The following is a 72089-nucleotide window of genomic DNA, read 5'->3' as shown; positions in this document are numbered from 1 at the left end:
AGGTGAATTTTCACAAAATTTTGCCCAGAATTCCTTCAAAAGTGGGTTGGAAATGATTTCAAAATCCCTCTAATCAAAATCACGAGCCTTGAAAGTGTATTTTCAATGAAATAATCAAAGTACTTACAAAAATCGTTGTCTTGTGATGAAATTCACTCTATCCTCGAATGCATATTAGAATTATAATTACTTTGAATGATGTTTTAAAATGAGATGAAACACCTCCTTTTATAAGCACTCAATATTGAGGGTTGTATATTTTCATCTTGACCTCGTTAGGCTAACTGGATTGCACCTTAAATGTCTTTTTAAAAATTTAAAATTGAACCTCCTTCATTTTGGTGCCAATACTTCCTTATTCTTATCGTGGATTTGAGTGAGCAAAGGAAATGAAATTTTGTGGATTTTAGAAGACAAAGGAAGTTTTCCAAACTTTTTGGAGGGAAATGGAAGTTTTTCAGACTTTTTGGAGGGCAAAGGAAGTTTTTCAGACTTTAGGGGAGGCAAAGGAAGTCACCTTGAATTGCTATCTCAACCTTGCCCTCATCAAAATCTTTCCATACTTTGATCTCAAGTCCAAACTTTATGTTGATCATTCATGCTTATGAGAAAAGGAGAGGTTGCAATCATGACAAGGTAAAAGAAATATGAAAGGCACTCACTTCACTTGCTTAAGCTCTTCCCACTACTATAAGAACATCAAAGAATTACCTTCAACTAGCCTTCAATCAACCCTTGTGTCTAGACCAAAGCTTTAAGAGGTCAAAAGAAATGCATTATAGGGTAGATGGGAGTTTGCAGGGGTCAAAGGAAGTGCCCTATACTTAGTCAAATTTCATATAGATAACTTATCTTTTTAAACCTCATTGCCTACCATGCTCAGATTGATACTTCATATCATACTTCTTGTCATCCAAATATGATGATCAAATGAAGTGATCATCATAATCGATTCAAATTTCTCCATTGCAAGGATTGGATAGCTGCAAAAACATCAAATGCTCATCCTTGATCAAAATATTTTCTATGTTGATCAAGGCTTCTATGAGGTTAAAGGAAGTGACTATCAATTCCAAGGAAAGGCAAAGGAAGTGACTATCAATGCCAAGGAAAGACAAAGGAAGTAGCTATAAATGCCAAGGAAATGCAAAGGAACTAACTACAAAGGTTCAACTTTGCTCATTTTATCTCTCTACCCTAAGCTGCTTCATCATTGTTTAGGCCTTGACCTATCCTCCTTCCAAGTATTCACTCTATATTGACAATTCACCCCAATCAAATTCAACACTTTATCTCTGATCTTGCAAGCCCATGATGATGATCAAATAGAATGATCATCATATAATCATTCATTTCCTAAATCCTTCAGAGATAACTGACCTTAATCCACCCAAAGAGACAGACATGACTTAATCATTTACTGGCAATCTAAGACACTATACTTCTTGAAGCACAAGGTTAATAGCCAAAAACGCTACAACAAACCTAGAAAGCCAAAAAAAAAGTAAGGGTCCCCATTTGCAATGGGGCGATGTGTGAATACATCACAACATCTAGTACCACTTCGAATAAATTTTCCTAAACATTTCAAAGATAAAGACTCAATCCACACTTAGAACCTTTGGAAAATTCAACCCAACGTATCAAGTAACTAGGAAGTGTACTCAAAATGGAAGAAGAATCATGATTTGGATAAGGTACCTAATCTTTGATTACCCACGAGTATGCAAGTGTATTCATTTTGAATCACAAGAACATTGTAACCCTTACAATCCATTGTGTCTAGCTACGTGGTTTATCCATACTCCATAAGCATCCTAGATAGAGCCTCACTTCTAGTGAGCGTCTATAGCCCAGATGAGGTTATCATTGTAATCTCACGAATATTGCTTCATTGTCAATTAGGTGTCCATAGCACCGATGAAGTTATTCATATGTTCCCAAAAGCAAATACTTTTGGCATTTCATTTTCATTCAATTTTTCCTCTTTTTTCTTGATTTTTTTCTTTTTCTTTCTCATTTTTCTCTTTTTAAAGATATTGATTCTTTTCACATATTCTCTTTCTTTTGGTACTACATTTTCGTCACATATTTTCTACACTTTACAATTTGGCTCATAAGCAATGAAGCTCAATTGGGTTTGAGGATTACAATGGTTCTAAAGCAGGATGTTAGATTTTTCACTAGTCATGACTTCACCTTAGAAACCACAATGTCTTAGAGCAATTTGATTAAGTGTAAAATATAGTTATCGAAAGATGTCAGTATTAAGACATAGAAAGCGATTTCCTTTCAAGTTAAGTACAATTCCTAACCAAATGATGAATTTGGAGAGGAACAACCACAGATTCAAAAGCACTTCATAAGTAGATATCTAGGAAATGGACCGAACATAAGATCCAAAATCTTGTTAGCACATGAGAAAACAACACAAACGCCTTTCTCACAACTAAAGGCTCCCACTTGGGACACCTAAACTAAGCAACGACTAACAAAGCAAACTAGAACTTAAAGCAAACTAAGCTAAAGCAAGAAAACAACTAAACTACTTGGGACACCTAATGATCATGAGTCAAATGTGGTGTAGGAGCACCTCATGACTAAGATAATAAGAGAAATAAAGGCTAAAGGACACACATGAGAATGTGACCTTTCAATCTATGTAATAGGGTAGTTTTGTTTGTTTGATGTTTGATTTATTTATAATAAACCCCACAGTGTTACCCAATGACATGGATTTGGAAAATTGATAAACCACCATGGGCATATGGGCCTAGGGGTATTTGGTTGAATATTTTTCTAGGTTTTTATGTGTTGGAGATGTCTTAGAAAGGTTTAATGTCAAAAGTTGCTCAAACTTGACAACTTTTAATGACAACTTTTGGTTGCAAATAGCAACTTCTTTCCAACAATCACCTCGGTTCAAAAGGTGATTGATAACCATTGATAAAGGTATAAAAATGTCATCCCCAATCATCATTGGGAAGAGAGAATGAGGGGAGAATGATTTTGTAAACTTTTGCATCATTGAAGTAATAGATTTCTGAGAATTTCCTGCAATTTTGTTATTCTATGTGGTCTATCATATTGTACGATCGTTTTGAATTAGAAAACTAGTGGGATGTGTTAGAGTGGCCAATAACCTTTTAGATGCATCAATTCTGAGGTCCTAATTCACCAAGACAAGGAAGAAATCGGTAAAGTTCTGGAAGTGTTCTAGATTTGACAGTTTTTTCTAGGGTTTTGTAAAGAAATGGCCTTACCTTGTTGATCCTTCATTGGTGGTTCATGGTTGTGGAGGGGATGAAAGTATGGCCAATGTATTTTAGGATTTTAAAGGCCTTTTGTAGGTTAGGACTAGTTGGAGGCTAGCTTTTGATGCATTAAGGTGGGCAACTCCATGTGGCCACTTGCAAGTGTAAGCAAACAGGTCTCACATCAGGGGTTAAAGGTTTGATGATGGCCTAGGACTTAGGAATTGGTTTATTTGCAATGGCTTAAGAGTATTCCTTGATTTTTTTTGGTGAGTTAAGGTCTATGTCTACACACTCCTTTGTAAAATAAGCCTAATTGGGCTATATATTGGTCCCTTAACCACAGTAGGGTTTGGATTCTTGTGTTCACTACCAGTAAGAACCCTTAGGCTATGTTTTGTGACCCCAAAAAGGGTATCAAAATCCAGGATTTGTTGTTCGGTATTTTGGAGACATAAAGAGTTAAGTGTAGAAAACCGGCCTGGGAGGGCTACTAGGTTTTGTAGACCTTGTTGCAGCAGTTATCCAAACCGATAGAGGGAACCTGAACTCAATGGTTGAAGGAAGTCTCCCTGATATAGGGGACTTGAAATCAAACCTTAATTATCCATTTTTGCATTGGAGAAAGGGACCAAACCATTGCTGACCATAGAAACTTTGTATCGGTAAATGAAAGAGATCTTGTACCGCTAGTCTTTTGTTTAGAGAAAGGGATGTGGGACTTGTCAAACTGATGTTCCTTAACCCCTGGAGTTTTGTGTGGTTTCTAGGGTCCTTGGTGTGTTCTTGGATTAGGGGAACCTATCCTATACCGGCACTGGGCCCTCTGCATCAAAATGCATCAAGGAAAATTAACAACAAGGCTCCAATAAACCTCTAATCTAAAACACACAAATAGAAACCTACACTAAGCTAAACTAAATTATATACAAGACTCCTAGAGTGGACACGACTCAAAGAGACGACATATTTATATGAATTTTCATGATTTCTCAGGATATGCATCAAGAGCATGGAAAAGGTGTTTGAGGATGGACAAACTCATCCTTGAATACGAAAAAGTAGGTTCTCACAATGCAAGTCTCAAACCCAAGCAATTCCACATGCAATATGATTAGTTGGGGTAATTCATTAGGTCCATGATCAATCCAAATGAAAGTTTTTTTCCCAAAAACCCCATAATCAAATTCATAGCATTCAAAATTAAGAGCTAGGAAAGAGACAACCTGGTGTTTTTTGTCTTCAAACAGAGACTCTTGCTCACCATCCACCAGTACATCAAAGGAAGAGAGATCATCAGCCACCTCAAGAGGTCATCATTGGTGGTGGTCATCTACAACATGTTGATTCTTACTTGCAATCTCTTCTTGAATCCTTTGTACTGGAGCTAGAACAACCTTGAATTTCTTTTCATTCTTCACTTTTGTGGTGACGACAGGCTCAATATCTTGCATGAACCATGCATCCTTGTGAAACTCCATAATAATATATTTGAAAATGAGAGTCTCCTTGAGTTATTGATCTTCAAAATTTTCCAGTACTGGATCAAATACAATCTCTAGTGGTAGTTCATCCTTAAGCATTGCCCCAGGAGGCCAGAGTTTATGATGAATCGCATCACTCGCAATAATTTGTTTGTCTTGACAAAAAATTGGTAGTGATTCCATTTTTACTTCCTCCATGAGATCTTTTAGCGCCCCTTGAAACAACATTGTAGTGATGATGTCTTTTAGCGCTTCCCCAAATTGTTCTTCATACTTGGGCTCACTAATAATAATTTGTAGTTCTTCATTCCACATGTCAAGTTGATTGTCTTCTCCTTCAAGGTTGCTACTTGAAACTCCTTGTAATTTATTCTCAATAATCTCCTTTTGTAGTATGAACAGAAATTCCTCAAGGAATGAACCATCTTTTTCCTTGATTTCTTGCTCGACACTTTGATCACCACTAGTCACTACTTGAACATTCTCAATTGTTTCTTCAACTTTCATTTTGTTGTACTCTTCTTTAGGTGCAAGGTATGGAAAGATATCCATTGCAATACTTTGATCATCAAGTTGATTTGTGTCCTTGATTTGCAACTAGATTCCTTCACTATCGGGTGATGTAGCAATGCCTTGTTCATATGTTCTTCTAAATTCAGTTGCAAGATATGCACTCCAAGATCTATTCACGATACACTCCTCCTTAGATAGGGTTGGAAACCTGAACTGATATTTGACTTGGTTGATAGCCATTTCACACAATGAGCAAGTTCCTTGTTCATATGTTCTTCTAAATTCAGCTGCAAGATATGCACTCCAAGATCTATTCACGATACACTCCCCCTTAAATAGGGTTGGAAACCCGAACTGATATTTGACTTAGTTGATAGCCATTTCACACAATGAGCAAGTAAATTTAGAGTGGAGAGCATTATGAATCCTACACCACAATGGTAAGAATATGCTTTCTAAAAGTAGTTCACCTTTTAGGAGAAGTTGACTTTCGATCATCCCTAAAAATCTAGAAAGAGGATCATTGCTCTATGGGACAGTGAAATTGCTCGATTCTGCCTCTGGCTTGGGAACATCCCAAAAGAAGATCTTTTACTATTGATTCCATCCTTGACAAGAATGTCAAGCAATGCATTTCATCATGTTCATTAGTCCCATGGATTCTACATTGCCCTAGCGCTGCAAACTCTGACAAGCGGTGTGGGTATAGTTGCGCATTCAATCTCCACCAAAGTTGAATAATATTAACTTGTTCATTGTGGCGTTGTTGTCACTCCATTGAGAAATATTTCTTTTTGAATTTTCTATTTTTTTATTTTTTATTTTTTCTCATTTTTCACTTTTTTTTGGATTTTCAACTTTTCTACTTTTTTCTTGGATTTTTTTTTTTTGAATAAGAGAGATCTTGCAAATCTCAAATTTAGGTTTGAAAGATCAACCAGTTTGAGCTTGCGTGAAATGATTCATTTCCTTTTGCAAGTCCATTTGATGACCCAATGATCACCTTCCTCCTATGATGACTCTGTCGAGCTTTGAGGATGACTCTCCATTGATCTACCTTTGTATTAACCTATTAAAGAGTTGGCATTCATGTATTCACTGCCATGCCCTCCTTCTAGAGCCAATTTTGTTGAGTGTAGAGAATAAAAAAAAGGCTATGAGATTACTCCTCGCAAATATGAATTGATATGATTTGGAGTCCAGTTTTTCAGGCATTCATCACGATCATGTCCTCCTTCTAGTGCCAATTATGTTGATGTGTTTTCATGCACCTCTAACATAAAATAAAATGCCAAAATTATTGCATTTGGGTTCAATATTGAATGTGAACCCATAGAAAATGATGTTAGATGCCTCAAAGTTTGTGCCTACATAGGAAGAGTCAGATACATTGCATCTGGACATGCCGACATGGAATCCTTTGATTGGTTGAGTGGTGACAAGGATGACACCTCAATCTGCTTGGTAGACTTGATAGTTCTGATACGTCATCATGGAGTGTTGATGCCTCTAGCAATATCTCTTGATACTCAACATCTCAAAGCTTGGTTTGATGATGATAGCAATATCACGATCAAGTCAACATTCTACCCTTGCTTGCCTATCTTGCCTTGATGTTGATTTTTCCTTGCTTTCTTGAAGTGTTTATTATTTTAGGGTGATTGATTTCTCATTGTCCCTTATGAATAGAATATCTTGGAACTACCTTGATCTTCATTTAAACACCTTAGTGTTGTAAGTTCCACATGTTTAAGACCATTAGTTTGTGGAGAAACTCCTTGTATTTCTTTTCATCTTGATGTAATCTTGAATGTGCATCCTCATTCCTTGCTATGATTCTCCAATCAAACCTGAAAAAGAAAACATATTGAATCATTTGATGAAATAATATAATGAACATAATCCAACACACCCTTATTACATCAAAGCCTCATCAATTAAGTGTGAAAATCCCCTTTCAAATATGGAAATGCATATTGTTGTCTGGAAACCTCTAATTCTGAGTCTGATTTCAGGTGAATTTTCACAAAATTCTACCCATAATGCCTTCAAAAGTGGGTTGCAAATGAGTTCAAAAAACCTCTAATCAGAATCGTGAGCCTTGAAAGTGTATTTTGATTAATGAAATGATCAAAATATTTGCAAGAATCATTTCCTTGTTATGAAATTTGCTCTATCCTCAAATGCGGATCAGAATTTTGATTGCTTTGAATCATGTTTTAAAATGAAATGAAACACCTCCTTTTATAGGCATTGAATGTTGAGGGTTGTATCTTTTCATCTTGACCTCATTAGGCCGACTTGATTGCACCTTAAATGTTGTTTTAAAAATTTAAAATCGAACCTCTTTCATTTTGGTGCCAATACTTCCTTATCCTTATCGTGGATTTGAGTGAGAAAAGCAAATAAAATTTCATGGATTTTAGAAGGCAAAGGAGGTTTTTCGGACTTTTTGGAGGGAAAAGAAAGTTTTTCAGACTTTAGGGGAGGAAAAGGAAGTCATCTTGAATTTCTACCTCAACCTTTCCCTCATCAAAATATTTCCTTACTTTGATCTAAAGCCCAAACTTTATGTTGATCATTCATGCTTATGAGCAAAGGAGAGGTTGCAACCATGACAAGGTAAAAGAAATATTAAAGGCACTCACTTCATTTTCCTAAGCTCTTCACACTACTACAAGAACATCAAAGCATTACCTTCAACTATCCTTCAATCAGCCCTTGTGTCCAGACCAGAGCTTTAAGAGGTCAAAAGAAATGCATTTTAGGATAGATGGGAGTTTGGATATGTCAAAGAAAGTTTTTCAAAGTTTTGAGGGGTCAAAGGAATTTTTTTGGGGATTTGGAAGGGAAAAGGAAGTGCCCTATACTTGGTCAAATTTCATCCAGCTAACTTACCTTTTCAAACCTCCTTGCTTACCATGCTCAGATTGACATCATCAGATACTTCTTTCCATCCAAATATGATGATTAAACGAAGTGGTCATCATAAATCGATTCAAATTGCTCCATTGCAAGGATTGGATCGCTGCAAAAACATCAAATGCTCATCCTTGATCAAAAGGTTTTCTATGTTGATTGGGGCATCTATGAGGTCAAAGGAAGTGACTGTCAATGCCAAGGAAAGGCAAAGGAAGTAACTGTAAATGCCAAGGAAAGGCAAAGGAAGTAATTGTAAATGCCAAGGAAAGGCAACGGAAGTAAGTGCAAAGGTTCAATTTTTCTCATTCTATTTCTCTACCCTAATCCACTTCATGATTGTTTAGGCCTTGTCCTATCCTCCTTCCAAGTATTCACTCTATATTGACAATTCACCTCAATCAAATTCAACACTTTATATATGATCGTGCAAGCCAATCATGATGATCAAATAGAATGATCATCGTATAATCATTCATTTCCTAAGTCCTTGAGAAATAACTAACCTTAATCCACCCAAAAACATAGACATGACTTAATCATTTCCTGGCAATCTAAGACACTACACTTCCTCAAGCACAAGGTTAATAGCCAAAAATGCTACAACAAACCTAGAAAGCCAAAAAAAGTGAGGGTCACCATTTGCAATGGAGCAATGTCTGAATATGTCACAACAGTGTTCTCAAGATGTTTTTTTAATTTAGCTTGACTTCCAATGTTTAAATGAAAATATTGGGATCATATCACAAACAACAAGAATTGACAGTTGCAGATGTTCAAATTTGGGCCCCTTTTGGAGGGACTAAGGTACTAGGTGTTGTAGTCCACTCAAAAAGGGACTAGAGGTAGGTGGTTACAGAGTATCAAGTCCTAGGACATTGGATTTGGTCACAACATTAGGATATGACAACAGTCTGGATAGGATAAGGCCAATATAGGCATGAATTGAGCTAGAGCACACTAAAGTAAGGGCCCAAATTAAAGTGTGTAACTCTAAAGGGATACAATTTATGAAACTACACATAGTGATGCCTATATCCATTTAGGAGTAGAGTGTTGAGTCTATGCAATGTATGTAATAGCTAAAACTACAAATGATACCCTAATCAAGATATACCCAAAGACTATATTTACTCAAATGCACACATAAACTAGGTTCTACACATACAAATGAATAAATAAAATAATATATAGAGTTTGATAAAAGTCTATTTAATGAACTAGAAATAAACATGTGTTTTTTTTTTATTAATCTTGAGGAGATACATTACAAAAGGTTTAGAATGATTCAAATGTCTTTTGGTTGACCAGCTAATCAAAATCCATTAAGATAATACACATATAACTCGTAGAGAAACTCAAACAATATCTAATCTTCTAGTTACAATTTTTCTTTAAGGTTGCATTGATTCTATTATAGACTGTTAGATATAACATGGAACAAATTACATAGTGATTTTCACAAAAATACAATGGAGTATATGCAATATATGGAATAGTTAAAACCACCCCAGGTTCTACACCTAGAAATGAATAAATAACAAATTTATAGAGCTTTATAAAAGTCTACTTATTAGACTAGAAATAAACATGTGTATTTCTTAATTGATCTTGAGGAGATACATTACAAAAAGAACTTAGAATGATTTTAATGTCTTTTGGTTGACCAACGAATCAAGAACCATCAAGATAATACACATAATTCCTAGATAAACTTAAACAATATCGCATCTTCTAGTTACAATTGTATCGACTTAAGTTTTCACCTCAAAAGTAACCTGTAACTTGTTAGCCCATCATGAAAATATAAAACTACAAGAACTCAAGCTTCTACCAATGAAACAACATGAAATAAAGCAAAATAAAATTATTATACCTTAATAGATTATGTCTTATTGTGTCCTAACCCCATTGTTCTTAGTTTCATATGATTTGCTCTCAGACAAGCACTAGTAGCTTCCAAGATGGAAAGTGTGGAATGGACTGATAGATGATATGATATGCAAAAGCTATGCTATGAAAATTATTTATGCTAATTTTCTCAAAAACTCTAAAATGCTTAGACAAATGAGCTCACAGATGCAAAGATTACGACTCCTATTTAACTATAAGATTAGCTATTAGTTTCAAAAATAGCTTAGAAGACCTCTATTTATAGATTTTTGAGTGCATAAGCTTAGGTGGCAGAGATCAATGGTCATGATTAAATCTTTCTTTTTGGATGGCTATGAGCAAGAGGCTGAAGGTTGAGAGAAAGGAGGAAGGAGAAGACAAGTATCACTCATCTCACCTTCACTAAGAGGAAGACTGAGAGAATCTAGGATTGGTTGAAGAATATTTAGGGATGGAGGGACAAGTGGAGATGGAGTAGGGTTAGGTGGACAAAACCTCCTACAAGAATATAGGAGTGTTGGAGTAAAAATAGGGAGGTTTCAAATATTATGTGCGCGTGCACATTTTATTCATGAATATGGAAGTTGGAGATTAGTGGCTCATAAATGATTTATTTTTATTTATTTATTTTTATTTAAATTAGCCACATGATGGATGAGTTGGCAAAGGTGGAGGTGATGTGGAGATGAGGTGAGTTGGAAAGTGGTAATTAAATAGTTATGAAATTATTTAATAATGGAACTATAGGATAGTGAATAGTGCACAAATATAATAAGAAATGATAATTAAATATTAAATATTAAATATTTAATTATTGGCTTAAAAGAAAGAGAGATAATGAATTAATTAATTAAATATTTCAACTCAACTAATTAATAGAAGAATATTAAAGACAAATGAATTAAATAAATTAACCTTTTCAAATTAATTATTTAATAGAAGAATAATCATTAAATAAATATAAAATAATTAATATAATTGATCATAGCCAAATTTCTGTGTATACATTTTGCCCCCCTTTGAAATGATGTTGAGACAATATTGTTTCAAAGATTAAATCAAGTCTCGATGATGCCCCTGACGATAATGAAAATCCTGATTGTGTGCCCCCTCGGGAGATTGATCGTGAAATTTTGAAAATTTTGATTGTGCAATTAATCTCACGATAATTGATTGAAAAGATTAAAAATAAGCCCTTCAATTAAATTTACTTTTGAAAAACAAATAAAATTGCCCCACATTGAAAAATTAATCACCCCTTCAAAAAATCAAAAAGGTAATAATAAAATTAACCATGGCCCATTTTATCCTCATTTGCAATTTGATAGCTTTTGAAGAGAAAAGAAAAATTATCTTGGAGTTTTGAGTTGGCAAGATGGTGATTTTGTATGAGAACCACAGATTTGAGCACGTTCATCGATATCAATGACGTGTCGAGTACGGCCCACCGGTGAGTGACCTATCCCAGGCTTAGGTGTTGATTTTCGTATTTTTCGCATGTTTTAGGGTAGTTTTCAAAATTTTCTTTTTTTGCACTGTTGTTTCTCACATTTGCCTCTTAGGTTAGTGATTTCATTGACTAGGTTAGCATGTTCATTAGTTTAGCGCATTCACGTTATCTGTCCATGCATATGTCATTTTGGTTAGCGCATTTGCTTGTTTTGTGTTTTTGCTTCCTAAGGTCGCACAAATGTTAAGTTGGTTAGCGCATTTGATGGAATTCCCGCTTTTGCATGATATGATTGCACATTTGTGATGTGGGTCAGTGCATATGTGAAGTTTAGCACATGTGTTCATTAGGTTATCGCATATGTGTAGCTGGACATCGCTTTTGTTGTAAAATGAACTTTTTTAATTGATACAATGTGTAAGTTCATTATGATAATTTAATAGGATGATTTAATGCTTCATTTGATAGATTGATAGACAATTGATGATGATCGATAAGATTGATCGATGATTTGATTGATTAGATTGATTGATGTTTGATTGATTTGATAGGATAACTGATTGATAAAACCATGATTGATGGTTTGATAGGAGCTCGAAGAGACCAGTTGAGTCTCTGATGAAGAGCTTGATATGTTGATCATTTGATTGATAGAATGAGTTGCTTGATAGATAAGATTCTCTTAAAATACTCGATTGATAAGATAGCTGATTGATGAAAAACCTTGTCTGATTAAACAGGAGAAACTTGATGTTCTCCTATGTCGGGAGAAATTTCCGGCGATGCGCCACCTAGTTCCAGAGTTGAGTCAAGATGAGATTAAACATATTGATGTTTGTGGTCTACGTCACCTATTTTATATGTCAAATATTACCCATAACAGGGGTCTTTTGACAGAATTGGCTAAGAGACCGCATAGTGAGCATAACATGTTTCACCTACCCACTGGTGAGATCAATGTGATGCTCAAGGATGTATATAGGATCCTACATATCACTGTTATTGGCGAGCTTGTCCAGTATGATTACCAGGATTTAGGAGGGACTGAGGCCTGCAGGGTAGTGTTTGGAGATGAGAGCATTAATGGCGGAGAGATCATATGGGAGGATATGATTGTGCATTATGAGACTCTCCTAGTTATACTTGCATGTTTGAGCGGTGGATTTATCTGCCTGGATAGGAGATCGTGATGTTTTGTTGTCAGATGGGGTGGCATGATGTAGCACCGTACTCGATATGTGTGGGATGTTTGCATGCTTGCACATCTTTATCATGATTTACATCAAATCGTGTATGACGGTGGGGCTAGTCTATCTACTGGATGCACACTCCTACAGATCTGGTGTTGGGAGCACATTGTTGTCACACAGCCAGTTCATGACAGGGTTAGAGGAGATGCTCAACCTTTTGTGTACTTGTACAGAGGTATTATTACTCTGTGTAAGCTAGGTAAGCTAGAGTATTGGAGATAGGTTCTTGATTCTTTGGATACTATTATTTGGCGACCATACATTCATTGTGAGCCTTGGTTAGAGGATCCTCATGTATTACCATTGATTTTGCAGAGTAGATATCTGATCGGTCATACTCCTTTTATTATTGAGAGATAGTTATTTGGTTGAATTTTGAGACAGTTTAGGTACATTCAACATATGCCTACTGGTGTGGCCATGTATGTGACAGCATACAAGGACGGATGAGATTGGGGTCCTTCTTTGTCTTTTGATGTAGCATACGCAAAGTTTTTGGTTGTTCCCATGGTGGCTTATGATTTGAGACCTCGTGTTCTAGATGCGGGCATCACAGTGGATTATGCATAGTATCTATTTAGTCATGCATTCCTTCACATTACTGATCCTATGGACCCTCCTCCCATCCTATGGACCCTCCTCCCATCTTAAGAGGAGATGAGGGGGATGATGGTGGTGATGGTCACGGAGGGAGGAGAGGATGGAGAGGAGGTAGAGCTAGATTCTGAGGAGGACCTTTTGGAGAGATTGGGCAAGTTGGCAAGATAGGGAGACCACTTCCTATGGCAGGGAGAGATGTAGGTTGGGTTGGTGGGGATGCAGGCAAAGGGGGTGGCAGGATTGGATCGGTGAGAGGATTACCTTCTCCTAGATTGGGTAGAGGTGGTGGATTAGACAGAGGTCGGGGGAGGGGAAAATGATTTTGGACAGATCCGTCTAGATCTTGGGGTTACAGTGGCACGTGGAGGTTGGGATGAGGGGGAGGATTCAGAGGACCATGTGCCACTTATCTATTGGTGGATCAGGAGATCCACATAAATTTAGACTCCAACTGGCAAAGAGACAAGAGAGAGCGTTGATGAGGAGGCTAAGAAAGATGAACCTCTACAGGATATACCTCAGCAAGAGAGTATGGATGATCTCATAGCACAAATTGATCAACTGAGAGCACATGTACAGGATCTCACTCTTGAGAGAGATAAGGCAGTGAGGAGATATCGAGATGTACAGGATACTCTCGATCATATACAGCATGTTGGTTCTGGTACACTCTCAGCCGACACTGTCAGAGCATTATTCTGGGCTGGGAAGGAGACTGTTTAGTGGTGGAGGTTATATGAGGATTTGGTCTCAAAGAGCCAGAGCGAAGGTAGCTATGCGACCACAGTCATCTATGATACCAGCAATGGTGGGGTTATGGGGCCTCCTCAAAGAGATAGGGATCGAGGAGCAAGATCGTATGGTGGGTCTTCTTGTCCACCTCCATAGAGACAGACAGATTCAAGTGGTAGTGGCACTAGACACCCTTGATTTGAGACTTGGTTTGTATCATGGGACATTGTATTTTATTGATTATTTCTTTCGGATATCATTGTATATGTGGAATTTTTATGTTTATGATGATATGCATACATGGACTCTATATGATGCTTTGATTCATGATTTATTATGCACACTATTATGATGATGATGACCTATATGCATTGATTACATGGATGATGCTATGATGATCTTTTCTTTCTTTATATGTTTTATGATGTTAAATGCCTCTATGATATGATGATGATCTTTATGAAATAATGCTATCTATGATTATATGATGATGATGAAAATGATTCTATAACGCCTAATTTAAATAAATGCAATTATCGACATGAAATGCTTATAATGATGACTTATGCAATGGATGTTTATTTCTATTCCATGTTGTACATGAATATGATGAAATGATACTAATGAAATGCATTTGATTTTGATTTGATGATTTGGATGATGTTTATAGATGATAATGTAAATGTGTATGATGATTAGATGATGATATAATAATAATAATGAAATAATATGAGTAATGCAAAAATGCAATTAAATGAAGCTAATGGATAAATGATTCTAAAGGAACTAATGATAACTAGATGCGAAAAATGATAATGATAAATGAACCTAACGCAACTAAAAATGATATGATCAATGCAAATTACACTCTATGCAAACTAATAAAATCTTAATGCAACTAATTAATGATGAATCATGAATGATACGATGATGATAACATGCAATCCTAATGATTGAAAGATGAAATGAACCTAAATAATTGAATGCAACCTAATTCAACTTAATTGTTTTTGTTTGTCCAAATATACTCAATCTTTATTTTGACCGTTGATCTCAAATGAAATGGGATGAAATGCTTATAATGCAATTGACAATGGAATGCTTATAATGCAACTGACAATGACACTAATCTAAAATGATCTAACTTAAATGATACTGCCATTCTTCACATGCTTTCTTGAAACAGTGCTTGATTTCATCATTGAGCTTTTAAATTCTTGTAAGAAAATACAAGCAACTTGACATAATGATTCGAGTTGACTTGTGTACTTCTTACATGGATTTTCATATATCAAGTTAATACAAGAAACTTGATATGATGAACCAAGTTGACCTGAGTATTTCTTGTAGAATGAACAAGGATTATCCCCTTTCATGCATGACTCGGAATGTCCTCCATGATGTTTTTCCGATCATATCCTAAGATGAGTACATACATTACTAAGAGATAAATCGCAGACAGCAAACAAAGAAAATAATCATGCCCCAGCATAGCTCCTCTAGTAATGGACACCATCGAGTTGCATAGGGTACATGATTAGCAAAAATCAAGATATAACATTGAATCATGTATGTCATACATGTATTCTCATAGTAATTAACTAATATAATCATCTTGATGAATGATCATTGATAGTCCTTGATTACTTGTTGGTTGAATCTTTGTATTCTGAGTTTCACGATTCAGTTGTTACAAAAGTTTTGATCTCCGTTGCCTTGTTGCTCATTTGTTTGTTTCAAAACCCTACATGTTTTTGGTTTTTCTAAGTTTTTGAATGTTTTTGGATTTTTCGAAGCTTTTAAAGATGCCCTTAGTAAAGGTTTTAGAATTTTCCCCAGTGGAAACAAACTTTATGATGAATATACAAAGGATAAATCCAAACCATGGTGGTACATGATGCAGATATGATTGATTCTGATGAAATCCAAGACAATGACTACGCTAAGTATGTCAAAGATTGATAACTGTTCATAAGCTGCATATTTCTTGCTAATGATTCAGAGCAATAGATGTGATAGATGAAATGGCTATGCTAGGATGGATAGATGTGATAGGATGGATAGATACGATAGGATGGATATAAATGAGAGGATGGATAGATGCAATAGGATGGATAAATGAGCAAAGCGATCTCATAGATGGAAGAACCCATTTTTAGATTGCGCTTGTTTACTAGATTTTCACCATCTAAATTCATTGCATTTTTTTTATTTTTTTATTTTTTGACTGTTTTCGTTGTTTTACATTGTTTTTTGTATTTTTCTCTTTATGCTTTTTAGGGATTTTTGTTGTTTTCTGATTTTTTAGTCTTTTTTTTTTCACTGTTTTTTTGGTATTTTCTGATGATACTTTTAAGTATAGAATTTCTTCAGATGCATAGTATTGATAGGCTCATCGAACCAATCACCTTCTGGTGTAGATAATTTGTATGCTCCTGAACCATATGTTGCTACCACGACAAAGGGACCCAACCAGTTTGGCTCAAATTTACCTTTATTTTCTCGATCTGGCTGATTGCATGGATTTTCACTTAGGACTAGATCTCCAATCTAAAAAATTTGTGGATTAACTTTGTGGTTGTAACTTCTTGCCATTCTCTGTTGGTATGATTTTAAGTGATCTGAAGCCTTTTGGCGACGTTCCTGAATCAGTTCAAGTTCTTGAAGCCTAGAGACTCATTGTTCTTCCTCTGGGATAAGACCTTTCAAGGACACTCGTAGAGAAGGTGTCTCTACTTATATTGGTAATATTGCTTCTGATCCATACACAAGGCAATATGTATTTGCCCCCATTGGTGTATGAATGCTAGTTCGATATGCCCATAGAGCAGGATTTAGCTGAATATGTCAGTTTTTACCAGCTTCATTGATTGTTTTATTCAAGATCTTTAGGATTATTTTATTTGATGCCTCAACTTGACCATTTCCCTGTGGATAATATGGTGTTGAGAACCTATGTTGGATATGGAATTGCTCACATAGTTCTTTCACGTCTTGATTCTTAAATAGCCTCCCATTATCAGTGATAATGGTCATAGGGACTCCATAGCAAAAAATTATGTAGTTCAAAATGAATGATGATATTTTCTTTCTTGACACCTTTATCAAAGGCACTACTTCAATTCATTTAATGAAATACTCAATGGCAGTCAAAATGAACTTATGTCCATTAGAAGATGAAGGATTTATCTTACCCACTAGATCAAGTCCCCATTGAGAGAGTGGCCATGATCCTGCCATAGGATGTAGTTCTTATGTCGGTGCATGGATGAGATTCTCATGGATCTAATATTGTTTACATTTCTTGGCATATGTAAATGAGTCTCTCTCCATAGGAGGCCAATAGTAACCCAATCGAATAAGTTTCTTAGCCAGTGTTAAGCCACTTGAGTGTATGCCACAAATACCTTTGTGGACTTTGTTGAGAACTTTCTCAAATTCTTCTTGTTCGAGACACCTCAATAGAGTGTTATCTAGACCTCGTCTATATAAAGTATCAGCAATGATAGTATAGCGAGATGTGTTGGTGTAGGTTTTTTATTTTCCTTATGTTAGGGGGTATTTATTTTTTCCGACACATATATTATTTAAGCTTGCTTAGGTTAACAGGAGTGGTTTATATGAGGACACGTGGCGAAATACTTCAGCTACATGTGTAACTCTCCACCTCACATGGGTAGTTGAGTTACACACCCTCTTTTGGCTTGTTATGCCACCTCTCATAACCACTATTTTGTCATTTCCTAAGTGGGTTATGGGGTAGTTGGGTCTCACACCCTCTTTTGGCCTTATGTGTCAACCTTCTCAACTCCTTTTTTGTCTTCATGTAAGGAGGTTATGCCACATGTTTTGGAATTTACCAAGAAGGTAAAACCTCCCTTTTTTTATGGGGAATAGGAGTTAATGCACCCCTTGGATGTATATGCTTATATTTTTCTATATAATAAGCACTATACTCTCACCTTCACTAGTTAAGTTAGTGGAGTGATAGCTCAGTGAGAGTCTTCTCCAAATTCTCCTCTTTGTCTCTATTTCTCTCTCATATTGAAATTATCTTCATTCAGCTATTTTGATCTTTGATCATCCATTATGTGAGGAGTTGCATGTGATCTATGACCGACATCAGATCTTGGCTTGATTCTCGCTTCTCATAGAATCTCACATTGTATCAGAGTTTATTGTCTAGTATAGCTCATTATTTTATTTTATTTATTTATTTGAGGGATTTGAGACTTTTATATAGCTAATATTTTCCTTAAAAACTAAGTATTCTCTTCTCCTGCATTCTCGTGTGATCTGGAGAATCAGAACAGTTTAAAGGAAAATAGCTTCTAGTTAAATCTGGTTTACATGTATGTGTTCTTGTAAGATCTGGATGATTGCAACTTTGTGGTAATATTGGAAGCTTAATAAGAATTTTCAGAGTGTCCATAAGGCTTGACAAAGTCAAAAGTGACTTTTACTTCACCAAAATCTGAGTTTGGAGGACACAGTAAAAAATTAGAGTAAATATTTTTTTACTGGAGCTATTTTCATTTCAGCTTTAGTGTTCCAATGTCTGTTCATTTTCACAAAAAATGATTTCTGGGTTTTCTTCCCAGCATCGAAAAAATTTTGGGTTTCAGATGGTATTTCCAGAAAATTAATAAATTTTTCAAAAATCGAGCTTGAATAGGGCCTAAGCTGTTTTTCTATCAGGGAAATTCAGCAACATTTATTAAAAGTTGCACAACTTTTGCCTCGGGTGTCAGATTTTTGCAAACAAATACTTGATGGAAAGCTGGAAATGAGAACTCTCCATTATTGCAGGTCTAATTGAAATTTTTTGTCTTTTTCTATCAGATATTAAAGGTTGTATCAGCTGCTTCTTTTTCTCTTCAACTGGTCATATCTTTCTCCTCACAACTCTGTTTTTCAAAAACTAATAGTTGTTGGAAAAGTATTGAGATAAATTAAGCAGTTATAAGGCTAATTTGTTTCAGATCTTGTCTCAAATTATTTGTATTTAAAATATCTATTGGTTTCTTAAAAGAATTGTAATCTAATAAAAAACCTTGTAAATGCACTAATTATAAAGTGCCAACCTTGTAATATTTGGGGGGGTGATTTCTGAGATTAGTGAAAAGGGGGGTGTCTCTTGTGCCTTCTTTCTTGCACTTTTCCTCATTGTTTGCAATCTTCTTTTCTACTATCATGGATGCATCTATAGTTCCACTTTTAACACCATATAATTATTTTGAATGGAAATCTAAGATGATAATATATCTGAAAAGACATGGATATCATCATGTTACTATGGGACTTGAAATTGAACCTCAAGATGTTGCAGAAAAGATTAAATGGTTTAATAAATGTGATGAAGATTTTGGTACTCTATGTATGCCAGTCTCTCCAGACCTTCTTTTTCACATTGAATCTGCCACTACACCAAATGCAGTGTGGACCACTTTGGAAAACCTCTTTGGTAAGCAGGATGAGCTAAGAGGTCATCAATTAGAGAATAAACTCATAGGGTTGAATCCAACCAATTTTGATACTATACAAGACTTCTTCACTAAACTTAAGTCTATAAGATTGCAGTTGGAATGGTGTGGAACTAAGAAAGATGATAAGCAACTGATCTTGAGTATTCTTTCTAAGCTTGGTCCTAACTATTCAGTATTTGTTTCTACATTCTATGCTACAAAATGTGCCCTAGGTACCACATTCAAAATTCCTTCTCTGGATGAATTTGCTGCAAAACTCACTAAGGAGAAAGACAAATTGGTTCAAATGGGTACAATAAAACCCTCTAAGTCACATGCCTTAGTTGTAAATCAAGGCACAAAAGAAAAAAAATGGTCTAGTAAGCAAGATAAGAAACAAAAGAACCAAGGAGAGAAGAAAAAAGATCAGAAATCTGCTACTTCAAAAGCAGATAATCAAACCTCTTCATCAAGAGGTGAACAACCTAAGAAGGAGAAAATCAAGTGTTCTTATTGTAAGAGGCTTGGTCATGATGAACATAAGTGTTTAAAGAAACAAATTGATCACCTTTCAAATCTTCTTGAAAAGAATAATATCAAGGTGCCTGATTCAGTCAAACAGAGTTCATCAGAAGGATCTTCTAAGGATACAGATAAGAGTAAAGGGAAAGGAAAGGGTAAGGCCCTAGTTGTTGTTGCTTCACAACCCAATTCTTGGATAATTGACTCAGGTGCTTCGCACCACATGGCTTCTTCAAAAGATGATTTCACCTCTTTAGAGCCATGTTCTATGCCTTCCATACTAATGGGTGATGACACTCCTATTGAAGTGCATGGGAGAGGGTCTATTGATGTGGACGAAGGAACATTTAAGGATGTCCTTTGTGTTCCATCTTTATCAACTAATCTCCTATCTGTTTATCAGATCACTCATACTGGGTCTAGCAAGCAAGTTGAGTTCACACCAGATATAGTGGTAATCAGTGAAATGCATAATGGGTCTACTATTGTTGTGGGAAAAGCAGATCATCAATCCAGATTATATCAGTTTTCTCACTTTGTTCCTGACTCTCCTTCGACGGTTTTACTCACTCATGCAGATGAGATTAGTTGTTTGTGGCATCAACGATTTGGCCACTTGAACTATCGTTACTTGCGACAACTCAGTAAACAAGACATGGTTTCAAGGTTGCCTTCTATTCAATTTTCTAATGGAGTTTGCCAGGGATGTATTCTTGGTAAGCATCCTGAGGATAAGTATGATAAAGGCAAAGCATGGAGAGCTCCACAACTATTAGAGTTGGTACATAGTGACTTGGCAGGACCATTTCCACAACCATCTTTCAGTAGGGCTAGATATGTCTTAACATTTATTGATGACTTTTCCAGATTTACATGGGTTTACTTTCTCAAACAAAAGTATGAGGTATTTGAGAATTTTCTAGATTTCAAAGCTTTTGCAGAGAAACAATCTAGGAAGTTCATCAATATTCTGCGTACAGATAATGGGGGTGAATATGTTAATAATCAGTTTGAACAATATTGTGCTTTAGAAGGTATCAACATGCAGCACACAGTTCCATACAGTCCTCAACATAATGGTGTCACAGAACAGAAGAATAGGTCCTTGAAGGAGATGGCAAATTGTATGATTCACTCCAAGTCTTTGGCACCTCAGTATTGGGCAGAGGCCATCAATTGTGCATGTTACATCTAGAACCGAGTTCCTCATAAAGCTATGAAGGGGGTAACTCCTTTTCAAGCTTGGACCGATCGGAAACCTACAGTTAAGCATTTCAGAGTGTTTGGTTCTCTTGCATGTGCCCACATTCCAGCAGAGAAATGCAAGGCTATGGATCCGTAGAGAAAGCCTTGCATATTTGTTGGGTATCCAGATGATGTCAAAGGGTATAGACTTCTCCATCCCTCTACACATGAGTTGTTCATTGAGAGGAGTGTTCGTTTTGAGGAGAGTTCTTCTATTTCTTCTCATACCACTTCTCCATCCACTATCACATTGGAGACATTGCATGATGATGATCGTTCTTCTGAGGATCTTAATCCTCCTAATCCTCTTGAGGAGTCTTCTTCCTCCACTTCAGATGGTGGCATTGATGGTGAGGATTCACATTCTTCTCATAGTCATCCTTCAGAGGTTGATGATTCTCCCCCAGACTCTCCAGCTTTAGTGCCTCTTTGGGCTCGACAAACTTTTGAGTCAACGGGAGATTGTCTTGGTGATCCATTAGATTCTAGAAGAACTAGGTCACAATTTCAGCAAGCTCCACATCTCTTCATTGCTTCAGCTTCTGATCCATAGTCTTTTTGAGAAGCTACAGGTGTTCCCAAATGGGATGCTATAATGCAAGAAGAGTTTAATTCCTTGGAAAGGAATCACACATGGGATTTAGTTCCTCTTCCTAAGGGAAGGAAACTTGTTAGATGCAAGTGGATCTATCGAACAAAATTTGCAGCAGATGGGTCGGTTGATAAGTATAAGGCTCGCTTGGTAGCAAAAGGCTTTTCCCAAGTTCTAGGGGTTGATTACTCTGAGACTTTTGCTCCAATTGCTAAGATGAATTCCATCTGGCTTGTCCTTGCTATTGCTGCAACCCATCATTGGGAAGTTCATCAGATGGATGTCAAGAGTGCATTTCTTCATGGTGACCTTCAGGAGGAAATCTACATGGAGCAGCCACAAGGGTTTGTTCAAGATCATTCACTTGTGTGTCGACTTCAAAAGTCTCTCTATGGCCTCAAACAAACTCCTCGAGCTTGGTATGCCAAGATGGACTCCTTCCTTCTGACGGTTGGTTTTACTCTATGCCATTCTGATCCAAACGTCTACATTCTGCACCAGGATGATACTCTCACATTTCTAGTTCTCTATGTTGATGACTTGTTGATCACAGGGAGTCACTCATCCACCATCAAGGTAGTGAAAACTGCTCTACATGATAGATTTCTGATGTCAGACTTGGGTCTTCTACATTACTTCTTGGGAATTGAGATTACTCAATCTTCTTCAGGCATTTTCCTTGGACAACCCAAGTATGCACTCGATATGCTCTCTATATTTCACATGGCTGATTGTAAGCCTACACCTACTCCTTTTTTGTCTGGGGTCAAACTTGAGGCTAAGTGCTCTTCACCCTTGGTTGATAGCACTTTATATCGACAAATTGTTGGGAGCCTCATCTACTTGACTCATACAAGACCTGACATTTCATATGCGGTGGGCATGGCCTCTAGATTCATGCAGGAGCCACATGAGTTGCATTGGAAAGCAACTAAGCGGATTCTCCACTACATTTAGGGTACTCACAATTATGGAATTTAGTATGCAACAGGCATGGATATTGACTTGGTGGGATATGCGGATTCAGATTGGGCGGGTGATTCTCAGGATCGCAAATCCACTTTAGGGTATTGCTTCTCACTTGGTTTTGGTCCAGTTTGTTGGTCGAGTAAGAAGCAGTCTGTAATTTCTCTTTCATCAATAGAGGCTGAGTATCGAGGGGTAGTTAATGCCACCAGTGAGGCTATTTGGCTTTAGAATATTCTCACTGAGTTTGGTATTCCAGTTAGGAAGCCTACTATCATCTTTTGTGATAATCAAAGTGCTATACAGATCTCAAGAAATCCAATTCATCACCAGAGGACGAAACACATTGAGATACATATGTACTATATTCGGGAGCTCATTCAGGATGGCATCATTGATCTTAAGTATTGTTCTACAATGGAGCAAACTGCGGACATCTTCACCAAACCCTTCACCGAAAGCAAGTTCCTTCATTTGCGATCTCTGCTTGGGATACAACAGGTGTCTACTTCAGGAGGGACTTCTTAGTCCTCCTTTCTTTCTCTCCTTATTTAGGGGGGGGCTATTCCTCTTATGGGGGGCTTCTTCTTTTGGGGGGGCTATATATGTACATGGGTACCTAACATGGTTGCATTTGTCGGGACCCATATTTTCACCCACCTAAGCTACACTTAAGGGGGGGTGTTAGTGTAGATTTTTTATTTTCCTTATGTTAGGGGGTATTTATTTTTTCCTACACATATATTATTTAAGCTTGCTTAGGTTAATAAGAGTGGTTTATATGAGGACACGTAGCGAAATACTTCAGCTACATGTGTAACTCTCCACCTCACATGGGTAGTTGAGTTACACACCCTCTTTTGGCTTGTTGTGTCACCTCTCATAACCACTATTTTGTCATTTCCTAAGTGGGTTATGGGGTAGTTGGGTTTCACACTCTCTTTTGGCCTTATGTGTCAACCTTCTCAACTCCTTTTTTGTCTTCATGTAAGGACGTTATGCCACATGTTTTGGCATTTACCAAGAAGGTAAAACCTCCCATTTTTTATGGGGAATAGGAGTTAATGCAGCCCTTGGATGTATATGCTTATATTTTTCTATATAATAAGCACTATACTCTCACCTTCACTAGTTAAGTTAGTGGAGTGATAGCTTGGTGAGAGTCTTCTCCAAATTCTCCTCTTTGTCTCTATTTCTCTCTCATATTGAAATTATCTTCATTCAGCTATTTTGATCTTCGATCATCCGTTGTGTGAGGAGTTGTATGTGATCTACGACCGACATCAGATCTTGGCTCGATTCTTGCTTCTCACAGAATCTCACAAGATGACTAATGGATGAAATTTCTTTTCTAATTGCAGGATAGGTCTGGGGGAAGGATATTCTCCTTTAGGTATCAATAAGTTTGGCTATATAAGGATTGGTCAGTTCCAAATATGTGGCAAATCATGTGGGTGTCTTGGGACTCAACAATAGGATGCAAGATATCTTCCACTAGGAATTCGTAACATTGTTGATTCTCTTGGTTCTGCAAAAGAGATGCTATTGTAGCCATTGCATCTGCTACTTTACTTTCATTCCTTGGGATTTGAGGGAATGATATTTCTTCAAAGTGTTCTTTAAAATCTTCAACCATCTTTTTATAGGGCATCATCTTGTCATCCTTGGTTTGATAATCATCGTTTATTTGGTTGATTGTGAGTTGTGAATCTCCATAAACATGTAATTCCTTGATGTTCCATTCAATAGCCATTTTGATCCCAATGACCAATGCCTCATACTCTGCACTGTTGTTTGTGCATGTAAATTGCATTCTATATGATTTTGGAATTATGTGTCCTTGAGGTGTTATGAAAAAGATTCTTGCACCTAATCCATGTTGTGTATAGGAGCCATCAAAGTATAATTCCCAATAATCTATGCTAACTGTCAGAATGTTTGCATTAGGAAATTCAATATGCAATGGTGTACCATCTTGTAGGGGTACTTCAACCAATTGATCAGCAATTACTTGTCCTTTGATAGCTTTTTGATCTATATATTTTATATCAAACTCACTTAGTATCGTAACCCATTTGGTCAATCTACCTATCAATGTCGGCTTGCTTAGCAAATACTTTAATGGATCTATTTTTGCTATCAATTTCACAGAATGAGTCAGCATATAATGTTACAATTTCTGAGTTGCAAATACAACTACTAGGCATGTCTTCTCAATTGATGTGTAGTTCAATTCATAGCCTACAAGTGATCTGTGGATGTAATATGTTGCTCTTTCTTTTCCTTCTTCATCATGTTGTGCTAAGAGAGCTCCTAAAGATACATTTGTCGTTGAGATGTAAAGCAACAATGATTTCCCTTTGATTGATGATACCAATACCGAAGGATTTGCCAGATATTCCTTAATTTTCATGAAAGATTCATCACATTTATGATCCCATTTTATTAGAACATTCTTATGTAATAAGTGAGTGAAGGGATGACATCTATCCGCTAGTTGAGAAATGAATCTTCTGATTGACTGCAATCTCCCTTGTAGAGAACGCAACTGGCTTAAGTTTTTTAGGTGACTCCATATCCATGATAGCTTTTACTTTTTCAAGGTCTACTTCAATTATATGTGCTGATATAATGTACCCAAGGAGTTTTCCAGAGGTAATTATGAATGCATATTTCTTTGGGTTCAATCTTAACTAATATTATTCAAGCCTGTCAAAGATCTTGCCCAAGATCTTCAAGTGTTCTTTCCTTCTATGATATTTTGCAAGTATGTCATCCACATAGTCTTCCAATACTATATGCATCATGTCATGGAATTTTTTTGCTCCTATATTTTCTTGATCTTCAAGCGCAATTTTTATTTGATTGTACCCCAAAAATCCATCCATTAAGGAAAACATCTCATGACCTGTTGATAAGTCCACAATTATATCAATGTTGGGCAGTGGGAAGTCATCTTTGGGACATGCTTTGTTTAAATTTATGAAGTCGGTACAGAACCTTATGCTTTTATCTGGTTTTGACACGGGTACAATGCTTGAGACCCACTTTGGATAAGCAACAAGTCTTATGAAACCCACATATAATAGTTTCTTCAACTTTGTTTTGACAAGAAGAGCGCTATGTGGATGCATCTTCCTTAGCTTTTTCTTAACTGGTTTTTCTTTTGGATCTACATTGAGATGGTGTATGATAAGATTTGGATCAAGTCCTGGCATGTCTGCATAGGACCGAGCAAAATTTATTTGTCTTTGTTTGAATAACTCTATGTAGTCTTTCTTTTCTTCATCTGATAATGATGCAGTAGAATGAAGGATCTTGGGATCCTTAAGTGTGCCAATGTTTATTGATTTTGTTGGCTCTATCAATATAGAAGATCTCTTCTGAAAATATGCAGGGAGGGTGTCAAACCTTCCATCTTCTAGTGCCTCTAGGAGGTTTTCACCATCAGATATGTCCTTTATTTTTCCTCTTCACTGATCTAGTGTTGCCATGAAATGGTTTTCAGCACTAGGTCTTTTTCCTTGTTTTATTTCAAATTTGCAACTGGACAGTTTGGCACCCTCCTGACTGCAAGAAGTGTTACTTGATTCACCGGTAGAAGATATCTTAGTTGTACTTGGTTCAATGGCGTTAAGATATATGGCTAAGGCATGGTCATTGGAAAAGATATCAAATTCAGGGTTTTTCAGTGTTTTCCCAATCAGTTCTGGATAAAGCATAGGTAGGTCATAGTCTTTGTCATCGTTGGGTATTTCAATATTCATGACATAATAGTCATAATTTGGTGCTAAGTAGGTAATGTCATAGATAGAACTCTCTTGAGGATAATCTCTCCCAACTTCTCTCCAATTAGCTCTAACGAAGTCAAGATGGGTATTTTGCGATTCCCTCTCAAGTGACTCATCAGATGACGTTTGTCCCTCAGACGAATGAATTGTATCAACACATACTTCTTTGGTATGACAGGTTCCTTCTGGGTCAATGTCATCAGATTCATTTATAGCTTGAAGTTGACATACTTGTGCACATGAGGTAGAGGATCCTGTTGTTGTTTTCTTTGCTAGCTTTTGCCTTCTCTCGTACTCAGCTTCTTCTGGACTAATAGTCATTCCTTCTTGACTTTCCATTAATTTTTCTACAGTTCTTCCATATCTTGGTGTTTCTTGCTCAATGTTTGATATAAATCTGATATTCTATTGATTTGTTGATTATTGATTAGTTATTGTTTGTGTTCCCTATGTTGTCACTTCTTGATTCTTCTCATTCTCTTTTCTTTGTTGTCTTGCATATGCCTCTTTTCTCTGGATCCACATTTCTTCTTTGTCTTCTTTCCAGCACTCTTCTCCGTTTTATGGAAAGTGTGTCATCACTTGTAACAACAGTTTGTTCCTCATCATTCTCTTCACTAGATGCATCGGATAATGGATCTAGACCCCATCCATATTCATTTGAATTTGTTTCTTAATCATTGTCTAGAATCACACCACTATATCTGACAAGAATGTTATATGGTGAGAATAGTTCTTTGATTTTTGTCATCTGTTCTTTTATTGTTTCTGGAATATCTTGATCAAGTTTCATGCTTGCTTGTACTCTTTGGACTTGTTTATAAGATTATTCTCTTTTAATAGAAAGCTCTTCCTGTTATCTCTCATAGTCTTCTTGTTTCTTCTTCATGTTTATTGTTTCTGCTACTTGATGTAGCCTTTCTTTCCATGGTTCTTCTTTAGGAATTGCCTTCTTTCTCCATTTGGGATATTGATAATTGTGCTTCTTTTGTTTTGATTTAGAATACCCAAGTCCTGATTTATCTTTCTTAGATTGTGTGTGAGGACAAATGGGTTCTGAAACACCTTCCCAGCGCTTACCAATTGGTTGGTTTCTTACACATCCCATCATTTGCATGATTTTGTAACCATTGCCATATTTATCTATGGGAATAATGACTTTTGCAGTTGTTGCTATAGTCTCGTTTTCATCTTTGTACAACCAACAAAGAATATCCTTGTCTTCAGTTTCCTCTTAAAGTGTTTCAGCACTAACAAACGCTCCATCAAACATTTCAATTGATTTATGTTGGATCTGTGGTTGAGCATTTGTAGGTTTTCCATATGATTTAGGTGAAAGTGGTAAATTATGCAAAGAGTACATTCCCATTCCATCATTTAATTTGAGCTTTTTCTCAAAGTTCTGCCATAATATTTCTTGAGTTTCCTTGGTGGGATAGACTGCTTCTCTATTATGTGGAACCCTTGCATCTTGCGTTGGCTTTAGATTATTGCAATATTGGTTGAAGTCTACTAATATAGTGATTTCTCATCCATTGTGAGGAAACTTAACACACTGATGGTATGTAGAAGGAACTGCTTGCATGTCATGAATCCATGGTCTTCCCAAAAGAATGTTATAAGATAGATTCAAAGCTAGAACCTGGCACAGTGTATCTCTTTCTACTGGTCCTATTTTGATTGGCAACACCACAGTCCCTTTAGAAGAACACTCTTCCTCATCATAAGCCTCGATGGTTATTTTCTTCTTCAGATCAACTACATTCTTTGAATATCCCAAAGCCTTTAGTAAACTTAATGCACAAATATTCAAGCCATCTCCACCATCTATGAGTACGTGTTTGACACGGGTTGTATGAATGGTGACTTCGATATGTAGGGGAGAAATGTGAGGGTGTTGTAAGGATGCGTCATCATTTTTAGAAAAGGATAAGAAGTGAGGAGCTATGAGGTGTCCCACGATGTTTTGAAATTGATCTACATCCAAGTCTTTTGAGACCGTTGTTTCTACTAGAGCTCTCTCCAATATTTCCTTATGCATAGGTGAAACTTTTAGCAGCTCCAAAATTGATATTTGGGCGGGTATCTTTTATAATTGTTCTAGTAAGTTATATTGTCTCGAAGTGGATGTTGATTCATTCGTTGTACTTGGAAATGTAACCTTTGTGTTGCTTCTAGTAATGGTGTTGATCGGTTCTAAAGGTGTTTTGTCTTTGACAATGATGACATTTACCACATCATCATATATATAAGTATAGTTTAGCTTGGCTTTGCCCTTGTCATCCTTTGGTTTAGATTGTTCACCTTTTTCATAATTTGGAAGTGGAGTTTTGAATGCTAGATGTGATTCATTCATTTTATAATCATCCACTGTGATAGTTCCATTATCAATTAAGTCTTGAATAAGGTGCTTTAATATTTGACAAACATTGGTTTGATGTCCTTTGTTTCAATGATAGTTGCAAAAATGATTGTCATTCCACCAACTCAATTTGATTTGAGGCTCATGGTTTCTTGCTTCTGGTAAGGTAATCAATTTATTCGCAAGAAGAGTCTTTGAAGCCGATTCCAATGGTTCCCCAATGTTTGTGAATTTCCTATGGGGATTGGAGAAGAAAGACTTGGATTTACTGTTCTCTTGATTGTTGTTGTTTGGCGCTTGACTTGATAAATTAAAGATTGGTTGTTGTTTGGCACCATTGTTATCATCATTTCCTCCATTGGTAATGTTTCTACTCTTGGACCAGAATTTAGGTTTGTCATTGTTATTGTTACCATTGTTGTTGGTGTTGTGATTGTTGTTATAGTAATTGTTGTAGACTTTTAACTCTCCCTTCTTTACCATTGCATCCTCTATCTTTAGACCATTTTCAATCATATTTACGAAACTAGGAGGACATTGCAGTTTGAGTCTATAACTCATTTCACTGGTAAGGTTGTCAATGAATATGTCCATTTTCTCTTGATCTAGTACATCTCTTGGATACCTATTAAACAATCATCTCCATCGTTGTAGAAAAACTATGAAAGGTTCACCATTATTTTGTTTGATATTGCATAGGTCTAGCATTGTTATCTCATTTCTTATGTTGTAGGAGTATTGTGAGATGAATCTGTTCACAAGTTCTTCAAAAGATTTAATCCCAAATGGCAATCTTGAGAACCATTACATTGATTTCTTGCTTAAACTTCTAGGAAATAGACACATCAGGTAAGTTTCATTGTGTGCAAACTTCATACTCATAGTGCAAAATTCCCTGATATGATCTTGAGTATCAAATTTCCCATCATATTTATCATATTTAGGGATTTCACAATGTTGTGGGAATGGTATCATGTTTAAATTCATGTCAAAAGGATATGGACAGATGTCGTCCAATGAATATTTCTTGGAACTCAATCCATTATGCATATCATGTATCTGTTGTTGCAAAGTTTGCATTTGTTGAGTGAGAGTTAATAGAGGATTATCAACATGGTTTCTCCTTGCATCCTCATAAGTTCTTTTGTCACTTTGCTCCCTTCTTGTTTCATCTTGGTTTTTTGTATCATCATGGTCTCTTCTTGTTCTATCTCCTCTTGTTTCTTCATGGTTTACTCGGTTTACGTCATCGTCATTGGGGTCATCATTGTTTTGATTGTGACTTGTTTCTGCATCTTGTTTCAAACTTTCCATGTTAAAATCTTGTGACAATTTTGCTCCTGAATTTGCCAACATTAGGATGTACTTCTGTTTTTGTTTCTCCAAGAGTTTTTCCATTAGTTTGTCAAAACAGAATCTTGTTCAAGGTCTCTAATGGTATTATTGACTGCTTCTTCATCAACATTTGTGTATCCAAATGGTTGAAACATTGAATTTTCCTCTTCCATTTGTTTTTGTTGTCTTCTCAATTGCTCGTGTTGAGCTCTAGTCCAAACTAGCATATGATTGGTTTAAAACTTCCCAAGTTTTTTATTTTCTAGATGCAACTCAATAGGTGATCACTGGTTTAGGAAAATAAGCTAAGTTGATTTTACCACCCCTATTAGTGCATTGAGATAAGGCATCTCTTTGTTGAAAAGCACGTGCTTTCAAAGTTTCTTCGTCAAACTTTGTTCCGTAACCACATAGATAGTTACGAAAATGGTGTAGGAATAAGTGATGCTTTAACAAAAAAATTCAGTTGATGTATAAGAATCTCCTCTTCTTCAAGATAGCCTTATAACTAGGTTTACTTTTCTTGAGGTGATATCGAAAAGTCATATAAGCATATAATGATTTTCAAGTTATTTGATTCCAAAGAGTGCAATTTTGATTTTTGATATAACCTAGGTCCAAATAGGAACGATATATCCAAGATGATGAACAAAGGTTTATATAATCTAGTTTCGTGATAAAGGATTTGATGTATCCTGATAAGAAACTGATGATGATGACGATTTTGCACTTGAGATGGTTGAATCAATAACTTGTTGAATGTTTATGCTTATGAAAACCTTTGGAAATAACCTATTTAAGTGATAAACTCAATTGTTTGACTAGTTTGAGAATCTATGACAGTTGAAAATGAATCTCCTTGGAAACGGGTATCTGAAACTGATGTTGAAATTTTTCTCTGATATGGGAAATGGGTCACTGTTACAGATGCGCTGGAACAAATGCGCTATCCTGTTGAATAAAAGCATTTTCATGTGCAACAAATGCATTGTTCTGTTGAGTGAAAGCGCTACTCTATGGCTATGAAGGCGTGAACCTAAGTTTTAAATGTGTTATTTCTATTGCAAAAGCATTGTCCTATTTGACAAATGCATAATCCTAGGACTCAAATGCACTGTACTGTTGGGTAAAAGTGTTGTCTTAACATGTAAAAGTGTTGCTCTGCGCTGCAAAAGCGTGATTCTAACTATTTTGATTCTTCAGTTTACCAGCAAGTTGTCGTATTTTTGACTCATTTCAAGATGATGATTTTTCAAGTTTTTAACCATTTTGAGAACATTTTGCAGACATGATGTTTGGAAAATCAAAATGCACAAGCAAGAACAAGTCCTATGGTAGGTTGAGACAATAATTGTTGAATCTCACATGGGGTTTCCCCCGAAGCTACGCTATTCAAAGCGGATATCTAGGTGCTTAACCCCACTCGCTCCACCCTCAGCACTCACTTCTCCGGGGTAGCCAAGCACTAGTTTCCATGAAAACTCCCCATGGCAAACTGCATATCTCTACTAAGAACTATATGTGTGTGAGTTGCTTCAGAGGTTCAACCTCCTGTGCCAACAATTAGAAGGATTTGGGCAACTAGACAATATGGTTTTTAGTAAGGGTTTCTGGTCATGTGGCCATACATGTGGCACTTTACACTTTATAAATACAGAAGGTTCCCAGCCTATAGAGGTTGTGGTTCATAGGGTTTATGGTGAAACATAGTGTCGGTATGGACTAATCAGCACATGTTGCCCATGACTTTCATCATAGACACGATTTATTTAAAGTGGATCGGAAGGACTTGGTATTAGCCTGTTTCCACTTGGGTCACTCCCTTCTCACTGGCCCCCTCAAAGCAGCTCGGGAAGGCAAGCCCTCTTAAGGTAACACGTAAGATAAAAGTAGGTCTATCTTTTTTATAACCGTATTAGGGTGAGAGCATACTCACCTACTACTTTTAAACAAACACGGTAAACAATGATTCTTGTTAACCTTTAGCTCATCTATGTGCAACTACCTTTACTGAAAACACACAATGCAAGTTTGTATGTTGTTCATTAACCCCTTAGTTAAGCTAAATGAAAGATGTATGGTCATTTTTACTTTCCAAAAGAACTCCTAATTAAACTAAGTGATAAAATGCATCAAAATTGCTCAAGATAAAAACTGCATGCATACAAGTTAGTAGTTTGCAAAAATTGGGTCTTGGACAATCGAACCTGCAGAGATTTGTTAACCGGCAGATTATAAAATTTCAAATTTTGCAGACGGTGAGAATGAAAACGCTAAAACAGTAAAAGCATTATCCTACAAAATAAAAGCGTTAACCTGCGTGATAAAAGCACCAACCTGCGTGATAAATGCGTGATTTTACAAGCATAAGCACTAACCTGAGCAAAAAAAAGTGTTGGCCTGAACAGTAAAAGTGCTAACCTAAACAATAAATATGTTATCCTGAGCAATAAAAGCGATAACCTATGTAGTAAAAGCGCTACCCAATTTCACACAGACATGAAATAGGCTTACAAATGCGTTAATTTGAGAATTAGACAAGATATTAGAAGAAGATGTGCGAAACTCGGGCCCCACGGTGGGTGCCAAAAATGTATCGACTTAAGTTTTCACCTCAAAAGTAATTTGTAACTTGTTAGTCTATCATGAAAATATAAAACTACAATCACACCTCTAGTAGGTACTATGATTTCCTCTTAAGCATGTCGGGCTCTTAGGAATTGTAAGATTTACCACCATATGCTAGACTTGGACGCACATCCCTCCCCAAAATTTTGATGAACAACTATGTACGCCTCTATGCATCGGGCTTCTCTTCATTTACCTGCACTCGGGACAAGAGCAAGAGTTACTTTGAAACTCTGATAGGAACCAAGGTGTCAGGGTTGATAGGGAATTTGTGTTGGAGGAGATGCAAGATGGGGGAAGGATGAAAATGGAACGTAACAAGGGAACCCCAACAAACAAATAGATTTCAAGATATTAATATCAGGGAGTCAGGATTGGGCATGCCTCGGTATTGACAGGTGGAAATGGCTGAAAGTCTGACTCTGATAAGTTAGTGGCAAAAAATTTTAAAAAAATAGAGCTGATGGAAATGGGTGCTAGATAAGGATAAAGCTAAAAGTGTGATCCCACAAGACTTAAAGACAATTTTATGAATGCAATGGGTCAGAGTTCATGGAGCAGAAATGAAGGGGAGCTAGTACGAAGGGATGTAAATTGAGTAATTCAAAAAATCTGAAACGGGAATAGGACTTGGACTTTTAGTGGGAATTTCAAGCTTTGAGACTTGGGAATGCAAAGGAAACAGTATCCGAGGAATGGCAAACTCTGACACTCTAACAAAACAACACACAGATAAAACTTAGAAATGAATTCAAGCAAGTTGTTTGGATTGGCAGGGAAGGTATACAGTTATAGACAATTATGAGAAGACATGAAATACCAAGGAAACAATGGATAGAAATCGAATGCAGTTTTTTTTATGGGTCTTTGTATCTTTTGACACTCAAGGGATCCATTTAGGATTTCTTAGACTGGTTATCAACAAAAGGTGGATAAGGTCAAATGCACAACCTTAAGAGTAGAGTAATGATAAGAAACATTAAATTGAATAGTCAACAAATTTAGAACTACTTCTAATTATTTGAAGTACATATGAGGATCTCCTTGAATAACTTTAACGCTTAACCATTAATACATGTACTCTAAGAACATTAGATATATGCCTATATTGCCATTTACACTATAATAATTATTTAGACAAAGATATGTTAGTGAGTTCACCTCCAAATGCCTAGTGATTGCAACCATAGAAACACTAGACTAAAAAAAACCTCTATGCTCAATCACAACATGCGAAACTCGCCACAACTTAATAACTTATTGTAGCTATTTGCTAGTTTGTAATCAAACACTTAAACATGAACTCAAACTTTCAACCTTCTTCTCTCACTAAAAACTCTCTCTAATTAAATAATACACTAAAATTTCAATAATTATCATCGTTCATATCTAATTAAGTTGTGTTTATGTTATATATAAATAACAATAAAAAATATAATACATATTAATTATTATTATATAATTATTTTAAAATAGTCTATCAAAATCAGTCTAAAATTGTAGTACAAATCAATATTATTATTTTACCATTAAACTTAATTGTTTTTATGTTACCTTTCCATGTACAACTTGTATTAAAAAGAGAAAATCCGTATCATAGATTCTCTTCCGCACAACCTTGTAGACCAAAGCAAAAATACGGTCAATGGGCGGTGGAATGTTTATGCAGGTCTTCAACCCGTGCTTGTGTTTTGTTTTATTCAGAATACAATACTGGGTCCTTTCCCCTATGTCCAAGTTGGCCGGTGGAAAGTTTTTTCAAAATTTCCAAAGAGAAAAGTGATGGGCACTTTAATGTCTTTCAAGATTGGCTCTTTTCTAAAGCCACTTTTAATATGCAATTAGGGGAGAACGACTTCTCTAGTGTTAGTGTTGATATAGTGTGATCATTAAATTATGATGTTCTGATTTTTTTGAATATTCAAATCTAACTGAAATGTCATTGCTGAAAGGTACTTATAAGGAGATCTCATGTTTATCATCTCATACAATCATAATTTAAAAAAATTATTTGCAATCATAATTTTAAAAAATTATTTGATGAATTCATGAATTAAGTGATATTATTATTATGTCGGGAATTCAATTTTGAAACAATTTGACATGCAAATGACGGGTAAATGCATGAAATATGTCATGTTTCAGCTTTTGTGGAGGTGTTATTTTATTACTCCAAATAAAATAGAACCCTCCGGACTTGTTTCCAACTAGATTCACACCTTTTTTCATGCAGAACTTTAATGGATTTATATTCTTGGTGTTTAGTATTTTAAAAGAATATTTATTTTATAATGATTCTTTTATATTATAAGATCTCTCAACATATCTTACATATATTTTTTAAATATAAGTATACTAGTTTTGTAGTATTCTTATTAAAGTATCATTTTGTTTGTAATCTCATCGATTCATAATTCTAGATCAAAATCATTTGTTTTTAAAAAAAAAATTGTTTCATGAATTGGAAAATTAATAGATAGTTTTTCTTTTCCCCTTTCGGCACTATTTCAGAGCTATGGAGTTATTGATCTGATTAGGATCTATGACAATTACAGACAAATGCTTAACAATATTACACAAGTTAATTCAAAGCTTTAATCTAGGCGAATTAACATAATAATGCTTAAATGAACAAAGCATAATAAAGGTAATGAACTGAAAGAAAGAGAGTAGAAAGATAGAAGACAAAACACAATTGATAACGGAGTTCGTCCACGGGTCGGACTACGTCTCCGGGTCCTGCTCCAATAGGGGGACCGATCCGATTAGCTCCAAAATCAATTACAAGTGTTACAAGATATTCCCTTCAAGCACAATGGCAACATTATTCTCCAATGTGCAGGAATAATGAACAAATCTTCAAGCTCATAATCTCCTTCTCATCACTTGGATGTCTCAAAAGGACTACTACCCCCCTTTTATACATAAAATAAGTCTAAAATAGACTAAAACCACCAACTCCCATAAATAACCCTTTACAACAAATTATTTCCCGTGCATATCCCCCTTACATTCTAATTTGGCACCATTAGTCATTAGCGGGTTTATTTAACCAATATCCCCTCTAAAATAGGGATTGGCGGGCTTCGCGTTGTTTAAATGCAATATGGGCCGCTTATAATTCAAGTGCTATATATAGCACAATGGTTTCCATCCATTTTGGGAGACCGGTAGTCAAGGGTTCCACCCCTGTCGGTCTCCATTCTATCTTTGCACAGTTGGTTATACAGTAAAACCAACTTCTCTTTATAAAATAGTAAATGCAAATGAATGGTCTAGCGGTGAAAGCGGTGGGTTTGTTGAGGGAGGTTATGAGTTTGAATCTCATAACATATCTTTTGTTAAATCATTTTCCTCCTGAGGCGCCATGTGTTTATTTCTGGAGTATTGGAGATAATTTATTTTATCCTCCGGATCAAGCCTCCCCACTGAAGAACTTTCGGACCTCTGAAAGTTTGACTACTCAAAAAGTAGGTGAGGGTAAAGTTCCCTCACTTTACCAATCTCCATCCATCTTGCTTTACCAGGGTGCATCCCTTTACGTCCCACTTTAAGGTATTCAACACCACCTCTTTTTGAAGATCTGATGTTTTTGTCCAGGATGACATCCTCTGGAAGCTCTGACATATACTCAGGTGCAAGGTCATCAACTGAAGGAACTTGAATATTAGCCTCTTCATCGAATATCATTGGAGGCTCGTACAACTTCAGATTTTCTACATTTACAACTGAGTAAATTTGCATATATGGAGGAAGATTAAGGCAAAAGGCATTGGTACTGATCTTTTCCAAGATCTCAAAGGGACCATATCTAATAGGCTTAAGCTTCTTACCTTCACCTTGCATCCTTTCCTTGCTGATATGTAACCAAACACGGTCACCAACCTGAAAATGATGATCTATGCGATGCTTGTCATAGCGAACCTTGTATTTTGCTTGGCTCTGCTCCAACTGTGCTTCTACTGCCTGATGGATTGCTTGGACCTTCTGGATGAACTTTAAAGCCCTTTCTGCATCATGGCGTCCATCTATAACATCGTCCTTTCCAAAAGCAAAGTCCATTGGTGTCTTTGGCAAATAGCCGAAGCAAGTCTCAAAAGGAGACCTCTTTGTAGAAGAATGTGCTGCATGGTTGTAAGCATGTTGCACATAATGAAGATTCTCATCCCACAACTTAGGATGCTTGCTACAGTAACCTCTAAGCAGATGAACAACTGTCCTGTTGACTACCTATGTCTGTCCGTCAGTCTGTGAATGGAAGGTTGTACTCTTCTTCAGCTTGGTGTCCATGAGTCCCCACAAAGATGTCCAAAATTCCCCTAAGAATCGAGAATCTCGATCCGATATAATAGAAGTAGGTAATCCAAAATGAACCCATACAAATTGGAAGTACATATGAGCTATTAGTTCAGCAGTGACCTATTTCTTACAAGGCATTAGAATACACATTTTGCTGAATCGATCAACAACAACATACAAATAATCATGTCCCTTCCTAGACATAGGTAAACCTCCCACAAAGTCCATAGACACACTTTCCCATGGACGGAATGGTACAGGTAATGGTGTGTACAAACCCAATTTCTTGTTACTTGGTTTACTGGTTGCACATATTACACATCCTTTTATATACTTTGTAACAGTTTCCTGCATACGAGGCCAATAACAATACTTCTGCAATTGAACCAATGTTTTACTTACACCAAAATGCCCTGCAATCAAAGAGGTATGTGCTTCTCGAATCACCTGTGCCTGTTCATATTTAGGAATACACAATTTACCCAAGTGGTACAACAAGTTATCCTGCACATAGTAATCTTTTTCTTCTACATGTTTACCCTGGATTAGAGCTGCATATATGTCCTTAAAGTTCTCATCACTAGCATATTGTTCCTAAAAACTTTTACGAACCATGGAACTATTTTTAAGGATTATCAAAGCATTCTTAACTAGAGGCCTAGAGAGCATATCTGCTACTTTGTTATGGGCACCTTTCTTATACTTAATCACCAAATGAAACTATTGAAGAAAACCCATCCACCTAAAATGCCTACTTTGTTGCAGTCTAGACTGTGAGTGCAAATACTGAAGTGGCTGATGATCAGTGTGGATTATAGTCTCTTTGCCCATTAAGTAGTGTTTCCATTTCTTAACACTCTGAACTAAAGCATAAAGTTCCTTATCATAAGTGGGATAGTTACTTACTGCTCCCGAAAAAGTTTCAAAGTGGTAGCAGACTGGTTTACCTCCTTGCATGAGTACAGCTCCCATGGCAAACCCGCTAGCATCTGTCTCGATCTCAAATGGTTGATGTAAATCTGGTAAAGCCAGAACTGGTGCGGTGCTCAACTTTTCCTTTAAAGTGTCAAAAGCCTTCTGTTGTGGACCTCCCCACTGAAAAGTTGCCTTCGTACTGGTCAACGTGTGCAATGATGAAGCAATAAAAGAGAAGTTTGCAATGAACTTCCTCCAGTATTGAACTGCACCTAAAAAACTCCCGACTTCTGTGACTGTACTTGGCTTAGGCCATTTTACAATACAATCGACCTTCGCAGGGTCTACTTTTAGTTGACCATTCCCTACGACATAGCCTAGGTACACTAAGGATGTCTTAGCAAACTCGCATTTAGACATCTTTACAAAAAGTTTTTCTTTCCTTAATACATCAAGGACTTTTTTAACATGAATTACATGATCTTCCCAAGACTTGTTGAATACAAGAATATCATCTAGGTAGACTATGACAAAATCATCAATAAAAGGACGAAAGACATCATTCATGACTCTCATGAATTTAGCTGGTGCATTACAAAGCCCGAAGGGCATAACCAACCACTCGTAAAGTCCTTGTTTTGTCTTAAAAGTAGTTTTCCAAATATCATTTTCTGCAATTTTTATCTGATGATATCCACTACGCAAGTCTAACTTAGTAAAATAAATTGCATGTTTCAACTGATCAAGTAAATCATCAATTCTAGGAAGAGGGTACCTATTCTTTACCGTAGTCTTGTTCAGAGCCCTGTAGTCGATGCACATTCTCCAAGTCCCATCTTTCTTTGGAACCAACACAATAGGAGAACCGCAAGGAGATGTACTAGGACGAATAACTCCTTTCTCAACCAACTCTTGAACCTGCTTTTTGATCTCTTCATTTTGCAAGACTAATAACTGGTACATGCCAATGTTTGGAAGTGGCACATCCTGCTGCAACTGGATCTCATGTTGTATCTCTCTCTTAGGAGGCAATCCTTTTGGTTCCTGAAACAAGTCATCGTAAGCAGAAACAACTTTGACCATTTCAGCCTTATGTTTAGGATCACATCCTTTAAATGCCTCAGATGTTTCTTCCTCTTTGGCTTTTACAAGCATTAATACAAAGTTCTTACTAGAGTTGACTAACCTTTTCATCTGACCACCATTAACTAGTGCAAGATTAGTCTTTACCTTATGTGCTCGTACAATGTATTCAACCTTATCTTTAAAAAGATGGTATTTGTTCTCCCCTCTATAGAAGATAGCCTGTCGATCATACAAATAGGGACTCCCAAGTACAAGACCACAAATATCTAAAGGGACTACATCAGCTTCTACCTCATCTACAAAGTTTGCAGTGATAGCAAATCTTATCTTACATTGTTTAGTTACTTGCAATTGTGCATCATTGCAAACCCATCCTAGAGGGTATGGTTTTGGATGAGGTGTTGTAGTCAAGTTAAGCTTTTTAACAATTTCTTCAGATATCAAGTTAACTTGAGAACCCGTATCAAATAATGTATCAACTTTAGTATGTTTGATAACAACCCGAATATGAAATAATTCATTCCTTTGCTTATCATTCTTAGGAGTAGAATCTTTACTTGTACTTGCACTTATATTAGAAGAACTTGTAGCTGATGAGAGAGATCTACCTTTTTCTTTACCTTGGATTCCAGCAGCAATGATCTTTGTCTCATCTCCAGAGTCAGATCCAAGATCCTGTTGAACTATAGCAGCAGTCTTTTGTTTGTCTTTGTTTCCACCATATCTCTTTGGCCTCTTTTCAGGGTGCAGCTTCCAGCACCTAGAATCATCATGCCCTTCTTTCTTGCAATGTGAGCATGTGGGTTTTTCACCCTCTTTCTTCACTGTAGCTATCTTTTTCCCCTTCCCTTTGTTTTGGGATTTGTTCTCAGACTTAGATGGCTTCTTATCAGACTTATCAATAAAAGAACCCATACCTCTTGACTCTACGTGTGTGGCTTGGACACAGACTTCATCAAAGTTACTAGGATTCAAGACCAAAATTGAATGTCTCAGATAAGAGTGAAGACCACCTATGTACTTAAGCAATGTGTCCTGGGTATATAATGGAACATTTAATGCAATAGCCTTCTTTCTGAATTCATGGGTGTAATCCTGGACAGACTGACCTTTCCCTTGCCTAAAAAGTTGTCAGTTCATCATTAACTGTTGCATATGGCCTAGGGGATAGAATTGCTTCTTGAGAGCATTAACAAAGTCTGACCAAGTTAAATTGATTTTACCATGTTGTGAAGACCCATCCCAAATTCTACTCTCCCACCAGGTTAGAGTTGTACCTCCTAACCGAAGAGTAGCTAATTGGATCCTATCAGCATCATCTAAGAGGTTTTGGACTCTACAATAGACTTCAACCTATTGAATCCAATCATCTAATTTTTCAGCATTTAATTCCCCACAATACTTTGGTAGATCAAATTTTACATCCAATTTAATCTTAGGCTTATGTGAACTCTTGAAAAGAGAAGAAGACTCAGAATGAGTTAAAGAGGGAGAAGACGGGGAAGAAGGAGAAGAAGGAGATGGGGGTGTTTTTGGAGGCTCATGGTCACCTCCTGGTCTTTTCCCTTTGTTCTTATGAGTTGCACGTCTTCGCATCTTGTCCTCTCTCTCTCTTGTACAATGGTTTCCAAATTTTGAAGAGTCTTCTGAATACTCTTATCTTCGAAACCTTCTTCACCACCTTTTCCTTCCATCTGTGATGGTGGATTAGTTCTTCGCTTTCCGATCTCAGGATTATATTCTTCAAGCTTGCCTTCGCCTCGTTGAAACCTGGATCTTGTTAGCATTCAATTCTGCAATACTAGTCAAACAAAGCTCTGATACCAAACTTGATCTGATTAGAATCTATGACAATTATAGACAAATGCTTAACAATATTACACAAGTTAATTCAAAGCTTTAATCTAAGCGAATTAACATAATAATGCTTAAATGAACAAAGCATAATAAAGGTAATGAACTGAAAGAAAGAGAGTAGAAAGATAGAAGACAAAACACAATTGATAACAGAGTTCATCCGCAGATCGGACTACGTCTTCGGGTCCTGCTCCAATAGGGGGACCGATCCGATTAGCTCCAAAATCAATTACAAGTGTTACAAGATATTCCCTTCAAGCACAATGGCAACATTATTCTCCAATGTGCAAGAATAATGAACAAATTTTCAAGCTCATAATCTCCTTCTCATCACCTTGATGTCTCAAAAAGGACTACTACCCCCCTTTTATACATAAAATAAGTCTAAAATAAACTAAAACCACCAACTCCCATAAATAACCCTTTACAACAAATTATTTCTCGTGCATATCCCCCTTACATTCTAATTTGGCACCATTAGTCATTAGCGGGTTTATTTAACCAATATCCCCTTTAAAATAGGGATTGGTGGGCTTCGTGTTGTTTAAATACAATATGGGCCACTTCTTATTCAAGTGCTATATATAGCACAACGGTTTCCATCCATTTTGGGAGACCAGTAGTCAAGGGTTCCACCCCTGTCGGCCTCCATTCTATCTTTGCACAGTTGGTTATACAATAAAACCAACTTCTTTTTATAAAATAGTAAATGCAAATGACTGGTCTAGCGGTGAAAGCGGTGGTCTAGCGGTGAAAGCGGTGGGTTTGTTGAGGGAGATTATGAGTTCGAATCTCATAACATATCTTTTGTTAAATCATTTTCCTCCTGAGGCACCATGTGTTTATTTCTGGAGTATTGGAGATAATTTATTTTATCCTCTGGATTAGTTATTGACAGCAATGACTTCTTTGATGGCTATTCTGGCCTTTAGGCAGGCAGTCGTGCAGGCACTCATGCAAGCATATGCAACCCTGCCTCTTGAGGTTCAAGTTGCTTTTAACAGATTCAGGCATCGTATCCTCAGTTGGTTTTCAGCCTACACTTACTTTGAAATCATGGACGTATATGGTGTGAACACCAATGAGCTTCATAGTGATGTACACCTTCACCTAAGCAACTCTCCGTCAATTTCTACAACTAGGATTACCAGGGCTAAGAACTCAAGCTCTTTTCCTTCAGTCTTGCTGACAATGCTAAGTTTGATGACAAATACGATGGAGTTCCCATCTGGTGGGAGCACCGAGTGACCCAGAGGCAAAACAACTCATTTTCATGGAGGCCACTGCCAGAGGAGAAGAGGGGATTTGTTTCTTGGATTCCCAAGGACACAAAATGTGTCTTGAAGTCATATTTGGGACATATCATGGAGCATGCTTCAGAGATTAGAAGAAAGAAGAAAGACCATTTTCTGTACACAAATTCTAAGGGAAGTATGGATTCCAAAGGTCATCCATGGGATTCAGTACCCTTCAAGCATCCAAGCACTTTTGACACTCTGGCACTGGACCCAGTTAGGAAATCAGAGATTATAGCAGACCTTGATGCCTTTGCCAAAGGGAAGGAATTTTATCAGAACGCCAGAAGGGCCTGGAAAAGAGGGTATTTGCTTCATGGACATCCAGGGACGGGTAAGTCTAGTATGATTGTAGCTATGGCTAATCACTTGTGCTATGATGTATATGACCTTGAACTCACAGAGGCCCAGACAAATGCAGAGCTAAGGAAACTACTGATCAAGACTACTAACAAGTCTATCATTATTATTGAGGATATTGATTGCTCCCTCAATCTCTCTGACCGTGCCAAAAAGCCTTGCAGGGTAGAGGGTAAATCAGAGTCTCCTATGGATAAATCTGATGATAACAGCAATACAATTATCCTCTCTAGATTGCTGAATTTCACTGATGGGCCATGGTCATGCTGTGGTAGTGAGAGATTATTTGTCTTCACCACTAACCATTTAGAGAAGCTGGACTAGTAGATCCTGTATGCGGGAAAAGCGGGTCAATAGAACTCAAAATGTGAAAAATGGAGCTCTGTGGAGCCTTGCTCACACACACACAGGACTTCTTGGTGCAAGCTATAGAGTGATGAAGCATCACTCAGCTTCCCAAGGTGGGTCCCATGGTTCTCTATCTTACACGGCCCCTCAAACCAATGTTTTTTGCTCTCAGATCACTGAGCAAAATGGTTTAGGGATGGCAAATGCAAAAATGAGAGATGCTTTTGTTGGTTTTAATACAAGATGCATCCTAAGCTATGCATGATTCTAGAAATGCAATAAACTAGATTATAGGATGACAAGGTTAGTATGAATACTATCCTAACATGATATATTTAGTCTATGACTGAGCTAAATGATAAAGAAAGTATTCTAAACATGCATATTTAGACTAATTTCTATCTAAAAGAGAGGCTAAAATGATGAGCATAAAAATGTTATGAAAGCTTGAATGTATTTGAGCATAAGTGTGATACTACAAACTTGGATTCTATCAAAATGGAGGAATGAGAGCTCTATTTATAGCAAAAACAGGGCAATGGATGGTCAGGATTGAAAGAGTTGATCAAGGGTTGAGTTTGAAAGTTGGGGATCCATGTTTGCAATTTGCACCAATGAAATGGTGACAAGTGTCAACATAGGGTTGGGTTGAGAGAAGGGGTTGGAGGCATTAAATGCCTAAGAAGACCTTATGGTTATCTAGAGATAAGGGTTAAGCTTAAGTTAGGCTTACCCATTGGATTAAGAGTTAATCCAAGGATAAATTCTTGTGCAAATGATTAAGAGATAATCATGGTCAAAGCATTAAAGGCTTGATGAGACCCTTGGGTTGGATGAAGGTTAACTTAGGCAAAAAGTTTCTAACCATGTAAGAGGGTTGAATTAACCATTAATGGTTTGGAAGACTTTGGGGATATTAAGTGGTTGAAGATTTGAAGCCTTTAATGGTTATCAAAGACTTTAAGGTTTTGAGAAGTGACCTCCCCTTGCTTAGGGATGTGACAAAGTTTAGAAGATGGGTTAGGCTAATTAGAAGCGATTAGAAGAGTCTAGAAGAATTTAGGAAAGGGTTTAGGAAGCAAGTGGGAGATGTAGGAAAGTGCAAGTGGATGGAGGGATAATAGGATTTAATTGAAATAAAGTTAATTTAATTCAATTTGGTTGCAATTGGGGAAATCAAATAAATTAGATTTATTCAATTTAGGATAAACTATTTAATTAAATTTGAATTTAATTAAAAGTGGATAGAAGGGATTTAATTGAATAAAATGATTTATTCATTAAATGGTAAAAAGAAGTCTAGTGAATTTAATTTAAATAAATTGAGTAATTTACTTAATTTAAATAGAAGAATGTGGGTGATTCAATTAAATAGAGAAATGAACATAAAATATTCATTTAGGAATATGGTCATTTTTATACGTCTACAGATCCCATTACATTTGCCTACAAATAAGTCGGTTACCAATTCCAAGGACTAATTCTTTTTTGCTCCTTAAAACATGGAGTGTGAATCTAAATTTTATCCAATACCAAATTCTCTAATGCATCAGGAGTTTTCTATCACCAGCCACAATTTTTTCTAAATATGGCCATTCCGATATTTTTTTATTTTTTTTCGATCGGTAAATGGTACCTTGTATTGATATTCCAAAAAACAGTTGATTAAAAATTATATACAGCCAGATAGAGCCCACCCAAAAAACTTGCTACAAAAAAGAGAGACATGTACAATCTGCTAAGTACATACAAAAAACTGTCAAAATGTTCGTAACAAAAACCATCAAACAGAAACTACTATGGTGCATTAACCACCACAATCTTCTTGCCTTTCTCGCATCCTTCCATGGCATGCACACGCTGGTCCTCCTCATCGACATGGTCATCATGGACTTCCGGGGGGAGGCCAATCCACAACGACCTACCACCCGTGATGTTCTTGGAGCCTCGAGGCCTTCCGCGTTTCTTCTTTGGAGAGGAACCCAAGCTTGAGTCCCCACCCAGTCGCCTTCCAAGAGAGGGGCTCCATTTTTCCAGCTCCAGTCGGATTTCAGCATTCTCCCATGACCTTATGTAGTCATACACCCCTTGCATATCGATTTAAGCCGAAGCCCTGTGAACTTCTTTACTACAATTCACACTCCATAACAGAAACGGAGGTAAGGGGGGTTGGAAATCACACGAATGCAGCCAAACACCATTCTGGCAAACAAAGCCTTCCCCATCCCTCGCCATCCTGATGAAGCCCGTCAAGTCTCCTCTCCATTCTTCCTTCACACTATTTGAGACCAACCAATGCACTCGGTCCACCCCTAGCAGCTCAAAGGCCCACGCAATAAACATGGAAGCTATATCCACATTAGTGCGGTATTTGAATTCACCCCGCATATATTCGTCCCCAAGAACAATCTTCACTCTATTGAGAAAAACCCTATCTTCAAACCTGAAGACGTTTGAAAGATGCTCATCAGAGATGGCACCCCAAAAGGCCACCATAGGACACGTCGCCTTAAGAGAAAAGTTTGGCTCCATCACTGAAACAAAACACTAATCCTGCACCACCGACACTCCTGCAACTAACTTGTCGAAGACTCACTTCTCTACGCTCATTAACCAAGATTAGTTTTGCTTCCTTACCACAATAACTCCCTTCATAAATGCATATCATCCTTTGATATCCTTGAGACATTCCCCAACTGCACACCATTAATGCGAGTACCCTTTTCGTGTGTACATCAAATATGGCCAACTCTCTAGCACTGCCACCCTGCCCGATAAAACAACCCGCCTACGCGAAGGAATGTCGATCACCACAGTCTGTCAACCCATACCACTGCTAAGATGCATTCAAAACTCAACATTAAATGCTTGTCATCTCAATTGAAATGGATAGTCTCTATCAAAATTTAGCCCCAAGATATCGCCTCTACTCGAGTACCAATATCCTCATCACCCCAACCTCCAAATTCAAAGCCTCATTTGCACATCTATCTGCCTCTTGATTGCCACCTCGAAGAGTGTGGGATATCTTGAAATCATCAAAGGATTTTAAGCAATATGAGATCTTTATTTTCCAACTAAGCGAACTACCGCAAATAATTGCATTGACAATCACAAGGGACGGCAAGAACGGCCGCTTTGGCCTCAGCTTCGTTATTTGAACCATTTGGCAACCTTTGCCATCCTTTACCAATTATGACCCCTAGAGAGTTCTTCGCAACATATCCAGCACAAGATGGTCCTGGATTACCCTTGGACGCATCGTCGAAATTGATCTTTGTCCATCCATCTTCTAGGGGTGTCCACTCAACCCCTCTCTCCCCAGTGTCTACCAGATTAACCCGATCCTTGCCCATTAACGAGTGGAAATTTCAAAAAAGGCCATTGAGCTTGCATTCTACTATCCCAAGTTGTGTAGGGATACTTTCACTATATAATCTGGGACTCTCCACCAACATCTCTCCACCACCAACACTCAATTCCCTGAGCAGACTCTTTCACTATATAATCTGGGACTCTCACCCCCCAAGTGGCCACTGCAACTCTTTTAATCTCCCTCACTCTTCAACATCACCCAAAGCCTGATGACCGTCCCAGGAATCTTGCCAGAAAAGAGCTTTATGCCCATCTTCGATCTTCCAAGAAATATGCTCTACTATGAGCTTTGTGCATTCTAATAGGAATTGCCATATTACCGATCCATTACAGGGGTTTCTGGTTGTCAAAATCCTCGTCAGGTCATTATTGTCAAGGTATTTATGAGATAAAACTCTAGCCCACTTCTGATCAGGATTTGAAAACATTTGCCAGACCAATTTTGCCCCCATTGCCAAATTCATTTTATTCCAACTCCGAATCCCAGCACCTCCAACCCAATTTGTCTTACACACTTTGTCCTAGGCAAGAAGATGAATTTTATCATTATCCTTCGATCCATTCCACAGGAATTTCCTCATGAGACTCTCTACACTTTTGATAACTTTCCCTGGAATCTTAAAACACTGCATAGCAAATAAGGGAGTGGCTGAAATCACAGCTTTTAACATAGTGATTCTCCCTGCCGACAAAAGCCATTTCCCTTTCCAGCTCTTCAATTTACTTACACAGTTCAAAACCAGATTACCCCACAAGGCCACCTTATTGCCCCCTCCAAACAAGGGAATCCCAAGAAACTTACTTGGCAGACACCCCGCATTAATACCAAGGGTATGAGCAATCTCCCACCTTAATCTAGCATTAGTATTAAAGCAATATAGTTCAGATTTATGCCAATTTACCGCTTGATCTGAGACCTTGCAATATCGATCCAGAATGCCTTTCATTATTCTCGCTTCCCTAAGAGAAGCTTCCCCGAACAGCAAAGTGTCATCTGCAAATTGAGTATGGGATACCGTCTCCATACCATTAGCAATGCAAATACCTCTCCAACGGCCCTCCAGCCAACTTTGTTTGATCATTCTTCCCAAGGCTTCTGCCATGATTATGAACATGAAAGGAGAAAGCGGATCTCCTTGATGGATACCCTAGAAGTCGAAAAGAAACCTTGAGGCGAACCATTGACAAGGATCGAACATCTTGGGGACGAGATGCAGCAATAGACCCAGTCAATCTAGTGATGGTGAAATCCGAACTATTTCAAAACCTGCACCACAAACTCTCTATTAACAAGATCATATGCTTTCTTGATATCAATCTTTACCAGCATCCTCTCCACCTTTGCAGTTCTGACCGAGTGAATTGCCTCATGGGCAATGATAATTCCATCCACAATAGAACGATTAGGGGTAAAGACAGTTTGTTCCTCAAAGATAATTTTTGGGAGTAATTTCTTCAGCCTGTTGGCCATAACTTTTGCTATAATCTTATATGCAGTGTTACATAAAGAGATTGGTCAAAAATCATCAAAGGATCTCACTTATGCTTTCTTACGGATCAGGGCAATAAAGGTATTATTCAGGTCCTTTGATATATATCGTTTCTCTCTTGATTCCTTGACCATAGCCAATATATCATCTTTTACAACTTCCTGAATTTTTTGAAAAAAGAAGGTCAAGAATCCATCCGGACTCAGAGATTTATCTACACCAATTGAGAAGACAGCCTTTTTCACTTCCTCCATTGAGAAACGATGCATCAAGAGCTTATTATCCTCCTCCGAAATTAGCTTAGGAATATCTCCCAACCCCCTATCTTGCGACCCACGCTCAGAGTCAAAAGGCACGTTCAACAGTGTCTTAAAAAATTCAACTGCCTCTAGATTGATCAACTCAGGAGACTCCAAAATTCTGCCTTGGCTATCCGAGATCCTATTAATTCTTCTGAAACTCTACTTCATTTTCACTGACTTGTGAAAAAAACTGGTATTTATGTTACCTTCTTTGAGCCACTTCTCCCTCGATTTTTGTCTCCAATAAATTTCCTCCCTCGCTAAAATCTTTGAAAGTTTCAATTGAAGATCACGCTCCTAATGGAATTCCCGCGTCGTCAGTTTGTCCCCCATAATTTTAAGGTTCAAACTTTCCAGAGCTATCTCTACCTTTGCTTTGTCAGCAAAGCTATTGCCAAAACTAGTCCTATTCCATTCTTTCAATCTCTCCTTGACATGTCTCAATTCACAAACCACCGCATGAGCCTTCGAAACATGAAGTCTAACCGAATCATTCCACCACCTAACAATTTGCTCATGCAAGTCTAACTTACGAAGCCACATCTTTTCGAATTTGTAAGGGCATCTCTGAGGAACAAAATCTTTTTGAAAGTTAATAGAGATAGGGAAATGGTCTGAACCCGAAATGGACCATACCATCGCTTCCCAAGTGACTGCAGCTGAGCACCAGTTCTAAGGAATCAATCTAATTTTTGAATGATTCTGTTCACTCCCTCCTGCCTCTTAGATCAAGTAAAATTTCCTTTGCAAAAAGCAATATCCGTCAAATTATTGTTAGAAATGAAGTTATTAAAGAGTCTCTGAGTAATGTTTAAACCTCTAATGCCTCCTTCCTTCTCTGACGAAGACCTGATAGCATTAAAATCCCCCCCAATCACAACTAAGCTATGCACATACTGAGCTATAAAACTCAAAATTTTATCCCAAACCTCTTCTTTCTCCTTCTGGTCGCAGGGTCCATATATGTTAATCAATATGTAAATAGTTCCATGTATCAGTGAAGTCATCCTGGTAGCAATCCACCACTTATTATCCTCTAGCAATTCTCCCTTTATCACCCTCGTGTTCCACATCGTACACAGCCCACTAGAAGCACCATTCGTCGCTTTGAACTTGCCCTCCCACTCTTTCCATTACACCTTAAACTTCCCCAAATCTGAATCCTTGATCTTAGTTTCTTGTAACAAGAAGATATTAGGTTTCATCTGCCAAACTCCACGTTTGATCAGACGAAGTTTGTCAGGGGCATTGCATCCCCCAACATTTCAAGAGTAGATCTTCATTATTTCCAAGGAAGGGTGTTTCCCTTCCCGGTACTCAATTTGCACTGAGCTTTGGTAGTACCTGCTCGGATAAGAAGTTCCCTATTTGACTTCTTTCCCCTCTTTCTTTTCTCCATTTTGCGGCTTCACAATTTGGGACACTGATTGGGAGATGGTTCTGGGTTCCACTATATTAGCTAAATCCTCCTCTCCAAACATCTCATCCTCCCCAGTATCAGAATCTCCTTGGTGCACAAAGAGAGAGCGGATAGGGGATTTCCTTACACTATCGTTCACTTCAGCTTTTTGCCTTGTGCAATGCATAATCCTTTATGCGCTAGACTGACCTAAATAATCACACCGTTGCCTCTTGGCTTGGGTTTTTCTTTCATACACCAACTGAGAAAACTCTATAATCCTATTATCCCCTAGGTCTGTCAAACTCACCCCACCTTCCTTCAAAATTGAGTCCAGACCTGACCCATTAAGATCCAGGGCCATATTATTTCTCTTCAAGACAACTCAGCCCCCCACCCCATGGAGAGATTGTAGTATCACACACATTCATATCATTATTTGGGATCTCCTTCTGCAGTTGAGGATCATCAATCTTGTTGCAATCCTTCCTTGGGAGTAAACCAGTGCCCGTGGGCATTGAAACAATTTGCTTGTTGCTCATGTTCTCTTCTCCTTCCTTCGTACAAGGTTTATCCCTTTCCATTGAGACCCCATAGATATCATTTTCCTTGCACTAATTACCAGCTACATTCTCTTGAGAGAAGCCTACATCCGCATCTCCAACCTTTTGCTTACCTTTTCCTTGTTTAGAGCAGGTCTCCTCCAAATGGCCTATGCCCTTACATATTCTACAATTCTCTCTACCTTTATCCACTTCAATCTTTTGGATCCAAATACCTTCACTTGAGACAAGCTCAATCTCTGAAGGAAGGGGGGGTGCGGGGGGGGGGTGGTGTTGGTCTCCACATAATGCATATTCTCGTGTATATGCAGGAGTCCAAATCATTCCTCACTTCCTCAGATTTGATGTACCAACCCAGTCTATTGCCTATCACTTGCAAAGTATCTTCCTCCCAGTATTCCCTAGGGAGGTTATACAGTTTGATCCACATAGGAACCTCTTCAATCATTGTTGACACTGGATCAAAGTTAGGCTCCTAGTCCTGAATATAAGCTCCTCTACCACCCATCAAATAGGGCCCTCCATTTAAAATTCCTTCTTTTACCATTGAGTCCTTGCAAATGATCAGGAAGAAAGCGTTTGGCAGCAATTTCACAATACACCCTTGACCACACACCTCCTCGCACCATCTAATAACTTTAGGGAGAGTTGGCCAGTCGTCTACCCATTTAACAAAAGAGCCCCTTTCTCTGAGAGTTTTCACTGCCAACTTCCACTCCCCGTCCTCTATATTCAACGATACTCTCCTCTGGCCAATCTTCATATCCTCCCAGTCTTGATCCACTAGTCTTCTATCTACTCTGGGTTGGGCATTTACAGCTTTGAACTGATTTAGACCTCTCTTTGGGCGAAAACCGCTCGCATATGAAACTCGGGGAGCAGACCACTTTTTCGAGCACCTCCAACAATCCTCTCCAAAAACTGGTCGCGGTAGCCAATCCTCCCAAACCCTCTGTGGCAGTCATCATGGAAGATAGTGACCCCACCATTTGCCTTGCCCCCTTGATTGAGAAAATAGTCGTTGCTTGCCTTGGCTCTCCATTCCTGGCCATTCTGATATGTTGCCTGAAATTATCCCCTTTTCATTAGCCAACACTCCCAAATTAGCTAAGTAATCAACCGCCTTATTTGCTTCTCGGTAAATATGGGAAATTCTATAATATTTAATCTATGTCAACCAGTTTAGTGTGAATCTAAATTTTCTCGAATACCAAACCTGTTCTGATACATCAGGAGTTTTCTGTCATCAGCCACTATTTTTTCTAACTATGGCCATTCCAATATGTTGTCCGAAATTATCCCCTTTCATTAGCCAGCACTCCCAAATTAGCCAAGTGATCGACCACCTTATTCCTCTTGAAATACTTAAATCTTTAATCTGTGTCAAACAATTTTTCATTAGAGTAATCCATCTGTTGAGTTTCCAGTTAGAAGCAGAACCTTTGGTGGCCCTATTTATTGTAATCTGTGAGTCCCCTTCAATATCATCAGCCAAGATCTCCTTATTAATACACAGTTGTGTAGTATTTTATTTTAATCTCTATCTATATCTCCTTACCTCTCCTTGTATCTCTCTTTTCCCCTTCTATCCTTCCTACTCTATCTATCTCTCTATCTCTATCTCGATCTCGCTCCCTTTTTTTGTATCTCTACTTCTATATCCTATATCTCCCTCTCTCCTCCTCTGTATCTACTTATATATCTTTCTCCCTCTTTATATCTATCTTCATATCTCTTTTATTCACACATTTCGTGTTTCTCTCCCCTTATTATCTATCTGTACATCTCTCTCACTCACACAAGGAAACTTCCTATTACTCCCTCCTTATATCTATCTCTAGAATTTATATAATCATCTTCCTTCATTTATCTTTCTCTCTATATATCCCTCTCTACCTCTAGATATCCTTTTGATAATAAAAGATATTTTCTCTTGCTTTTAAATTTGTTATAATTCTTGTTCTTATGATTCTTCTTTTAAGGATTAATTTTCATTAAGTTAAATTTTTATTTTAATTATTTTTGTCTTCATATGGAATTATAAATAAGAATTAAAAAATTATATTAGAATTAATTTAATTTATAATTTATTCTTATTAAAAAATGATTTATTGTATTAAAAATTATATTTGATTTTTTTATTTTAATTTATATATTTTGAGAGAGAGAGAGAGAGAGTAACTTTTGATTGCTCATTTCATGTCAATAATTTAAGGATAACATGTGTCTTTGGTGACTTATGCTTAGGGTAGTGTTTCATTTGATTATTATATCAATCTCTATCTATGTCCCCTATCTCTCTCCTTACCTCTCCCTATATCTCTCTCCCCCCTCTATCCTTCCCAATACATCTATCTCTCCCTATCACTCCTTTTATATCTCTCTACTTCTATATCCTCTCTACCCGCCCTATCGATTAATATATATCTTTTTCCCTCTCTATATCCATCTCCATAGCTCTCTCATTGACACGTGCATTACCTATTTCTTCCTCTCTATCTCTATCATTATATCTCTCTCTCACATAGACATGCACTTCTCTCTCGTATACACTCCTCTCTCTTCATCTCTCCTACTCTCTCTATATCCCCTTCTCTTTTATATCTTTATATTCTCTCTTTCTATCTCCCCCCTCATTGTTGCCATCTTTCTATCTTTGTTTCTCCCTCTCCTCCTTTCTCTCTCTTTCCATCTCTCCCTCTCTCACTTCCTTCAATTTTGCAAGTTGTATCCATTTTATCTCTCCTTCCTATTCCTATCTTTGCATCTTTATATCTCTATGTATCCCTCTCTCTCCCTATTTCTATCCCTATCTCCCTCTTTCCTCATCACTCCTTTCTATATCTCACTACTACTCTCTCTAACACATATACATGCACTATATGTTTCTCTCTCTCTCTCTCTCTCTCTCTCTCTCTCTCTCTCAACCTTTATCTTTATTACTTGTCCTATTCACCTTCTTCCTCTCTCTCTCTTTTCATCTTCATCTCTATTTCCATATATCTCTCCCCTCTCTATCTATATATTATTATTTCTACCTCTCTCTTTGTCTATTATTATTTCTACCTCTCTCTTTGTCTATTATTAAATCCATCTGTGTGTGTGTGTGTGTGTCCTCTCTTTATATCCATAATTTTGTCTATCTATCTATCTATCTATCTATCTCTCCATCTTACTTTCTTTTTTTTTGTGTGTGTGTGTGTTTGTGTGTCCTCTCTTTATATCCATAATTTTGTCTATCTATCTATCTATTTATCTATCTATCTATCTATCTATCTCTCCATCTTACTTTATATGTCTCTCTATCTCTCCCTCTCTATCCCCTCCCTCTCTATCCTCCTATCTTTCTATATTTATTCTCCCTCTACATCTATCTATCTGTCTATCTTTTTTTTCCTCTTTCTCTCTCACTCCATCTTCATCTCTACCTCTATCGTCCTCTATCCCCTCTATCTCTAGACATGTCCCCCTCTACCCATCTATCGATCTCCCTCTCTCCTCCCTCTTTTTAGACCACTAAATCTATATCTCTTTTCCTCTCTATATATATCTCCCCATATTTCTTCGTTTGTTTATCCCTATATTTCTATCTAGTTATCTCTATCTCTCTCTACCACTATGTCTCTCCATCTATAGATCACTTATTATCTCTATCTCTCCCCCTCTTTCACTATATTTATTTTTCTCTTCCATCTCTATCTATTCCTCTCTCCTCCCTCTCTTTCTCTCTCCATATCTCTCTTCTCTCCATCTTCCTCTCCTCTTTCCCTGTCTCCAACTCTATCTATATCTCTCTACCATCTCTCTCTTGCTCTTCCCCCTTCTTTTCCTCCCTCTTTCTAGCCCTATATTTACCCCTCCCTCTCACCCAATTGCAAACATAACATGAGCATGTTGTTAATGAAACTTGATTATCTTCTTGATTCAAAGGTTTTATTTCAGTTGTCTTTGGATCCTTGTAAGTGGATGCATACTTATTTGAATCTATCTCTTCTCCTTTGAGACCTTTGTTCAACAAACATCATGGCCTACCAATTGACCTCATGTAATACACAAATTTATGCAAAAAAATAGACCAAATTTTCCCTAATTGACCTTCCACACTTCTTCAACATACGCATTACACACCAAGATGCAATTCCTAATGTTATAGTTATTTACTAATTTATGATCAGACACTTAAACAGAACTCAAACTTTCAACCTTCTTCTCTCACTACAAACTCTCTCTAATGAAATAACACCCCAAAATTTCAATAATTATCATTATTACTATCTACTTAATTTGTATTTATGTTTATATATAAATAATAATAATAAAAGATACAAAATTTAATAAAAATATATTATATTATTATATAATTATATTAAAACATTCTATCAAAATCAACCTAAAATTATATTAATAATCAATATAAATAGACAACTTTCACCATTACACAATTGTTTTTATCTTTCCTTCTCATGTAGGACATCTTGGAAGAAACAAGAAAATCCATATCATAGATTCTCTTCCGCACAACCTTGTAGACCAAAGTAAAAATACAGTCACTGGACCGTGAAATGTTTAATCAGGTCTTCAACCCGTGCTAGTGTTTTGTTTTATTCAGAATAAAATTTCCACATACGCCAAATCGGCCGTGTAAAGTTTTTTCAAAAATGTCCAAAGAGAAAGTGATGGGCACTTTAATGTCTTCCAAGATTGGCTCTTTTCTAAAGCGACTTTTAATATAAAGCTGAATTTGTAATGCTGCATGCAATTAGAGGATATGAATCATCTGGTTTTGAAATTGATATAGTGTGATCGTCAAATTATGATGTGATTTTTTTATGAAGATTCACTGAAATGTTATTGCTGGATAGTACTTACGTTAGAATGAGATCCTCTGTTTATGCATTCATAACTTCAGGGCCTTTAAAAAAAATGTTTTGTTTGATTAACTCATGAAGTAATTGATGTTATACTGAGTAGTACTTATACTGGAGTAAGATCTCCTGTTTATGATCTCATTAATTCATAATTTTGATTCATAATTTCAGATGTCTATCCTTCAGAAAAAAAATTGTTTGATGAATTCGATAATTAATAGATAGTTTTTCTTTTCCCTTTCAGTACTATAGCAGAGCAGAGCTATGGAGTTATTGACAGCAATGACCTCTTTAATGGCGATTCTGGCCTTTAGGCAGACAGTAGTGCAGGCACTCATGCAAGCATGTGCAACCCTGCCCCCTGACGTCCGAGTTGCTTTTAACAGATTCATGCATCGTATTCTCAGTTGGTTTTCAGCCTACACTTACTTTGAAATCATGGACGTAGATGGTGTCAACACCAATGAGCTTTACAGTGATGTACAACTTCACCTAAGCAACTCTCCATCCATTTCTGCAACTAGGATTACAAGGTCTAAGAACTCGAGCTCTTTTTCCTTCAGTCTTGCTGACAATGCTAAGTTTGATGACATATACAATGGGGTTTCCATCTGGTGGGAGCACCGAGTGACCCAGAGGCAGAGTCACTCATTTTCATGGAGGCCACTGCCAGAGGAGAAGAGGGGATTTGTTTTATGGATTCCCAAGGAGGACACAGAGCGTGTCTTGAATCCATATTTGGGATACATCATGGAGCATGCTTCAGAGATCAGAAGAAAGAAGAGAGACCGTTTGCTGTACACAAATTCTAAGGGAAGTATGGATTCCAGAGGTCAGCCATGGGATTCAGTGCCCTTCAAGCATCCAAGCACTTTTGATACTCTGGCACTGGACCCAGTTAGGAAATCAGAGATTATAGCAGACCTTGATGCCTTTGCCAAAGGGAAGGAATTTTATCAGAACACCGGAAGGGCCTGGAAAAGAGGGTATTTGCTTCATGGACGTCCAGGGACAGGTAAGTCTAGTATGATTGCAGCCATGGCTAATCACTTGTGCTATGATGTATATGACCTTGAACTTACAGAGGCTAGGACAAATGTAGAGCTACGGAAACTACTGATCAAGACTACTAACAAGTCTATCATTGTTATTGAGGATATTGATTGCTCCCTCAATCTCTCTGACCGTGCCAAAAAGCCTTGCAGGGTAGAGGTTAAATCAGAGTCTCCTGTGGATAAATCTGATGATAACAGCAATACAATTACCCTCTCTGGATTGCTGAATTTCACTGATGGGCTATGGTCATGCTGTGGTAGTGAGAGAATATTTGTCTTCACCACTAACCATTTAGAGAAGCTGGACCCTGCATTGCTAAGGTCTGGTAGGATGGATATGCACATCTTAATGTCATTCTGCACTTTCCCTGCCTTGAAAATTCTTGTTAGGAATCATCTTGGTATTGAAAACCATGAACTTTTTCCACTACTTGAGCAGAATATTGAGGATGCCCAGATGACACCTGCAGATGTCAGTGAAATCCTCATAAAGTATCGTCTCAATCCACCAAGAGCATTGGAAGAGTTGCTTGAAGCATTCAAGGCTACAAAAGAGAGACCTCCTCTTGAATCTTCTGTTAACAGAGAAGAAAACCCGATTGAAGAGGAAAATGAGGAGCAAGAAAGGAGAGCCCTGGATATCCACAAGAAGATTGAAAGAGAGGAACTCTTGGATTTTGGTAAAATATTGTCTTAAACAGAACTGTTACGAATATGAACACGGAGAAATTAAGAAAGAGTAATTATCTTTCTGAGGAAAGGAAGAGTGCAAATATAAAGATGCAGCAATCTAATTTTAGTTGTATGTTATAGTTCAGTTGATAAAAATGATGGCATGTTCTATCTATTAATATTCAGAACTTTTTAGAATTACAAATGTATACTCCTTCGTAATATAACTATCTGTTTTATATTAACACAGATATGAAATATCCGTATCTCTCCAACAAAATTATATTAAAGAAAAACTCAATTGAAAAGGAAAATGAGAAAGAAGATTGAAAAAGAGGAATCGTCGTATTTAAGTAAAACATTGTCTTCATCATGCGAGTGCTACAAAGCAAGCCAAAGTACTAAGGATAAAGATGCAGATGCAGAGAAAAAAGAATAGTAGTTATCTTTTTGAGGAGGAAAGGAAGTGTAGGTATAAAGAAATAGAGGAAATCTGAATGTGTTCAATAGTTCGAGCTTGTCAATTAGTTTTAGTCAGTGTGTTTCAGTTTTGTTGCAAATATAGTTTTAGTAGGCTAATAATTGGTATGGTAAATTTTTTGTTTAGTTTATGTAATAAAATTTATGATTATTGAAGGATTGCAATTCAATTGATGAAGATGATGGTATATTCTTCTTAGTAATATTAGTCTTTGATTTCTGGTTTTCCAAACCATTGTGTTGCTATTCTTGGCCAACTCCCTGTTCTCCGTAAGTTCCATAGTCATTACTTGTTCAAAGCAAAATGATTCTCCAAATGTAATGAAATTTCTAATTTTTTTGTTGATCCTCAAAATCTAATGAAATTTCTAATTTTTTTGTTGCATTGGTCACTTTGCTTGTTACATTTTACTTTCCAGAACAATTTATAAATCTTTATAATTAGTAAATTAAAATTTTGCTTAGTGAATTAACTAATTAATCAAGATGTTACTTTAATAAATTATATAATTTATTTATTCTTATTTTAGTACTAGATTTGTGATAATAAATAGTTCACATTTTTATATAAGATTGAACAAGATTAAAGTTGATTTGTAAGTTAATGAAGTAAAATGTAATAGTTTATTAGTATAAAGATAATGTTTTCTATATTTAGTTTGGGTTAATTTAATAAGATGTATAGAACAAAATATGTCCAGAATAACACTTGAGTAGGCATTAGAAATATAGAATTGAATACTAAAGATTGGTTACCCTTGTCTATCCTCGTCTATCCTCATCTATCTTTGTATTCACCTCCACCTTCAAGTAAATATTATAAATTAAAGTCCTTAGTTCTAAGATGAAGGGACAAGAATATTCATGCTATGACATTAGATTGTTGATTTTAATTTTTTTTTGGTTACCCTTGTCTATCCTCATCTATCCTCATCTATCTTTGTATTCATCTCCACCTTCAAGTAAATATTATAAATTAAAGTCCTTAGTTCTAAGATGAAGGGACAAGAATATTCATGCTATGACATTAGATTGTTGATTTTAATTTTTTTGGTTGTACTGTCAAAGATTTGAAGTACAATCTAGATGCCTACTACATGGAACTTTCCATTGAACCAAACTAATCCTATATGTGAACACTTTATCTCAAAATATAAACAATCACCGTGTGAGAGGTTGAGCTGGTGAGTTTGGGTCTTTTCCACAGATGTCAATCTATCCTAAAACCACAATGTTCTCACTACTATCAGAGATTTGAACTACAATCTAGATGCCTACTACATGGAACTTTCCATTGAACCAAACTAATCCTATATGTGAACACTTTATCTCAAAATATAAACAATCACCATATGAGGTTGAGCTGGTGAGTTTGGCTCTTTTCCACAGATGTCAATCAATCCTAAAACCACAATGTTCTCACTATCTATACAAGTATGTTATTTAATTCACCAGTTTGTACCGGCTATATATATGGATACGGTTTCAGGAATCTACAAGATTTCTAAGGATCACATTATTCTAAGACAGCCCTTGGAAACTTCCTAGTTTTATGGTCATGCATTTGTCATCCATATGCTTCTAGGATGACTTTTTAAGTCTAGTTTCATGTTCGTGCACATGTTCCTCAAATCTTCTTTTAATGTGAAATATTCAATGATATTGATGGATACTAAATAATGAGGATATGTTCAGATGAATGTAATGTCTTTAAATATAGAATGATTAAAAAAAATTGTAGAAATATATATTTAATTGATTCTAATCGAAAAAGGGATGTGCAACAGTCAAAGTTTGAATCTAAATATTAAAATTCACAGCACTTAAAAAACAGACTGAATTATAAAGAATATTTGTCTTGACTCAGAGGCAGAACCGCACATTTTCATGGAGGCCACTGCCAGAGGAGAAAAGAGGTTTTGTTTCATAGTTTCCCAAGGACACAGCGTGTCTTGAATTCATATTTGGGACACATCATGGAGCATGCTTCAGAGATCAGAAGAAAGAAGAGAGACCGTTTGTTGTACACAAATTCTAAGGGAAGTATGAATTCCAGAGGTCAGCCATGGGATTCAGTCCCCTTGCATCCAAGCACTTTTGATACTTTGGCAATGGACCCAGTTAGGAAACCAGAGATGCAGCAGACTTTGATGCCTTTGCCAAAGGGAAGGAATTTTATCAGAACACTGGAAGGGCCTTGAAAACAGGGTATTTGGTTCATGGACACCCAGGTACAGGTAAGTCTAGTATGATTGCAGCTACGGCTAATCACTTGTGCTATGATGTCTATGACATTGAACTTACAGAGTCCCGGACAAATGCATGGCTAAGGAAACTACTGATCAAGACTACTAACAAATCTATCATTGTTATTGAGGATATTGATTGCTCCCTCAATCTCTCTGACAGTGCCAAAAAGCCTTGAAAGGTAGAGAGTAAATCAGAGTCTCCTGTGGATAAAACTGATGATAACAGCAATGCAATTACCCTCTCTGGATTGCTGAATTTCACTGATGGGCTATGGTCATGCTGTGGTAGTGAGAGAATATTTGTCTTCACCACTAACCATTTAGAGAAGCTGGACCCTGCATTGTTAAGGTCTGGTAGGATGGATATGCACATCTTAATGTCATTCTGCATTTTCCCTGCCTTGAAAATTCTTGTTAGGAATCATCTTTGGTATTGAAAAGCATTAACTTTTCCCAAAACTGGAGCAGATTATTGAGGATGCCCAGGTGACAACTACAGATGTCAGTGAAATCCTCATAAATTATCGTCTCAGTCCAACAAGAATGAATGAATGAATGATTTTACTAACGTTCATGAGACCGATCAGACCGATCAGTCTATGGGACCAGGAAATCACAGCCTAAGATAACTTCATATTCTTTCCATGTCAGATCTCCTGTTATGAATCTTGACCAGAAGAGAAAACTCCTCTTGAATCTTGACCAGAAGAGCATTGGAAGAGTTATTTGAAGCATTCAAGGCTGCAAAAGAGAAAACTCCTCTTGAATCTTCTCTTAATAGGGAAGACAACCCTATTGAAGAGGAAAATGAGGAGCAAAAAAGGAGAGCCCTGTGTAGAACACAATGTTACTCTACTGAGAGGGGGTGAATAAGTAGTGGATCAAATTTGCAATTCTTAAGCATATCTAAGATCAGAACTAAAAGGAATGCAACATCAAAGAGACTGACACACAAGAAAAAATCACGGTGAGAAATGCTGCTAAGATCTACCGTCCTAAACCAACCTCTCCATTGAACATGTTTACAAAAATTAAGACACCAACCGCAAGGAATCACCAAATTCCTTATTAGAGCACCAACTCTTTCAAATCACTATTTAACAACCTAAGCACCAACCCAACATTCTTAAGGCACCAACCAAAAGAATGTTACCAGTTAATCATTTCAAATCTGAAGCACTGCACTTTACACTGTTAGAATTATATATTAAACCATCACAAACTGATTACTGTTGCTTTTCAGATGTTCTAATCAAATTTACAATTCACAGCAGTAGAAGCCTGTAAACAAATGCACTGTCAATAATCTTCAGAAATCCTGTCAACAAACTCAGAAACATTCATCAAACAACTTACAATATACTGATTTTATATGAATTACAATTCTGTTCAAAACTCTAAAACTTTCACCACAAAATGATCATATACTCGTATTCACAGCACTTCATCAACTGCTATTATCGAATGCACCTTCACAGTATTGCATCATGAATTCTCCCTTCTCTTATTCAGACTTTTCAATGTAGATATATTTGTATCATTTAACAAAGATTGAATACATATATAATATTCTTCAGCGATATCATACTTTATCTCATTTCTTCTTATCTTTCTCACCAAAAAATGTCTCAAAAATGCATCCATATAAACAGAGAAAGAGCTGTTACAACAAAATGACAGTTTAATTAACTAATGATAACTGATCAGATAGGTGGAGGTTAGTTACAACTTGTCTAACCAACTTGGAGGACCATTCACTATGTCATACGTGCTAACTCTTTGTCACCAAAATCCTTTGCCCTTTGTAAACACAAGTAACCATCAATTGGATGGTTAAATGATAGTTAGAAACTGCTCTAACTGTCAAGACAATTATACCCGTACACACCTTTGTATCACTGGCCATTATAAGCTGCAGATATAAGCATTTATGAAGTTTGCTGTGATGTAACTGATAAGAAACAATTCTAATCAAATCACCAACATATCGATCTGATGATAACATTATAACAAATACTTCGATTATCAATGAAGGATCTATCAAATGGCTTTATACAAGGGTACAACCTGAATCCATCCTGTACAAAAGACGATCAATATGCAGATCGAAGTATTTGACATAAACAAAACATCCAATCAGCACGGATTGAAGGGTAGAGATAGACACCATTTTCACTGCATATACAACGTGTGTTCTGTTAATCATCATTCAATGAGCTAGGTTCTGCAACTTTCATGTATCTAATCAGGTATGTTAATGCATCTTGACATCAATGACAAACATACTAATACCCTGGACATCCACAAGAGAATTGAAAGAGAGGAAGCCTTGGATTTTGGTAAAATATTGTCTTAAACATGTGAGTGTGAATCAAATGTAAGAATAAAAGCAGAGAAATTAGGAAAGAGTAATTATTTTTCTGAAGAGGAAAAGAGTGCAGATATAAAGGCACAGCAATCTAATTTTAATTATATATTATAGTTCAATTGATAAAGATGATGATATGTTATTTGATTATACTGTCTAGTAAAATTTAGAATTTTTAAAAATACAAATGTGTACTCCCATATAATATTAAAACTGCTTTATATTAACATAGATATCCATATCTATCTAATAGAATTATTTAAAAGAGATACCTCTTCATAAAACCTTTATCAAGGAAGAAAACTCGATTGGGAAGGAAAATGAGAGCAAGAAAGGAGAGCCCTGGACACCCAGAAGAAGATTGAAAAAGAGGAATCCTTGGGTTTTAATAAAACATTGTCTTGATCATGGGAATGCTACAAAGCAAGCCAAATTGCTAAGGATAAAGATAAAGATGCAGATGTAGAGAAACTACAGGAAAGGAAGAGTGGAGGTATAAAGGAAAAGAGGAAATCTGAATGTGTTGAATAGTTTGAATTTGTCAATTAATTTTAGTCAGTGTGTTTTTATTTTGCTGCAAATACAATTTATGGTAAAAATTTTGTTTAATTTATGTAATATAATTTATGATTATACTGAAAGATTGCAATTCAATTGATGGAAACGATGGTATATTCTCTCTATTAATATCATAATCTGCTCTATGTCAACAGAGATATTAATAATATATAATTAGTTTCATTTAATTAAAAAGTAATCTTACACTTTAATGTCTTTGATGTCTGATTTTCCAGAACATGGTGTTGTTATTCTTGACCAAAAAGGATTCTCAAAATTCAATGGAATTCTATTTTATTTATTTTTTGTTGCACTCATCACTTTGCTGGTTATTTTTCACTTCCTAGAACAATTTAGAAATCTTGATAATTGGTAGAGTAAGATTTTGCTTAGTGAACTAATTAATTAATCATGATGTTATTTACATAATAAATTATATAGTAAATTTATTCATAGTTGATCAAATAATGACATATTTTGACTAACTTTAGCAACAGATTTGTGATAATGAAATAAAATGTAATGGTTTATTTCTAAGTTACCGGTTCCGGTGATTCAGGTTTGGATTCGCGGATTTGGTAAAAAAAAACATGGTACGGGTATGGGTTCGTCCATACATATATATATATATATTTTTTAATTTTATATATATATATATATTCAAACTTCAAACATCAAAATTATATATGTTCACAGTTCAAACATACAAATATGAAACATAATGTAACTTTCCCATACAATGATACATAAATGATAACAGATAAATCATAAATCATAAATCCACAATTGCCAATGCCAATAAATATTCTGTTATTGATATATCGTAAATCATAAATGTAATATCATATTCATAATTTGCAAAAAAGATAATATTCAAGTTTCAAGTTTCAACTGATTCAAGTTTCAAAATGTTAAAATAAGATTAAAAAAGTTGTTTTTTAATTGTTTTTCTTTGTTTTCTAACCCGTGGGCCCCATTTTTGGGAACCCACGGGCTTGGGTTCACCTGGGTCCTCCTTGGTTCGACCTGGGTCCCACCCAGGTCCTGCCCAGGCGGCTGGGTTCCCTGTGGGTCCTACCACGAACCCAGCCGCCTGGGCAGGACCCGGGTGGGACCCAGGTCAAACCAAGCTCGGACCAGGACTGGGCATGAACCAGGACCAGGACCCGGCCATTTTTGGCAAGAACCAGTAACTAAGGTTTATTTGTATAAAAGAGAACATTTTTTTCATATTTAATCTGGGTTAATCTATAAAGACGTATACAACAATAAGATATGTTCAGATTAATGATTAGAGTGGGCATTAGATATATAGAATTAACTACCAAGAATGGTCATCCTGTCTATCCTCATCTATCTTTGTCTTCAACTCCATCTCCATCTTCATCCTCAAGTGTAAATATTATAAATGAAAGTACTTAGTTCTATGCTGAATGAACAAAAATATTCATGCTATGGCATTGGATTGTGGATGTATGGAGTATTAGTTTAATAAAATGTAATAGTTTATTTGTATAAAAGAAAACATTTTTTCATATTTAATCTAGGTTAATCTATTAAGATGTATGTAACAATAAGATATGTCCAAATCAAAGAAACGGGACCCGGAATCGGCGAGGCCGACTCGACTCGAGACTCAGACTCGACTCGAGACTCAGACTCGACTCAATTTGGCAATGTGAAAAACTCAAGAAATTTAGAGATTTTTAAAGATTTAAAACTTGTTTCTGTTGGTGTTGGAAATAAGCCACACCCGGACCGACAATGGATTGGTCCAAGAGGGGCCAGTAGCTCAGTGGTAGAGCACTACAAGAGCGTATGGAAGGTCCTAGGTTCGAGTCCTAGCTGGTCCATGTCTCAACATGGTATCAGAGCCAGGTCCAGGCTAGGAGCCCCAAGCACACGAGAGGTGTGGCTTAAGGGGGGGTGTTGGTGTTGGAAATAAGCCACACCCGAATCGACGATGGATTGGTCCAAGAGGGGCCAGTAGCTCAGTGGTAGAGCACTCCAACAGCGTATGGAAGGTCCTAGGTTCAAGTCCTAGCTGGTCCATGTCTCAACAGTTTCATGCACCCTTTATTAAATACACCTTAAAGACACAATAACATCATCAAATAGAAGCTAATTTGATTACATACACAAGTATACATCAATCACATAAGCATAAACGCAAATCATAGCTGAAGGAAATAACAAACATAGATATATAAATATTGTCAAATGTATACAATATTACAAAACTCCTAGAATAAAAAATCCATGTCATCATATGATCAAATGAGATGCAAACTCTTCCTTTCCAACTCTTGATGCACCAAATGAAAGTATATGTTGTTATGTGAAATTGGAGCCTAATCAGGCTCGGAGGTTAAAATTTCCCATGGGGGTTTGGGGTTAAGGGGCAATGCCCCTTGCGGGTTCCAGGGGCAGGGTCGAGGGGCACTGCCCCACGAGGCCAAAAGACTTTTATTATTTTATACAAGCATCGGGTGGTTTTCTATTGTTTCTTCTCACAACTCACCTTTCTCCTCCTGTTTTGCCAAATGAATGAAATGAAGTTCACTTTTAGGCTCAAAGCATAAGATAAACCAAAAAAAATCAATTCAAAACATATTAGAAGTTGTGTTTTTTTAAACTTAAAGTTACATGCCGCCAACCGAATTTGGAAGTCAAGACTCGCCAAACTCGGCAATTTTGGGCAAGTGCAATTTTGGGCGATTTTATGACCCAGACTCGTCTGAGTCCAAGTCCAAGCCCACTGGACTCAGCAAGCATGACTCGACTCGGATATCGGCCAAACTCAACGATTTTGGGCGATTCCCGTTTCTCTGGTCCAAATTAATCTAAGTTGCAGGGTTCGCCCCTGGGAAGCCCTGGTACGGGTCCGGGTTCGACCGGGTCCGTGGTACGGGTCCGGTTCGACCCGGGTTCGACCAAGGTTCGTAAAACCCAGGGTGGGTTCGACCCGGGTCGAACCCAGTCGAACCCGGGGTCGAACCCAGTCGAACCCGGGCGGACCCAGTCGAACCCGCGTGGCTGGGCGGCCCAATAAGTTAAAAAACAAACCAAATTTTATTTTTTTTTCAATTCCGCCTTTAAAAAAGCGAAAATTATAACCTAAAAAACACTTCTAAAACATCTTATTGACACATTTCACCTCATTTGTGTTGCAAACAAATTTTTTATGAGAGCAGGTTGAAGAGAGGTTGAACAAAATTTGGCTTCCAAGATCAAAGAGGAGGAGTTGAAGACTGATTTTAGAAGCTTCAACAAGTGTTGCAGCATCATTTCCATACATTTTCAAGCTTCCATTGGCAGCAAGAGGTAGGTTTTTAAACATTTTTTTCCAACTATTTTTGTTTCACAAATTGTCAAACATGAAACTTGAATTTTTTTTCATTATTTAGTTTTTGTTTTTGAATATGTTTATTTTATTTCTTGCCATAGGAACTAGAATGGCATCTACATCTTCCTCCATTGGCAATGAACAAGTAATTGCAAAACAAAGAAATGATCCAAATTCTCCCTTATGGAAATATGTGGACATTATAAAACAACTTCCGGGAGGTGGGGGATTCCGTTGGAAATGCCATGGATGTGATATTGAACGTAATAGTTCATATTATCGAGTGGTAGGCCATTTGTGTGGAATAAAAGGAAGAGGCATCAAAAAATGCCCTGGCAAAAATGGTAAACCTATACCAGATGAGATAGTGATGAAATATATTAGGGAGCATGAGGCAGCAGAAGAGAGGGAAGCCCGTAGATTGAACCAAACCGCATCAAAGAAAACAAGGGGAATGCAAGGCCCTTCTAATCCCAGTATTGTAGTAGAAGACCACCCCTTCTTTGCCACAAATGAACCTCAAAGTGAACCACCCTTGACACGTAAAAGAACAAAAGGGCCTTTAGAAACCGCATTCCAAAATGAGAGTAGAGACAATGCTGATCAAGATATAGTAAGGTGCATTTATGCAAATGGTTTGTCATTCAATGTTGTTCGCTCCCCATATTGGAAGCAAATGATAAAAAGTGTTAATGAGGCACCAAGAGGGTATAAGGGCCCCGGTTATGAGAAGGTACGTGGAACATTATTGGAGAAAGAGGTGAAGAGGGTTGAAGATGCATTGAAACCCATAAGGGATTCGTGGGTTGAGACAGGTGTAACATTTGTTTCAGATGGGTGGAAAGATGCTAAAAACCGTCCCTTGATCAATGTCATAGCGGTGTCCCCTAAAGGGGCAATGTTTTTGAGAGCTGTGGATTGTGAGGGCCAAATAAAAGATGGCGAATTTATTGCAGAAATTCTCATCTCTGTCATTGAGTCTGTGGGACCCCGCAATGTTGTCCAAGTCATAACGGACAATGCAAAAAATTGTAGAGCTGCTGGTTTGTTGGTTGAGCAACGCTATGATCACATCTTTTGGACACCTTGTGCGGTACATTCGCTCAATCTTATGCTACAAAGGATTGGGCAAAAAATAAAATGGATCAGAGATGTGTATGCAGAGGCTGAGGACATCCAGATGTTCATCACAAACCACCACATGTCTCAAGGGATTTTTAGAACCTATTCGAATTTGGAGCTATTGAAGGTAAGTGAAATAGTAATTTAATTTTACATTTTCTGATTTTTTTGAATTTTCAATGTTAATAATATCATTGTGTAAGCTATATTGTGTATTCTTCTTTAAAGTTTGGCTTTATTTTTTAATAATTTGGCATTAATTTGTGTTATAGGTTGCTGAGACCCGTTTTGCATCAAACACAATCGTCTTAAGACGACTTGTGAAAGTTAGAGTGGCACTATGCAATATGGTGATCAGCACCAATTGGACTGTATGGAAGCAAAGTAGCACTGAGAGGGCAGGAAAAATTAGGGATAGAATATTGGATGAGAAATGGTGGGATCTTGTTACATATCTCCTAAGTATCACTGAGCCCATCATGAGCATGATTCGCTATACAGACATGGATAGGCCTTGCATAGGTGAGATTTATGATGGCATTGATTCAATGCTTGAAAAAATAAAGTTCACTATAAATGAAAAAGAGAATGATCCTCAGGAGAAATTCTTCAAAGAACTGGAATTAATTATTGTAGAGAGGTGGAATAAGATGACCACTCCTTTGCACCTTCTTGCCTATGCCTTGACACCTAAGTACTATAGCAATCAGTTTCTTGATAAACCAGGAAGGATTCCACCATGGAGAGATCTAGAAGTATCTGATGGGTATAAGGCAGCATTTCTTAGACTATATCCCGATGATGATTTGCGAGATGTTGTTACAAATGAGTTCATAGAATTCGCAAATGGGAATGGTCTAAGTGTTGATGCACTTCGTCATAGATCCAAGAAAGATGCTCATAGCTGGTGGTACTTCCATGGCACATGCTTCCAACACCTACAACCCCTCGCTATAAAAGTTTTATCACAAGTAAGTTTAATTAATTAAAATTTTTAATTTACAAGTTTTAGTTTATTTATAGTTTACTTTGTCTTCATAGGTTGCTAGTAATTTTATTTTTATTAATGTATAACTTTAATTGTTTACTTTGTCTTCATAGGTTGCTAGTTCATCTGCTTCAGAAAGAAATTGGAGCACATACTCTTTCATCCACTCAGTAAAGCGCAATAGGCTGCTATCAAAAAGAGCGGAGAATTTAGTATATGTGCATTCCAACCTACGTCTTCTTTCACACAAACAACATGACTACACACAAGGGGAAACAAAGATGTGGGATATAGAGCCAGAGCATACTGATTTGGATGCTCCTGGTTCTCAGCTTCTTGCATTGACACTTGATGACTCGGAAATTGAGCCAACTTATAGTGCAAGTGCAAGTGGCATTGGCTCATGTAATGTCAATGTCAATGAGGATGAGGAGGAGGAGGAGGAGGAGGATGAAGAATTAGATGATCCATTTGATGATTAAACTTTTAAGTTTATATTTTTGAAAGTTGAAACAATGATACTTGAATATTTTGTCATTTTGATATTAAACTTGATGTATATGATGCTATTATCAATTATGGTATGATCATGATGCTATGATTACAAGTTTATGTTTGTTTTGTTGTTCATATGATGCTATGTGACATGCATATTTTAATTCATGCTTATAGGCTTTGATATATATATATATATAATATATATATATATATATAAATTTACATGTTTTTGTACTAACGAACCCAAACGAACCCAAACCCCTTTTCAAAATTTTGCCGTACCGGCGTACCGGGTTCTTCGAACCCGAACCGGAACCCGAACCCGAACCGGCAACTTAGAAATTAATGATTGACTGGGTATTAAAAATATAGAATTAACTGATAATAATGATCATCCTATCTATCTTCATCTATCTTTGTCTTCATCTCCATCTCTATCTTCATCCTCTAAGTGTAAATATTATAAATGAAAGTACTTAATTCTATGCTGAATTAACAAAAATATTCATGCTATCGCATTTGATTGTGGATGTATGGGGGCTGAAAACTAATCCTATGTGTGAACACTTTTATCTCAAAATATAAACAATCTATGCACCATGTGAGGGGTTGAGCTGGTCAGTTTGGGTCTTTTCCACAGATGTCAATCCATCCTAAAACCACTAAAACGTTCTCACTATTTATACAAGTATGTTGTTTCATTTACCAGTTTTATTCGAGTGTCTAGTTAGCAACATTTCTTGATACCTTTAGAGATCTACAAGATTACTAAGGCTCGCATTATCTTGAAAAATTACTAGTTTTGTGGTCATGTCAATCAAAGAAAACAAGAAGCACTTGTCATGCAAATGCTCGAGGATGACCTTTTCAGTCAGATTCAGATGCATTCCTCGTATCTTCCTTTAATTTGAAATATTGAATGAGATTGAATGATATTAATTATTAAATGATGAGGATATGTTCAAATGAATGCAACTGGATGCTTTTTTAAACAAAAGGGAAAAAAATAGTACAAATATATGTTTAGTTGGTTCTAATTGAGAAAGCAATGTGCAAGAGTCAACCAAAATTTGAATTTAAATTTTAAAATTTATAGGGTCAAAACTTTACTTAAAAAATATATGGAATTAAATTATAGAGAATATATATTTTTTCATGGAGGATTTTTCATCCACAAAGTAGCTACCTGACACGAGACCATGAGCCTTAGGCTGAACGGAATGAGGGGTATCTGTTCTGCCAAATTTACCCGGGACACAATCTCAACCTCATCCTTTTTGATGTCTGAAGCTTGCACTCAACAAGACTTGATCCCTGGTGCGCTCATTAACAACCTTTCAACTAATAAGACACATTAAGACTAAATATTTGTCAACCAGAAGCAGAACCGCACATTTTCATGGAGGCCACTGCCAGAGGAGAAGAGGGCATTTGTTTATTGATTCCAAAGGAGGACACAAAGCGTTTCTTGAATTCATATTTGGGACACATCATGGAGCATGCTTCAGAGATCAGAAGAAAGAAGAGAGGTCGTTTGTTGTACACATTTCTAAGCGAAGTATGGATTCCAGAGGTCAGCCATGGGATTCAGTGCTCTTCAAGCATCCAAGCACTTTTGATACTTTGGCACTAGACCCAGTTAGGAAATCAGAGATTATAGCAGATCTTGATGCCTTTTCCAAGGGGAAGGAATTTTATCAGAATACTGGAAGGCCTGGAAAAGAGGGTATTTGCTTCATGGACGTCTAGGGACAATCACTCGTGTTATAATGTATATGACCTTGAACTTACAGAGGCCAGGACAAATACAGAGCTAAGAAAACTACCGATCAAGATTACTAACAAGTCTATCATTGTTATTGAGGATATTGATTGCAGCTATGGTTAGTCACTTGCGTTATGATGTATATGACCTTGAAGTTACAGAGGCCAGGACAAATGCAGAGCTAAGAAAACTACCGATCAAGATTACTAACAAGTCTATCATTAATATTGAGGATATTGATTGCTCCCTTAATCTCTCTGACCATGCCAAAAAGCCTTGCAGGGTAGAGGGTAAATCAGAGTCTCCTATGGATAAATCTTATGATAATAGCAATACAATTACCCTCTCTATTTTGTTGAATTTCACAGATGGGCTATGATCATTTTGTGTTAGTGAGAGAATATTTATCGTCAACTAATCATATAGAGAAGCTCGACCCTGCATTGCTAAGGTCTGGTAGGATGGATATGCAAATCTTAATGTCATTGTGCACATTTCCCTGCCTTGAAAGTTCTTGTTAGGAATCATCTTGGTATTGAAAAGCATGAACTTTTTCCAAAACTGGAGCATATTCTTGAGGATGCCCAGATGACACCTGCAGATGTCAATGAAATCCTTATCAGTCCAACAAGAGCATTGGAAGAGTTGTTTGAAGCATTCAAGGCTGCAAACGAGAGACCTCCTCTTGAATCTTCTCTTAACAGGGAAGAAAACCCAATTGAAGAGTAGAAAGCAGAGCCTGAAGACACAGGGAAGATTGAAAAGAAGGAATCCTTGGATTTTAGTAAAATATTGTCTTAGACGTGAGTGCTACAAAATGAGACAAACTGTTAACGATAAAGACGCAAGTGCATTTAAATTAGGGAAGAGTAATTATCTTTCTGAAGAGGAAAGAAAAGTGCAGATATAAAGTTGGAGGAATCTAGTAACAGTTATATGTTATAATTCAATTGATAAAGATGATGGTATGTTCTGAATTTTTAGAAATACAAATACAATCCGTTTTATATTAATACCATCTATTTTATAAATAAAGGGTACAAAGCTGTAAAAGAGAGACTTCATGAATCGGGGAGGAAAACCCAATTGAAGAGAAATATGAGAAAGGAAGGGTAGCCCTGCACACACAGAGGATTGAAAAAGAGGGTTTGGGTAAAATAATGTCTCGAGTCAAATTAGTAAGGATAAAGATAGCAAATGCACATAAATTAGTAGAGTATATTATATGGATATCTCAGTTAACATAGAATAAATTAATTTTATATATGTATATTTATATGTGTATCTATTTATATGTGTATCTATACATACACACATATATGTGTATATACATACTTGCATAGATGTATATGTATACATATACGTAAATATATACATGTATATGTACATGTATATGAGATAAGAATGAAGATGATTTATAAGATAAATGAAATAAAATATAATAGTTTATTAATATAAAAGAAAATAACTTTTTTGTAAATTTAATCTAGATTAATCTAAATAGAATATGTACAACAATAAAAAATTATTTAATTGAGTGGTCATTAGAAATATAGAATTAAATACTAAAGAACTGTCACCCCTTGGCTATTTTCATATATTGTATTATTGAATGATGTCCTGATCTTTTGGAAGATTCAAATCTAACTGAAATGTTATTGCTGAATAGTAATTATGCTTATGATCTCATGAATTCATAACTTCAAGGTCCCTTAAAAAAATTAGTTTGATTAATTTATGAATTAATTGATGTTATTAATAGTATTTATATTGAAATAAAGTCTTTTGTTTGTGATCTCATCGATTCATAATTCCAAATCAAAAATTATA

General features: G+C 36.8%; 3 protein-coding genes and 4 pseudogenes across 5 annotated transcripts; 6 read left to right on the top strand and 1 right to left on the bottom strand.

Annotated features, from left to right (window-relative positions):
* The first annotated feature begins 41873 nt into the window (after window positions 1–41873).
* LOC131033409 (AAA-ATPase At5g57480-like) lies at window positions 41874–43137 on the top strand (annotated as a pseudogene).
* A 4654-nt stretch (window positions 43138–47791) lies between these two features.
* On the bottom strand, window positions 47792–48280 carry LOC131873954 (uncharacterized). The gene is made up of 2 exons (XM_059217139.1): window positions 48091–48280; window positions 47792–48015 (listed from the first exon to the last, which is right to left on the bottom strand). Exons 1-2 carry the CDS (start codon window positions 48278–48280, stop codon window positions 47792–47794), a joined length of 414 nt encoding a protein of 137 aa, XP_059073122.1.
* Window positions 48281–55034: 6754 nt separating this feature from the next.
* LOC131032701 (AAA-ATPase At5g57480) lies at window positions 55035–57132 on the top strand. The gene is made up of 2 exons (XM_057963738.2): window positions 55035–55274; window positions 55403–57132. The coding sequence occupies exon 2, from the start codon at window positions 55423–55425 to the stop codon at window positions 56908–56910; it is 1488 nt and encodes a 495-aa protein (XP_057819721.1). The 5' UTR covers window positions 55035–55274; window positions 55403–55422; the 3' UTR covers window positions 56911–57132.
* LOC131033430 (AAA-ATPase At5g57480-like) lies at window positions 56928–60169 on the top strand (annotated as a pseudogene).
* A 5319-nt stretch (window positions 60170–65488) lies between these two features.
* On the top strand, window positions 65489–68580 carry LOC131874564 (uncharacterized). Of its 3 annotated transcripts, XR_009371913.1 has the most exons (3): window positions 65489–65864; window positions 65988–67979; window positions 68110–68580. XR_009371913.1 is itself a non-coding variant. In XM_059218059.1 (2 exons), the coding sequence occupies exons 1-2, from the start codon at window positions 67356–67358 to the stop codon at window positions 68476–68478; spliced, it is 993 nt and encodes a 330-aa protein (XP_059074042.1). In that variant the 5' UTR covers window positions 65489–67355; the 3' UTR covers window positions 68479–68580. The 3 variants fall into 2 exon arrangements, 1 of the variants encoding a protein (XP_059074042.1); XR_009371912.1 differs by having other exon boundaries at window positions 65489–67979.
* Window positions 68581–69887: 1307 nt separating this feature from the next.
* On the top strand, window positions 69888–70988 carry LOC131033438 (AAA-ATPase At5g57480-like; annotated as a pseudogene).
* Window positions 70989–71218: 230 nt separating this feature from the next.
* Window positions 71219–72089, top strand: part of LOC131033447 (AAA-ATPase At5g57480-like) — a 3079-nt pseudogene continuing 2208 nt past the window's right edge.

The sequence above is a fragment of the Cryptomeria japonica genome, chromosome 3, assembly GCF_030272615.1.
Source record: "Cryptomeria japonica chromosome 3, Sugi_1.0, whole genome shotgun sequence".
NCBI classification, from domain to species: domain Eukaryota; kingdom Viridiplantae; phylum Streptophyta; class Pinopsida; order Cupressales; family Cupressaceae; genus Cryptomeria; species Cryptomeria japonica.
Note: the sequence above shows the minus strand (reverse complement) of the source record. Positions and strands in the feature narration are given on the sequence as shown.

Bases quoted from the DNA above. Each gene is read 5' to 3' on its own strand.
- LOC131874564 (XM_059218059.1), top strand. From the start codon at position 67,356: ATGGTGATCAGCACCAATTGGACTGTATGGAAGCAAAGTAGCACTGAG. The intron at 67,980-68,109 runs GTAAGTTTAATT...TTGTCTTCATAG, and splicing joins CTATAAAAGTTTTATCACAA to GTTGCTAGTTCATCTGCTTC.
- LOC131873954 (XM_059217139.1), bottom strand. From the start codon at position 48,280: ATGGAGGAAGTGAAAAAGGCTGTCTTCTCAATTGGTGTAGATAAATCT. The intron at 48,016-48,090 runs GTAAGAAAGCAT...ATAAGATTATAG, and splicing joins TACCTTTATTGCCCTGATCC to CAAAAGTTATGGCCAACAGG.
- LOC131032701 (XM_057963738.2), top strand. From the start codon at position 55,423: ATGGAGTTATTGACAGCAATGACCTCTTTAATGGCGATTCTGGCCTTT.